The sequence below is a fragment of the Camelus ferus genome, chromosome 13 (assembly GCF_009834535.1).
Source record: "Camelus ferus isolate YT-003-E chromosome 13, BCGSAC_Cfer_1.0, whole genome shotgun sequence".
Classification (NCBI taxonomy): Eukaryota; Metazoa; Chordata; class Mammalia; order Artiodactyla; family Camelidae; genus Camelus; species Camelus ferus.
In genome coordinates this window covers 34148897-34220579 of record NC_045708.1, presented here as the reverse complement: position 1 = coordinate 34220579, position 71683 = coordinate 34148897, and the positions used below count along the sequence as shown (strand labels likewise).

At 49.9% G+C, this 71683-nt stretch overlaps 1 long non-coding RNA gene across 1 annotated transcript; it reads right to left on the bottom strand.

The window, feature by feature from the left end:
- Nucleotides 1–21904: 21904 nt before the first annotated feature.
- LOC116667990 lies at nucleotides 21905–36593 on the bottom strand. The gene is made up of 3 exons (XR_004325007.1): nucleotides 36296–36593; nucleotides 29737–29951; nucleotides 21905–22108 (listed from the first exon to the last, which is right to left on the bottom strand). It is a non-coding gene; the product is annotated as an uncharacterized LOC116667990 (long non-coding RNA).
- Nucleotides 36594–71683: the final 35090 nt, after the last annotated feature.

Below are 71683 nucleotides of genomic sequence, written 5' to 3'. Positions count from 1 at the left end.
ACCTTCCCCCAGTCCTCACTTTGCACCAGCCCTCCCCACCCGCACACACAGATTCCACCCTCTTTCCCCAGCCACCCGCCCCCCTCCTCAGTCTTCAAACCTGTATTCCTTCCAAACCCAGGGCCTGCCCTGCCCCACCCCCATTCTGCCCTCCTGCCCCTAGACCACCCAGCAGCCCTAGCTCTGGGAGAAGTGGTTAGAACAAAGCTTTCCTTGGCCTGAAGAAACTCTCCAGGGAGCTGCAGGCAGAAAGGGCAGCTCCCAGTCCTAGTACCTGCAGCCACTCTCCACTGACGGATGCTGATCAAAAGTTAGCGTCTCTGAAGGTCTCTCTCAGTGCAGCAGCAGCCAGCTGCTGTCCTTTGAAGCCCCTCATCGGGAGGGAAAACTCCCTTCCCCACAAAGGTCATCCTGCCATCCTTACCACTCCCAGCAAACCTCTTCTGCCCCTTTCCCTGGGAAGTGGGAGGATTGGAGGACCTCAGTCAGGGCATAATTAGAGAAGAGGGGACTGGGCTGGGTCCCCACATTCTACTGCCTCTGCCGTGTCTTCCCAACTAGGAAGGATATCCTGAGACCATAAACCAGATGGGGAGATCTGGATTCTTAGCCTTGCTCCGCTAATGATAATGACATGATTAGAATAACAATGATATTAACAATAACCAGAATAATAAAGCAGCGAACACTTATTGAGATTCTACTGTGTGTGCTCCCTACATTAGCTCACAGAAATCACTAATAGTGACATCAGCGTGAGCAACAGCTTGCCCTAACTGGGCCCCAGTTCCCCTACCTGTAGCAGGAAGGGGTGGGACCTTTCAGGTTTGACAGTGAGTCTGAAATATCTGTGGTTGAGTCAAAATCTGGACAAATTTCATCTGTTGTCACCATTCCTGTCTGTTTAATGAAGATATAAGGAAGCCAACCAGAAAAAATTTGAGTCCTAATTATTCTATGTTCTTGAAACAACAAAATGAAAAAGCAACCATTTTTGGTGATGGTGCGACGTTTGGCTCTAATACATCGACTTCTTTCAGAAGTCCTAACAGTTCTCACCCAAATTGTTCTTCCTCTTAATAGTCAGCAATGTGCCATTTAATTTTATTTTTAATGATAAAACTGCCCTGTGTTCATTGTACAAGGGAAATTTTCAAAATTCACTGCGCTACCTCTGTACCCAATGGCCTATCAGATTCTGGGGGAGCTCAATGTGAGTATTTTTACAAAACTCCCTGGTGATTCTGATAGGAGAATTCCAATTTGCTTAGGATTTCTGAATCTGATATCAGATATCAGATAACTCATCTGATATATCATTCATATATAATCCCATATCTGATTCTCCTATCTGATTCTGATTTGAGATTCTGATTGAGAATCCCTGAGGTTGGGTTCTGAGAAATTTTGTTTCTATGGATTTGTTTAAGCAGCTTCTCTGTCTCCATGTGTGTGTGCTCACTCGTACACACCTGTTCCAGAGAGCCTGTGAAGGTGTGTGTACTGGGTGTCTGGAAGTGCAGGTAGGTGTTTCTTGGAGTGTGCGTGCATGTAGGTCTCAGGGTGTCTCTGGGTATCTGGATGTGCTGGGAGAGGGCCTGTACCTCCCTCTGCATACGTGTGTCTCCCAGGGTGGGTGCCTGTGCCTCTGGGTGAATTTGTGTGGCTGTGCCTTTGCAACATGTTTACATAAGTGAGAAGATATTTGTGCCCGTGTGTGGACATGTCCTGTGCCCACATTGGTAAGCCTGCCATTTCCTGAGGCCTCCGACAAGGCAGAAGGTTCTATGGAGTAAAAGCTCCATTCAGGCCCCAGTTGAGCAGTTTCCAGGCTCCAGAACTCACAGTCAGAGCTCCTCTCCTGTTTGGGAAAGAGGATGACAATTTTGAGCATAAGCACAGATCTCTGTGCGGAGCATTCTAATTCTGCAAATCAAGTAGAGAGCCCGGGCAGCCACCAGCTAATTAGCCACCCTGGGGGAAAAATCGCCTGCGTTGGAGTGGATAATGTGTTTGTCTGTTTCCGTGGGATCCTTGACCAACTGAATACCCCCCACCTTCCTCCTGCCCTCTCCCATGGGCCCGTCTCCCTGTGCCCCCAGCTCAGAAAGACGGTGCCACGCATTTGGCTCTAATACATTGGCTTTTTCAAACAGACCAATTGCTAAGCAAATGTCATTTGGGCTGAAGCTTGGAAGACTCTAGATGAGATGAATGATTCATTTGAATAGATGAAGATGCATCCCATGCAGGATGAAGATGAGATGAGAAAATTTCCCCATAATATCAAAGGTGGGCTCCATTCACCCCCCACCACCACCAGGTACAATGATCTCAGGGGCTGGGGCCCCTCCACAGCAGAGAACAAACCCTCCAGTACCTGCATCCGAAGATCTCAGATTTGACAGATTCCTGGTCCCAGAGAACTTCTGAGCCCTCTGCTCATTTCCCTTCAGCAGCTACTAGGGGCTGGTGGGAGCAGGAGTCCTGCCAGGCTGGGCTGAGGGGCAGCCGGAGACAGTGCTGTGGTCCAAGCCATGCCCTTCCCAGGCTTGTACACACACACATGTACACATGCTGCCCACGGGTCACTCCCACCGGCAGCCTGAGCCCATGACTTCCACTTGTGCGAGACTCTCGTGTACATACAAGTCTATGCACAGAGGCAAACACAAAAGTATACAAGCCCCATTCTATCCTAATTCTGTGTCTTAACTTACAGTGCATAAGAAGACATTAAGAAAACATACAGGCTCATAAGCATACACAGATGTGAACTTTACAGCTATCACATACAGATACTGTTATGGACTGAATACTTGGGTTCCCCCAAAGTCCTTGTGTTGAAGCCCTAACCCTCAATGTGATGTATTAGGAGGTATGGCCTGGGGGAGATAATTAGGTTAGATGAAGTCATGAAGGTGGGGTCCCCATGATGGGATTAGTGTTCTTATGAGAAGAGGGAGAGGGACCAGAGCTGCTCTCTCCACCATGTGAGGACACAGTGAGAAGGTGGCCAAGTCCAAGCCAGGAAGAGAGCCCTCACCAGGAACCAGATCTGCCAGCACCTTGATCTTGGACTTCTTAGCCTTCAGAGCTATGAGGAAATAAATGTCTGTTGTTGAAACCTCTCAGTCTGTGGAATTTTGTTATTGCAGCCCAAGCAGACAAATACGGGAATGAACCAGGAATTACACGTGCACACATTCGCAGGTATTGATTCATGTACCAGCAAAAATTACTGACACCCCTCTAGGGAAAGTAATGTGTGTGCCTCTCCTCTGTTACTGCTGGCATCACTTCCTGACCTCACACTGCACTGAGTGTCTCACAGACTGAGTCACCTCACTTTATTATCAAGATAGTCCCCTGGGGTAAGATATTTATTAGCTCCATTTTATTAGAAAGATTCAACCTTGAATACGGTGTTCAGGGTTGGTTGCATAACAGCCAACTGGTAGAGCTGGGATTTGATTTGAGCCCAGGTCTCCTGACTCCAGTGTGCACGCTCTGTAGGGAATATGCAATCTAGCCCTTGGAGCTGGGGGAGGCAAGCTTCGCCTGAAGGGAACAATCCTGCTACCCTCGTGAGGCCAAAGCCTCCATCCCCAGGTCCACCTGATTTGTTCAGGCTAGCACCTTATAACTCCACCACCATAATGGGGTGTAGTTGTCCCCCAGAGCAGGGCTTCCTAGACCCTGTCTGCTGCAGAGCCACAAGCATCCCTGAAACTGTTAAAGAATTTGTTGTGACTTTTGTTCAAAATAATGACCATGATCAGAGTAACAACTCAAACTGGTGCTAAGAAGGCCCAGCTTAGCTGACAGGCTCAGCTCCAGTGCTGACCATTTCTAACCATACAAGATTATTTTATTCTCCATACGGGATCACTTCTCAGATGAATACAGCTCCATGTTTTCAATCAATAATGGGATCATTTAATGGTGCATTTGGACCCGATCTCTAACTGTAGCCCCCACATTCACACCCAGATATCTCATTCACAGTTTAATAGGGCCCAGGGTGTGTGTTCCGGTGGCTCAGGCCCCGCTTCTCCTGGGCTCCCACGTCCAGTCCTCCTGAAGCCCCCTCGTACTTGCCCAGAGCTGTCCCGAGGACATTCTGGAGTTTTCATCAACCCTGGGCTGCAGGCGGGACTGGAGCAGCCGCACAGACATGTCACATTCCTTCAGCCCTGGACCAGCATCCTGGCTGGCTCCCCCGGAATTAAAATGAAGGTCCTCCTGACAGGCGAGCATAAATATTTTCTTTCCCAGCCTGGTTCAGATGGGGATAGTTGTTGTTAATAAAGTGGCGGCTGGCTATCTGGGAGTGTCTGAGCGTGGCCTTCCCTGGCAGGGAGCGCACCATCCATCTCTGTCCACACCCCCGTCAGATGGCAAGACATCTCTGGCCTTGCTTCTTTTTGGTATGGGCTTCAGATGGCAGAAAGTAGGCAGGGAGGGTTCAGATCACACCAGTTTCATCTTTTATCTCTTGAGGGCCTAGGAGGAGTGGCCTGAGTTGGCTGCTCTTGGCAAGCGTGCCCGTCAGAAGCGTGGCCACCAGGCACCCCACATCAGGTGGTGAGCGCCACCTGTGGGAGCAGGCTGTGTCTTCCCACCTTGAAAGCGGCTCAGACCAGAAAGGACAACACAACGTAATGGGAAATCATGCTTTTCTTTGAGTCATGTGGCCTGGACTTGGAGCTGCACAGCCCGGAAAGGTTTTGAAATAACATTTCAGGCTGGAGGATTCCCTGCCCCCACCTGGAAATAGGTGTTAGGATGAAAAACAGGGCACCTCTTCTCACCACTTCGTCACCAGCCAGTGAGTGCTGTTTGAAATGAAAACAAAAAATTCTTCCTAAAAAGAAAATGTGTTTTCCAAAGTACTGTGAATTCTCTTCTTGACTTCCAAGCCCACAAAAGGCTATGTGAAGACCCAGTTCGCAGCTTGGAGCTTTGGAGGCTGTTCTGGAAAGGAGGCAGGAGCTATTGTTGGGGTGACCTGCCTCCCTGTTGTTGGGGTTGCTCTGTGGCAAAACGTGCATTCAGTCAACAAACATTTGATGAGTATTAGGCCTCTGTTGGATAAGAAGACACAAAGCTTTCAGGTCCCTGGACCTGGGTTCAAATCTCTGCTGTATTAGATTGCCTTAGAAAAGTTATTTAACCTTTCTGCATTTGGGTTTCCCCATACATAAAATAGGGACAATAATACAGATTTCAAAGGATTGTTATAAGGATTCCACTGAATCCTGCATGTGAAAGTGCCCACCGCAGCACTTGGCTAATCAGGCTTGCTAACAGTTGAATGTCTCTGAAGGAATTCACAGAGGTTTCCTGTGCCTGCAGAATGGGGCAGAGTGCCTTGGTTTTGCAGTCAATACCTCCTGGGATCTGATCCAACCAATTCGCTCACCCAGTGGTCAGGATTCTGCTTCTGACATCAGCGTGCCAGCAAGCCAGATCTGCCCAGGGTCCCTCTGTTCATGACACGCTGCTGCCATCCCCATGTGCTTGTCCCCACACACCCACCACACCCTGAAATAGTCCCCTCCCTCCTCGTTACACTTCTCAACTGAATGCCTGCATCTTCGGGGATGAGAGTAACCGCCACTCACTGGGAGCTGTGTGTATGCACTTCTTGTGTATCACTTTACAGGGTCAGGAAACCAGAATTAAGGGGAGAAAAGAGGAGGATAGTACAGAGTTTCCAGAAGGGGAATGATGTGGTCATACTTGTCAACAGAGAAAAGATCACTCTGGGCCAGAAAGGCAGCTAGCACTAGGAGGAGGCCGAGCATCAGGGAGGAGGGTGTTGCAGTGACCAGGCAAGAATAGACAGTGGCGGTGGCTTTGGGGTAGAGAGGAGAAGCTGGATTGGAGATTTTGCTTCATTTATCCGTTATCAGTACCTACATATGCAGTGGGCACCCATGCATCCATGACACATTTAGGGGGCAGGTTGGGATACAGCAGTGAACAAAGCAATACAAAATCCCTGCCCTGGTGGAGGTGACATCCTAGTGGGAAAAACAGACAATCAACAAAATAAATAAGGAAAGTGTAAAGTGTGTTAGGCCAAGATAAGTGCTACAAGGAAAAACTGAAGCATGGAAGGGGGTATGGAAGGAAGGGGTCAGTGATGACACTGGAGGTGCAGCGCCATGGAAGGCCTTAGGGTAACTTCTGAGCAAAACCCTGAAGGAAGTGAGAGGGCCAGCCCTGCAGACACCTGGGGCGCACCCCAGGCAGAGGGAACTGGGGGTACGAAAGCACAGGGCAGGCCTGTTCTAGATTCAAGGAGGAAGCCAGCGGGGCTGGAGGGGGCCCCAGGGGGAGAGGATTAGGAACAGAGGCCAGAGGTGAAAAAGGGGCTGAATCAAAAGAGGCCTTGTTGGTTCCAGCAAAGACTCCTTCGGACACCTTGAAGTCAGGGGCCCCGGTAGTGTGACTTGGGCAGGCCCCTTCCCCATCCTGAGCCCGATTTCACACTGTGTGGTGTTGAATGTGATTGTGAAAGCTTTGAGGTTCATTCCACATGCTGAGCAAAATTTCGGAGCCTGCAGATCCTGAAATTCTACATGTTAACATCTTCCAACCTTTCTAAGTCCAACTTTCAGTTCTGGAGGACCTAAAACAGTGGCCGTGGTGCTGACCTCAGGATGCAGATGGCCTGGCTCACCGGCCTGGGAGCCTCTCCCACCCAGCCTGCCACCCATGCCCCAGGGAAGCAGGAGAGGGGCTGGCTTCGGGCCACCTGGCTTCCAGGCGTTGGGTCCAGAAACGCTGGTGCACGTGGCATGGATGCTTCCCTCGTAGCTGCCTACTCTTTACCCCACGTCCTCACTCCGTCATTTATTCTCCCTGGTATTCGCTTACGTATTCATTCCCTCCCTCACTCTGTTTGCTGATTCCTGTCTTCACTCACCCCTCACTCGTTCAGTTATTTACTCACTAATTTTCCTCTCTCGTGGCATTTATCACAAGAGAAACTAAATAAGGATTGGGTTGTGCAACTCTCTATGTGAGCCTGGCTTCTCGGCTGAAATGGAAGGGCGTGAGGACAGAAGCCTGTCTTATTCACAACTGTAACACCAGCATCCAGCCCCATGCCTGGCCTGTAGCATGTGCTCTATAAATAGATTCCTGTATCCATTCGTCCGCTGCACACTCATTCATTCCTTCAGGTATTTGTCCAACTTCTGCATGTGTCACACTCTGGTCCTGGTACATTTTAGAAGAGGAAAAGGCAAGAAGAAAATAGACACATTATCAGAGGCCCTGTCGTCTGTCCATCCCATTCGTCCCTTCACTTCTTCACTCTTCCGTAAACTCTAAGTGTCTCTTAGTTAGTATCATACCACATCCTGTGCTGGACATTGCTTTATTCAAGATGATCAAGGAAAGGCTGAGACTGCACAGGAGCTGGGCCTCAAAGAATGGGTACAATTCCAGAAATAGCAGGGAAGAAATGTAGTCAGGGAGAGGGAACAACATGAACAGAGGGTTAAGGACCATCACAGCCAGGTGGGTTCTGATTCTGCAAATAGCCCCTCCTGGGAGGTTGCTAGGGGCTGCCTGCTATAAACACAGCTTGGGGAAAATCAAGGAGGATTTTAATTGCTGGGCACCACTGTTTGCTGTGCTCTGAGAGAGACTGACTTGGGCCTCTCATTTCCAGTTGTGCATAGGCCAGTGGGGCAAGAAGGGGCTGAAGGTTTCAGGCTGGGTGCTCCTGGAGCAATATGACTTCCTCTTCCGTCTGAGAGGAGGAAAAAGCCTTCAAAGACAGCTAAGATTCCCGCAATGGCACACACAAATCCAAACGGCTCTTACAAAGCATTGTGATGGCTTTAATGCAAATAAATCGAAAGTTTGTGGGTTGTATTTCCCTCCCCAAAACACATGAGCTAGTGGAAATCAGAGGGAGTGTTTATGGGTAGGAACCTGGGTGTTCAGGACCCACCAGAGTCCTTGATCCTCTCAGGCAGAGACTGGGGGTTTCTGTGGGACTGCAGGGAGACAGGGCCCAAGCCTGGGCACCCAGCCCTCTTGAATTCACATGTAGGCCTCTCTTAGCACCAAATGATGCCCTGAGGAGGTGCCAACTGTGCGGGGACACAGTTCCCGCCAACGGGCTTGGATCTCAACAAAGACAAAGGTGCTCAGCCATCTGACTCTGCAGGCAGGTCCCCAGGTCTTCTGGGCCCTGGAGGGCCCCAGCAGAGCTCCTGGCCTCCTCTTGGCCTCTTGACTTGGGGGCAGAATTTTCTCCTGAGCCCCAGTCTCTGAAGGACACCAGCTCCAGGAAGGAGAGTAACCATCAAATAATGACAAAACCAATGTGATAGTTTCAGTACTTATCCTCTCACACATAAACACATTCCACTAAATAAGCACCTTCATAATCAGTGTCCCATTTGATCCTCATAAGAAACCGAGGGGATTGGGGGTGGTGAGAGTGGTTTATCATTCCCATTTTACAGGTGAGGAGTCTGAAGTCCAGGACTTTTCCCAAAGTACCCCCTCTGCTAAGGTCCTCTGAAGGGATCATTGCTTCCAACCTCTAAGCCAGTAAAAACATGGTGTCCTTGGTCAGTGAAGATGGGGTCCTGGGTGGAAAGAGCAGGAAGTGGTTCCTGTAGTTGAGATGGGCCATCAAAAGCTAAAATCTTTCTTCCCACCTCCGTGTGACAATGGGTTGGAAGGGAAGGCAACAATCTGTGGGAGGAACCCAGTGTTGTCGCCACCACACCTGCCCTGGCACTGACCTTGTAAGGCCCTCCCTATATTTGCAGCCTCTTTATCTGTAGTGACAGAGTGTGAGAGAGAAGGCCTCTCAGGCCCCTTTCAGGGTCTGGACTGTTGTTGTGATCAGATCCAAACACAGGGTGTGAAGGTGGTGGGTGGGAGCAGGAAGTCCCAGGGCTCCAGGGATGGGGCAGGTCCCGCGGTGGGGCAGGGGGCACTAAAGCCACCCTTGACTGGCCCACCCTCACTCCCCACCCCCAACTTCCTCCTCTCCAGCCTGGAGATCTCCCCTCTTCTACATCTTGTTGACTTTCGAATTTACAAGGTGTGCTGATTGTCAAGGCCCGGAGACAATTACACACCTAGACCCACCTTAGGAAAGCATCCTCCTTACCCCGGTCCCCACCAGCAGCCTGGAGGTGGGGTGGGGGCACAACACGTGATCTCTCAGGTGCTGTGAAAAATATGAAGAGGTAAATCATTGAAAAAGAGGACAGAAGGGAGAAATTAAAGGTAAGTTTCATTCTGGAACTCAGAGGGGGAGGATTCAGGTTCGACTTGACTTGATTGATGGTCCTTTTCTGAAACTCTGCCTTCTTGACACCACATCGGACTCCAACCTTCAGGGCTTGGGCTGGGCAAAGAGCTTTATGGTATTTGCTTGGTTTATGGTTCCTCGGAAGAGGATATGAGGGCCCAAGTGGTTCTCCGGAGATAGGACCCCTTGAGGAAAAGCCAAGATTTATGGTTTCTGGAAACCCTCAAGTTTACTGGACTGGGCAGAGCCGGCTTTCCTCAGCCCTTGGGTTTAAGAGAGGGAGGGCCTGCAGGAAACCCCAGAGTGAGGTGGGAACCACTCCCTCAAAATGCTTTCTCTTCCATCACCTCCTCTGGTGCTCAGGAATGCTGATGATCCTGCGATCTCCTCCGTCATTGGTGACGTGGGGGCAACTGAGATTGGGAGAACTGGTGGGCCCACCGGCTAGTACAGAATCAGTGTCAGAGGAGGAACTCAAACTCAGCTCCCAGCTCCCCCTGAGCTGTTGCCACTGGAGTGATCTTCGAGGCTGAGTCAGGAATACCTGAGTTACAAAAACAGTATTGCTGGGACTTTGGCCTGAGTCACCTCTGTGTCACCCCGTGAAGATCGGGGACACTAGCCACCCACCAGTGCTCAGGGAGGTGGCCGAGGCATCCCCTACACCAGCATATGACCACAGCAAGGGTGCTTGACCTGCCAGAGAACGCCCACCCCTACCACGCCTGCGGACACCGGCCCTGGCCAAGTGGCTCTGGACACAAACGTTTCGTTGACAGCCCTACTTCACAGGCACAAGAGGCTGGTTCCTGACACGGCCTTACTGTCTTCTGTGGCCCCTGTAAGCAGGGTAAATTTTATTCCTGGGCTTAATTAGGGGACTTTCCATAAATATTCATGCAGCGAAATGAGCCCTGGCTCACAAGTGCAGCTGCTTCCCGCTTGGGGGAAGTCAACATTGTTTTCCAGCCCGGGAGTAATGAGGCTCTGCTGCTGGAAAGAGGAGACTTTTCAACAGCCTCTCTAGGACAGAAAGAGAGCCCCTGCTTGGGGGCACCCACAGCCGGGGAGCCGCCTTCTGCCTCTCCGAATCGAGGCAGACCTGGGCTCCCCCGAGTCTCAGCTGTCAGGGAGCCCCACCAGGGTGCTCAGCGGAGCGGGAGACCCCTGCCTGAGCTGCGGCTCAAGAACAGCGGTCAGCAAAATATAGCCCCAGACCCAGTGCTGCCTGCCACCTGTTCTTCTGTGAATAAAGTTTTATTAGAACACAGCCACACCCATTCATTTAGCTACTGTCCACGACCGCAGAGCTGAGGAGTTGTGACAGAGACCTTATGGCCTGCAAAGCCCCAGACATTTACTGTCTAGCCCTCAACAGAAGAAGTTTGCCCACTCCTGCTCGAGAAACTTCTCATCACAGACATCCGTTATTATTAATAAAAGTTCCATAACACTGAACTCTCTTGGATCTTAGGAACATGGAGTGGTTTCAGAATCATGTAGCCTTAGAATCTTACGTGCACAGACTCTGGAACTGGTGTCCAGTCTCAGCTCCACCACTTCCTCAGCTGTGTGACTAAGGGCAGGTTACTTAAGTTTCTCTGCCTCAATTTCCTTCTCTATAAATCAGGGGTAATAACAGTTCCCTTCTCCTGGGGTGGGTGTGAAGATTAAGTGAGTGAATATTTGTAAAGCCCCTAGAAAAGCATTTGGCACCAGGTAAGCGTTATGTAGGTATTCTGTTAAATACATGGACACAGTCTTCTATGATTTCAGAATCCTCGAAGTATAGGATCCTCACCCCCTATAGACTTCCGCCTGCCAGATCTTAGACTCTCAGCTGCAACAGGGAAAGCCTGCACGTTTCTGACACTCCACTAAATGCTTTACATGCATAATCTCATTTAATCTCCAAAACAACTCTTTGAAGTAGGAATTACTGCCAATTTACCTAGGAGGAAATTAGGAATTTACAAAGGTTAGGAGACTAACCAAAGGTCACATAGGGTGAACTGCGAAGCTGGAACGTGAGTCCAGGTGTGCCTGACTCCAAAGCCTGTCTCCCAGATATTCCCACCTCTCACCCAGTGCCACGGTCCCTCTTCTGTACCCATCACAGGCTCCTCCAGGCACTGCTGGACACTCGCTGTGACAGGGCACTCACTACCTCTGAAGACAGCTGGTTCTGTTGTTGGAGTGCTCACACTGGGATCTGTTCTTGCATTCACCCACCTCTTGCTTCTAGTTCTGTCTCCTCCTAGCTCTCAAAACCCCAGGTGGGAGAAGGGCACTTCTGGAGGCACCTCCCAACTTCCTGGGAGCCAGCAGTAGTCTGGCTTGCAAGCATTTGCAGGCAACTAGGCCAGGATGCAAAGACTAAGCTCCATAACTTTGGATGGAGCCATCCTCCAGGAAGCCCTCCTTGGTGCCGACCGGCAGGGGCCTCCCTTTCTCCTCAAGGCGCCCAACACTCCTGCCTGAACCACCACTGGATAAGACCAGTGCCCTAGTATGAGACTTGTTATGATAACCCCGGGGCTCTCTGACCCTTGTATTCTTTCTACTCACTTTCCCAGTGTTTTGAGATCTCTCTCCTACAGTTCTGTGGCATTACAATGCTCATCAGATGCTTGGGGCATCATCCTCACAGCATTCTCAACCTGGGTGTCAGTACCATCCCCACCTGTAAGATGATGCACCTGAGACTCAGAGGGAGGCTGAACAGGAAAAAAGAAGAGAGGAAGAAGCTATTGCTGGAGGACCTTCCATGTGCCAGGCCAGTATTGTGCTAACGCTTTGCCTCATTTAACGCTGACTATGGACACAGACATCCCACTTTACAGAAGACGAAACTGGGGCTCCAAGAGGAAGCCAGACTTGCTCTATGTTATATAGATTGTAAATGAAGGAGGAAGATGTTGATAAAGCGCCTACTATGTGCTAAGCACTTTCACATTCGTGCCTTATTTCATCATTAGACACACACAGAATAAAACTCTCTGGGAGGTATTTTTCTTCTTGTTTTTCAGATGTGTAAACCAAGGCTCAGAGAGCCAGGGTGGCTTGTCCCGGGGAAGTCAGGCTGAAAGCAGGCCTGCTGGCGGTGGACAGAGTGCTCTCACCCAACCCGCCAGTCCTCGCGAGGCCCAGCACGCATCCTTTTGGGGAGTGGAAAAGGAAACACTGGGCCCTTTTACAGGGTTTCCGTGTGCATGATGGGGAGCCCCTGAGGATGGCCGACTGGCCACGGATGGGAGGAACTGGTTTATTTTTCCTGCGGGCCGCTCTGGAGCCTTTCAAAGGTGTGAAGTTCCACGGCCTGCAGAGGCCAACTCCGCTGGCCGTCCAGAGCCGGCCCTCCCTGGGCCCCAGCCCCGCAGGCCGGGCCTCTTCATGTGCCAGGGCGGGAACTCCCTCCGGCCCACCTGGCCTCTCACTTGCTGAAAGGCTGCAGAGTGACAGGCCAGAAACTTGACTCCGATGTTTATTCACTAAATACAGAGACAGCCCTCTGGGCTCTCCTCCGCCATCCAGACCCTCTGCTATATCAGGGGAAGAGGGGTTTCCAGCCCACACCCAGGCTCGGCATACCTGGCACTCTCACCTCCAGAGACCGGCCACAAGGAGGAGCTTCCAGGCTGGCCCTGCAGCAAGATAGAGTCTGGTTAGACACAAGGAAGAACTTTCTGCAGCTGAGGGACATTCAGCTCAAAGAAAGATGGGGAATGTCCTGAAGTACTGTGCTCTCTGGGTAAGGACTCTGGGCTCTTCTGTGTGACTGTCCTTTCCTCACCCCCTTGATGAGAGGCACAAATGCCAGATCCCAAGCCCCCACCCCACCACTTCTAACAACAATATAATTCTGAGATTCACAGCCTGAGACAAGGGTCAAGAGACTCAGCTCTATCCCAGCCCCACCATCTACTGACCGTGGGAACATGGGCAAAGTCACTGTGCTGTGCTAGACCTTGGTCTCTCCATCTTTAAAATGGGCATAATTATCAAAGGGTAGTTACAAAGTAATGGATACAAAATACACTGTCTAGTAGGTTCTCTCTGTAAAGTGCTCTTGCTTCTCCCACTCATGCTTCTTTTGACCCTTTCTCTCTTTCTTTACTTCTCCCAAGAAGGAAGGTTAGTCTGTCCCCTTCTCTCCCTAATCAATTAATTAAGGAAGATTGTTTATAGATTGAAAGGTTTTGTTTCATTTGAATTCATTTTTTGTTTCTGTTGAATGCAGTTAATACAAGTGGGCTCCAGAAGGTAGTGGGGCCACAGGGAAATGCCCAGGGAGCTCTGAGTCCCCTCAGGCAGCCCTTAGAAGAATCTGGAATATTTTGTGTGTGGGGAAATGTCTGCCTGGGTCTCCGTGAGGGTTGGATGAGAAGAAATCCATGGTCGCAGTGTTGCTGGGCTGGACCAAAGGACCATTTCTCAATGTTTCCAACTCCAGACGTGCCAAGTCATTGACCGTTTGAACAAGGCAGAGCAATTATGTCCATGAGCTGATCGGCTGTTTCCCCGGGTAATAGTCAAGGAAGTTGCACGGTTACTTTTGAAAAACTGAGCTGATACTGTTGTTTTTCTGTCACCTTTGTTCCCCCCACCATTTTTATAACTGTTCCAGTTGTTTGTCTAAACTGACCCATTGCTGGTGGAGCCGACTGGCTGTTTGTCTGCAGTGACCAGCCGTGGGACTGAGGTGGTTGGCTGGGGGCTGTCCTGATGGGATATTGTAGCTGAAGGACGGGTCTGGGGCCTGCAGTCAAACCAGCCAATACCAACCTCACCCCTTAACCTCTCCATCCCACCAACACTGGCCTTGCCAAAGAAGTCCAGTCTCCAATGTACCAGCCACAAACCCCATGCCAGTCCAGGATGAGAGGACACACAATAGTGTCACATGTTGAAAATTGGGCTTCATATCAAGAAAGAAGAAAGCTCGATTAGGGAGCTGGCAAACCAGCCAGCTGCCTGCCCCCTCAGCCTCACCGGGCAGCCCAGCCTGCCTGGCTGTCCTTGTGGCCTGAGCCTCCAGTCCTGCTCCTCGTGTGCATCAGGGGATCAGTGAGCCCCCCACACAGCCCCTCATTCGCCTCTTTAACTCACTTCCTTTCATTGCTGACAGGTCCAGGGACTTTCAATGCGGCCACAACAAGAGCGTCCTCACCCCCTCTGCCCCATTCACACTGCCCACCCCCTCCTCGGCCTTTCAGCCTCCCAGTGAAAGGGACTTGTCCACAAATTGGGGATTTGCCATTGTCCCCTTTGTAAAGGCTCTCCATTTCCCTGGGCCCCACCCCTCTCATCACTGGGACCAGCGGGGGTGGCCCCAGAGGGGCCGCAGATGTAGCAGAACACAATATACCCAACACTCTCGCTTAGAAGCAGGGCTGGGGCCTCAGAGACTCGGACTTCACTTTGGAGCAGGAAGACAATCCTGATCTCCGCCTGCCTGAATCCCTCCCCATTTCATAGACAGGGAAACCGCGAGCCACACAGTGGGACCTCTTGACACCCAGCTTGCTGCCCCATTAGCTCATTTCCACTCGGGACTTCGTTCGGCACTGAGAGGCCTCGGCGCTCGTCATCCGTGCTAACCGAGTGTGCCGCACCACTGAAAATGTGTACAGCAGCTGCCGTCAGTAGTTGAGGAAGTTCGGGGTCGTAGTTTTGTTGTTTAGCATCTGATATCAAAAGCTAGAGCCATGAAAACAGCAATTCTTGGATGAACAGCCTCAAAAAATAAATAGAAACACTGGCCTGACTAATTTGAAATTCAACTCACAAAAAGGAAATAAAGCCAAATGGTTCTTTTCCTGTTTCCAATATTTTTGCTCCCACGTTTAGATTATTTAATCCGACTTCCTATCTCTAGGTGGGCTTATTGGGGCCCAGAGAGGAGATCTGTTTGCCTAAAGGCACACAGCATCACAGTTGTGGGGAGGGGGGCTGGGCTAGTGTTTCTGGAGTGTTCCTGGAGACTCTCAGTCTTGTATTTCGGTTTTAGAAAAATTTCAGCTACATTGAAATGGTATTCCTAGGACCAGTTGGGCACTTCGTTTGGTTTGGGGACTGTGTAATTTCTAAACTAAATTGATTATTAAAATTTGAAAGTGACAAAAGCGGTTGTTTACAAAATTTTAGCTATAGGGAAAGTTGCAAGATCTCAGCATCGCTAACACGAGCTGCTCCTCTCCAAAGAGTCTTGGAGCGCTTCTGACGAACCAGGGACTGGGAGATTCTGCGCATGAGCTGAGCCAGAGAAAAGGTCTTTCGAGAAAGACAGCCTCAAACTTCAGCAGCCACTGAACAGACTCTTGTCTTTATGGGGCTTGAATAAAAAGCAGGAGGTTCTGTATTTAACTTGTTTATCTCTGGCTAGTCTTTTACAGAGTTTTGGGATGAGTTCTCTAGGAAGTGAACGTTTTCTAAGTACCAAGGTGACTCTGAAGCTGGCTGCTCTGCCTTTGGTTTATTCCTAAATGTTGTAATAAAATCCTGAGTGTTACCATTCACCCCTTGCAGTACGTGTACTGTCCCTCTCCGGAGATTTACGCAGGGTGATGAGGCTCCGCATCTCTCCAAACCCCGATGAGGACATGATAACATCATCAACTCATCGCTGAACCATCTTCATCCAGGCAGCTTCCATCACCCCCCGAAGACTGATAACCATCAGAGGCCGTTAATTCCCAGCAAATTATCTAACCCACATGTTGTCCAATTTGTGTAAACCCCAGCCCATGAGGATCATAAAATAAATAAGCATGAAGTGGTTTATAGTTTCCAATCTTCTCTCACCTAGATAGGCCAGGCTGCTCAGTCTCATTTAGACTGCATGGTCTAGACATAAGCCCAAGAGAGTGTGTGTGTGTGTGTGTGTGTGTGTGTGTGTGTGTGTGACTTGGGTGAAGATTCAGGCTGGGCCAGGTGTACAGCCAAATGACCTCCAGAAGGCATGGGCAACATAGGTTCGAATCCAGACCTGTTTACTGCCGTCTCTGGGACAGGGGCCTTAGACATGCAAGTCTGCCTCCCTGCCGCCCCCTTCCACACCCCAAAGGGGCCAAAGCTTCATTTCACTAACATGTTAATCATTGAAATGGTCTTGTCCTGCAAGGCACAGGCATGGTGAATTAAGACGCTGGATGACTTGCAGAGAAAAAATCAAGCTGACCCTCAAAAAACAGAGGGTAGCAGGGATTTGTAATGAGGAGAGGCAGAGCAGAGAGGGGAGGCAGGAAAGGAGATGGGCAGCTCTGGGAGCTGCAGGGAACAATAAAATTAGACTGCATGGTCTAGACATAAGCCCAGGAGAGAGAGAGAGAGAGAGTGTATGTGTGTGTGTGTGTGTGACCTGGGTGAAGATTCAAGCTGGGCTGGGTGTAGAGCCAAATGACCTCTAAATCCCTTTTTTGCCTCTGAAATTCATCAAGGCTATGTCTGAAAGCCTATAATCCCAAAATTCTGTAATTCATAGTTCCTATACTTCTCTAACAAAACAGACACTCTCTGATTCTCATGTTCTGTGATTCTATGAACCTATAATCCAATGAGTCTGAAATTATTAACGGCTAAGACTGTAAAAGTCTATGGTTCTCTAATTTTACCATTCCATGTTGCCAATATTCTGTGATTCTAAGATTTTATCATTCAATGTTTCCTTAATTTAATATTCTAACATTCCACCATTCTTGCATTCTATGATTCCAAGAGACCATGCTTCCAGAGTTCTATAAATTTATTCTTCTGTATTTCTAATGCTCTATAATTTTTATATTATGGAATTCTGACTCCAAAATACTAAAATTCCATAATTCTAATATTTTATGCTGCTAAGAATCTAAATCATTTCTGTGATTGTATACATTTATTTTTTCAAGAATTCTAACAATCTGTATTCTGAACGTATTCTAACATTCTGGGTTTCTAAGATCCTACAAGGCAAAGATATTTTTATTCCAAGTTGTATATTTTAAAGAGTCTATAATTCCACAATTCTTAGTTCCATGATCTTAATATTGTGTACTCTCATAATTCCAATATTTCTTCTATTTTATGATTTCCTTATTACAAACAGAAATCTGCTTCATCTACAAAGTACGTGAATTAAGTTGGAACTAAATCAAGTGACCAGCACAGCTGTCCTCTGAATCAGGCTGTAGCAGGTCCCAGGGTAGCAGGTCTCTCCTCCTCAGTGAAGGAGACCAGAAAACAGCCGGTTTGCGCAGCTTGGGCTCAGGAGCTGCTGCAAGACAAAGGCGTGTGGAGGTGGGGCCGGGCCCAGGGTCAGGAGTGGCCCCCACACCTCCAGGAGGCCCCTTCTCAATGGCCAGGTTTCCAAACATCTGCCAGCATTTGGGCTCCAACTGCTGTCCTTTAAAAGTATCCCTCTCCTTTCTTGTTCTCGATCAGGGGCTCCCATGACAATCATTTCAAGCAGCTAATGAGTTTCAGATGGCCTTCAGGAGCCCGGGATGGATGGAAGCCGGGGGATCGGGGTTCTTAGGCGACTTTCATGGGCAGGGGGAGGAGAGGGGTGGGGGCGGGGGTCAGAAAGAAAAATCTTTTGTAGCTTAAGTGTTACTGGGACTGCCCAGCCCTCTGGAAGGGACCCCGCAGTCACTCTGCTGGTTCCTCTCTGCTCACCCATGACTGCTCTCTGAGTGTACAAACTGGCATCTCCTCTAACTCCTCACTCACTGCTTTGAACTGAGGTGAAATAAAGACCCAGAAGCGTTACGTGAAAGCATCAAGGCCTTCTTGAGACCAAGACGTCATTACTCACCTGCTAATAGAAGTGACTTTGCAAAAGACAGAAGTAATCCTTGGCAGAGACTACATCTTCTGTGACTCTGTCACTACCCAGATGTCACCTCCGGGTAGAGGCTCGAATGTGTGTCACACTGCCTGGCCCAGAGTGGGCTCGGCGGAGGGTCCTGGGAGATGCTGCCCCTGGAGCCACTGGCCCCATGCAAGCCTGCCGCTTCCTCCTGTGGGCTGCTGGCCCCCTTGGGAGCACCCCTGTCCCCCGTGGCTGGCCTTGGACCCTCACACGGGCTGACTGTGACCCTAAAAAGCTTTTCCCTGCAACACCAGGGGCCACAGAAAACCACAGACACGGGAGGGGGCGTCCCTGCTTTCATTTCCATGGCACTGGGAGACCCGGGAGGCAGCCTGAGCCCAGAGCCTGGCCGGGATTACACAGTGGGTTCTGCCGTGTTCTCCCTACCGGCGACCGGGAACTTCTGCTGCTTTCAAGGTCTAATTCAGGGATCCACTTAAGCGAGCAGAACACTGAGAAAGGCACACCAGGGCGTTTCAGAGGAACTCACACACTCCCCAGCCCACTGGGGCCCTTCCCGCCCAGGAATGTCGGGGACATTTCTGCAACAGGATGTGTACAGTTTCAGGTTTGGAGTGGGGGGGGGGTCCCTCCTGGCAAGGGAGACCAAACTTTATAATTAAGTAACTTGCCGTTTCCTTTAAGATATCAACAACAACCACGTTCTCCCCAATGCCTAAACAGGACAAATCCCGGGCTAAGCAGTTCCTGGTGGTCCGCTCTCACACATGTGCAGAGGGAAGAAAAAGCCCCGCCTGGAAGCTGGCCTCCCTGCTTCCCAGCAGCACTGCTGCTGCCTCCCTAGCTTGCCCACCCCCCTCCCCCGTAGCAATTAGGGGTAATCTTTTGTTGCCTGGAAAGTGTAAAAATCGCCGGCTTTTCTTTTTGCATGCATAATATCCATTTCCCCTCCAAGTGCGTTATTTGGTTTGGGAATTACATCTATTTACAAGAGTAGATGTTGCACAAAGGTTGTGTTTATGTGGAAAATTATATCGGTGACACGGGCTGATTGGCATGTGGAGGCTGGGAGAGCAGGCCGAAGAGGCCTTCTCATCAGCTTGGAATAACAAAATGATTGTATTTTCAGCAAAGCTAATTGATCACATACCTTGCTGGGCTATCTGTTTACTCAAAGGCCATCCAGGCCCTGGGAAGGTGGAGAGGAGGGAGCCCCGGGGCGGTGGTCACTGCCAGACCAAGACAACCTTCCAAGGCGTTGTGGGTGTGGGGGGCCGAGACAGAGGGGTGGGCGGGGTCATCGGGTCAGGCGGCTGGGCTGAGAGGTGGGCTGACTCTCCGCGGGAAACCAGGCCCGGCCCTGACACTGCACTTTGTGGCCTTTATCCAGGCCCCCGGAAACCGTGTGGGACATTGAAGGTATGCGAAGGGTAAGCTGGAGTCAGATCTTGGCCACCACAAGGAGAAATGAGTTAATTCCCTTTCTCGGTTCTGTCTGAAAGGCTGATCCAGGAGGAGCTTTTTTTAAGCTGGTGCTGAGCCAGCTGTTCTGGGCCCTGGGCTGGGTCATGAGAGCCCTGGAAACCTGGCCCTGTGGGTCTATCTTGACCGAGTGACTCTGGGTTTTGAAGGTTGGAGATTGGATGGGAGAGATGGCTGTGGGGGGTTAGGGGATGAGGATAAGGCTTCTGCTGCCAAATCTACAAACAGCCGGAAACCTGAGCCCAGCCCTCTCTGACACCCTCCCGGAACCAAGACAGAACGTCTTACCTTTGGGGAAAGAGGTGCTTATTTTTAGGTTTATGACCAGCATTCCTGGGCCCCCTGGGGATGAATCAGTGTGGGAGAGGTCTGCCAAGGAGGTATTAACTCCCCCAAACTGACCCACATAGGCCAGGCTTTGGAAGACAAACAGCTCAAGTCACCTAAAAAGCACCGAGTTAGAATTGTATTTCCTCTTTAGCATTAAAACTCCACTCCTATGGGGGCAGAAAACAAAATGGTTGGATAGCTAAACACGTGCTTGAATTGAAAATGACCAGTTATTATAAAAACAACTTGTTAGGAATTAGTCAAGGAACCGATTAATTTATCACTCACTTTGTAAACACGAAGTTCCTTTGAAAACCACTCCATTAAAAATAATCTGACATCCCCTCCCACCACCACTGTATCATGCAGATGGCTGGTTATTCTGCGAACGTCCAGTTGGAGTCAGTCAAACTGCTAGTTACTCTTTACAAACAACTTGGCACAAGCACCAGCCCCTGGTTTGACAGGTTTCAACCGAGGTTTGGTTTCCTTATTGCTAGTCAATTTCAGATTGAGTGAACTTTTCCTAGGGCAAGAATTAAGAAACCTTTGGGGACAACAAATAAGGGTTTCTCTGGAGGAATCCTGAAATCCCCACAGACCACTGAACTCCACAGCCTCATTTTGTAAGTGGGGGAACTGAGGCCTAGAATATTCCAGTCATTGCTAATCCCTGCTGGTGATATGGGTTTGTGTATGATTTGGGGGTCCTTGGATCAGGGTGGTGTTCAATAAACTTCAGGTGCTTTTTCTCCAAGCTCAGCCGTGAAGTTTTTCACCTCTCTCCAGGTCTAAGCTGTACAAACCCCAATTTGGAAAATATTAGGTGGTGTTGTAAGAACCCCCTGGTAGCACTGTGTGTATATATGTGTGTATTTGTCCACCACTGCATTTCAAAACCTCTGGCCCTTCTAAAAGACAAGCAGTTTATTAATGTAGTGCCCTCGGAATTGTTTTTTAATTGGAAACATTTTGCAATGAAAGAACATTAATAAAACCTGAATCCAAATCAAACTTCTCTGTGTATGTTATTTTTACTCCACAGTCAAATGCTTTTATTAGATTTAAAACTTTCACTGTGCTTTTTATCTCTGGCTGTATAATGTTCTACAACTGAAAAAAAGAAGTCCAATGACTGCAAAGTCTGGCAAAATAATATACTTTCTTGGATGTCTCTGTGTGTTGCCAATTAGCTTTGCCGTGAACGCAGGCCCCCATCCATCACCCGCCTCTGGGTGGCTGTAATGGAGACCTAATTTGTTTCATATGCCCCGTGTTCTCTGAGCCATTCACCAGTGTCTCCAACCTGCTGAGGAGCCGCCAGGGCCAAAGGAGAGATGAATGACAAGAAAAACCCGAGACAGGCCAGAGGGACTCCTTATCAGACCTGGGCCCAGCTCTGCTCGCCCATTGGGAACATCTCAGCCTCCGTGCCTCCAATTCCTTCCTCCCAACTCGCCCCACTCACCCTCTCCTCTCTTCTCCACCTCTTCTCCCCTTTTATGACCCAGAGCTCGCAGGTGGGGAGGCCTAGAGAGGAGAATGGAAGACTTCGCCTTTTCCTCCTGCGTCCCAGAGCTGGCTGCCATCCCCTCCCCTCTCTGCCCGGTTCCCACCCCCTCCCACCTACTCCTTTTACAAGTCCGACTTTTAAACCTTCAGTTCCCTAGGAATTTTATGAATGCTCAGCACAAGCCAAAATAAACTCATAAAGAAAAAGTTTCTAAAGGAGGTCATAGACCCGTACAGCAAGTGCTAAGCGGTAAATACAAAAGTTCTTCGGGTCACTGGGAGCTGAGGTCTGGGTGGTGGAAGTCTGGGGGCAATAGAGGGAAAGGGGGAGGTGGATGCAGGAGGGGTAAGGAGTGAAGGCTTCCTTTTCTTTCCTGAGTGAAGAGGAGAGGAATCTTCAAACCCCAGACCCCGCAAGTATTTATTTAACAACATAAAATTTGAAAAGCCCTATTAGAGTTTGACATCTCGTTTTATTGACACTATAGCCCAGAGAGGTGAGGCATTTACCCAAAGTCACACAGCAAGCCAGCCTGTCCAGTGCTGAAGTAGGTGCTCTGCATCCCAGTCTGGGGTCTACTCTGTATTACTGACACGATGAGGGAAGGAAAGAAAAGGTCCTCAGAGCAGAAGCCTCTTTTGAAACTTTCGGGAGCGGTGCTGTCCAATAGAACTTTCTGCAATGACAGAAATATTCTATTATGTGCTGCTCAATACAGTGGGCAATCATCAATATGGCTATTAAAATTAAATCAAATAAAAAATCCAGTCTCCTAGCCACATTCCGAGGGCTATCATATTGAATAGCACAGATACAAAGCATTTCTATCATCGTAGAAAGTTCAGTTGGACAGCACCGCTCTTGAATGCCAACATCCTTGGACTTCAAAGGCATCATCGTGGTCATGGTGCAAGATGGCTCCTCCCTCCAGGCTTTCACAGGACCTAGAACCTCCACTACCCACCCTCCTCCCCATAATGACACATGCACCTGGGGGCCGGGGCTCCATCTCTCTTCTCCTATCACCCCCATGATACCCACACAAGATAGATTCTCAATGAAGGGTTAGTCTCAGAAGCTTAGGGTTGGAAAGGGCCTTCCAGGGAGTTTAACTGAACCACTCCCAGGGTGGGAATCTTCCCTGAAGCCTCTCAGAGGGTGGCCCATCTGCCCACTATTTGCACACCTCGCTATCTCCCCAGGCAACTTAGTCCATTTCTGGAGAGTTGAGATTAGAAGATACTTTCTGAAATCTCCCCGCTTGCATCCCCTACCCTGGTTCTGCCCTCTGGACTCTCACAATATTAGTTCAGTTTTTCTTCTCTGTAATAATCCCTCGAAGAGCTAAACATAATCCAATGCCCTCCTGTTCCTCTTCACACATGGAAGTCATCTCTGATCACCTAATTCTAGATGTGGGCTGGTCGGCAGAACATAGCAGATCCTGACCTCCCTTGACTGAGACGCTATTCTTCTGCTAATGCCACCCACACTTTAAGTAACTCCATTACTCCATAGGCTCATACTGGATTTGGCCGTGTGCATGGTCCCAAGGCTAAGTTGTCCCAGTGGTGAACAGGATGGATATGGTTCCTAACAGTACTGCTTTTTGACCTGGGCGAGCAGGACTCCTGCTCTTGCCCCGCTCCTCAGGCAGCCCCACATGTTGGAGTGCCTTCCTCAAAATTTCCAAGTCCCTTTACGATGCCTGGGATTGCCCAGAGCTGACAGTGCCATAAAGTGGGACACTGAGCCTGGACCTGCAGGGACTCTGGTCTGTTTCTTCCCCTCCAGGCTTTTTCCACCCTCTGCTTAATGCATGAGGTCGACCAGATGCCCTGAAGAGCTCCAGCATTCACTTCCCCAGGTTGGTTCTGGGACCTTATGGCCAGGTCCTGCTCCTAGTTCCTAGTAGAGCCACCTGGCAAATGGATCACTTCCACTAGCCAATGTGATATTTCTTTTGTAGGTGCCCACAAAAATGGGTCTCCAGAATGGTGCTGACGTGTTGATTTGGGGGTGACTCATTGTTTTTACTGACAGGGACCCTGAACACCCTAGAGGCAGTGCTCGGCCCTGTGTTCATAATCCACATGGAAGAGACAGTCCACTCTGCAGTATTGTGAGGAAAGAAGTGCTGGATGGGCCCAGAAGAAAAACCCTGGAGGGCTTCCTATAGGCAGTGATATCTCATCTGAGTCTAAAGAATGAGCCAGAAAAGAGAGGGAAGGGAGAGAAATCCAGGCAGAGAAAACTGTGTGGAAGGGAATCTGAACATGATTTCACCTGGTTATGTAAGCTTGGGCAGATGGCTTAGCTTTTTTGAACTCCAGTTTATTTGTCTATAAAACTAAGAGAACTGTCTCTGCCTCACAGGGTCAGGTCTCCATTCAGTGATTCAAAGAATGTCCTAAGAACCTACTTAGCCAGGCACTGTGCAGGTGCCAGGGACATACAAAGAGCAGGGCAAATTCCTGATCTTAAGGGGTTCAAAACAGCAGCAGGGCAGAAGAGCAGGCCTGGCTCCCAGGAGCCCCACAGGGGGTTAGCTGACTCTGGCCAAGACAGGACTTCCTAAGCCTTCAGCTCAATCTGGAAGGAAGGTTAGTGAGAGCTGTCAGGGCAGAGCAGTTGGGAAGGGCCTGCCAAGTAGAGGGAAGAGTATGTGCAAAGGCCCGGAAGTCTGAGCAAACCTGAGATATTTGGGGTCTGGGCAGTATGCCAGTGGGGGATGGTGTATGTTGACCATGGCTGGAATTTGAGGCCAGAGCCTGAAAGGCCTTGAATGCCCTTTATCATGTGGGTGGTATTGAGTTCTGGAGGCTTTTAAGCCTGGAAGTCATATGATTAGATTTGCAGTTTAGAGAGTTTCTCTGGAGGCTGGACTAGTGAGCAAGAGGTTGGAGGCTGGGAAATCAAGGGAGAAGTTGGTGGGATGTCCAGATGAGAGATGATGGGGCTGTCCCCAAGGGGATGGGGGAGGTGTGCTGGACCGAAGGCCCACATAGGAGCAGAATCAGCAAGAACTGGGTGGTTGGTGGATGTGTGTGGTAAGGGAGACGTGGAGCCAAGAATGACTCAGGTGTGTGGTGTGCTTTCTTTCCAGAAAGAGCGCCAATAATCGTGGCAGTATCGGCTAGCGTTTATTATGTACTAATTATGTGCTAGGCAGTGTGCTAAGCATCTCACATGCATGCTCTCAGTTAATCCTCACAGCAATTCCTTGAGGCAGCTACCACTTTATCCTCCATTGTACGGATGAGGGAACTGGCTCAGAAAGGTTAGGTAACTGGCCCAAAGTCACACAGCAGACCCAGAACAGGCATTCAGGGCAGCGCTTGGCATCTCCCTCCCTCCCTCCCTCCTACTTTCCTCTCAGGCTCAGGCTCTAGGTTCCTGCCAGGCTGTCCACACCCTGTCCGACCACCCAGGCACTCAGGCACTGGGTGTCTCCTTGTCTACCCCTCCTTCAGGGCTTTCCTACACAGGAGCGAGATCTCTTCAACTGCAGGGAGCGCCACACTCGCTGGTCTACTCATCTGTTCGCCCTTGCTGAGCCACACTCCAGGCCAGGCCTGCAATGCAGAGGTGGACAGACTTGGCCTCGGTCGAGAGCACGCAGCCCAGGGCAGGTGTCAAGTCCGGGCCCTTGCTTAGCAGACCCTACCCAACCGCCCTGTCTAAGGTGCCACTCCACTCAGCCCCTGCCTGTTCATACCTCTTATCAGAGTTGAGTCATTTTATGTTTTTGCTTCTTGGGTCTATCTTCCCTATAAGAGGTCAGCTCCCTGCTTTGGGCCGAGTTGTGTCCTCTCCAAATCCATATGCTGAAGCCCTACCCCTATGGTATCTCAGAATGTAACTCTATTTGTAGATGGAGATCCCTTTAAAGAGATAATTTTAAGTTAAAGTGAGGTCATGAACCAATAGGACTGGTGTCCTCATTAAGACAAGTCGATAAGGACACAGACACACAGAGCGAAGACCACATGAAGCTACAGGGAGAGGATAGCCACCCACAGCGGGGATGAGAGGCCTCGGAGGAAACCAGTGCAGCCAACACCCTGATTTTGGACTAAGCCTCCGGAATGGTGAGAAGATGAATGTCTGGTGTCTACGCCGCCCTCTGGGGTACTTTGTTATAATGGCCCAAGCAGACTACGCACCACCTGAAGGACTCTGTCTTGTTCTCCGGGACCTAGCATCCTATGTCACCCAGCATCAGGCTCTCAGTGAATATTTGTTGATTAAGTAAGTGTATGAGCACGTGTCTGATGCTTACATATGTCAGTGCACGCACAGATCTGTGGGTACACACGTCTGTGCACAGATGAACTCGAGCGTGTGTGTCCACATATGTGCACTTTGACTTTTGCATTTGTGATTCTGTGTGAATACATGTTTCTGAGTGTATTTGCAGGCAGGAAAGCAGGCTGTGAGTGGCACATGTTGAAATGTTTCTGAACAGAGGCTGGGCGGGCGTGTTTCCACATGCACACATGAATACCAGGTGTGCCTGTCCTCATGTGTCTGAGTGTGTGAACCCAAGTCTGGGACTGTGAGTCTGCACACGTGTCTGTCCTCCTCTTCAGGGAGTGTCCCAGGGCCGGAGCAGTGACAGGGTTTGTGCCTGGGCTGAGGGCTGGGGAGAGGTCTTAGCTGCTGGTTCTCATGAGGCAGACTTGCTCACGGGAAGAGCTTCCTGAAGGGGCGGGCAGAGGGCACTGCCAGCTAGCATAGGCCAAGCCATGAGGGGCAGGGAAAGGGAAAAGCCAGCAGCAGCTCCCCTTGGACCTGTTCCTGTCCCCTTCCCCCAGAATGGATTGCTTCCTCCCCCTCCCCACCCTCTCCACCCCACTCCTCTGTCCCTATACAGGCTGTTCTGTTGGACAGTTAGACCCTAGCTTGTGTGATGCAACCCTGCCTCCTGTGTGTATGTTAAGGTAACTATGACGTTTTATTCCTCCCCGTGTAGTTTCTTCCTCCTCCAGCGGGGAATGGCTCTGTGCTCCTCGCCCCCCAGGGAGCTGTGTGGTAGGGTCAGAAAAATAGCACATGGCCAGCAAGAGCTCCTAGCTTGTCTTCTAAGAAGAGAGAGAGGGCTGTGCAGAGAAGCTGAAACAGAGAAAGATTTTCTTCAGACCCAGGCCTTGTGGAAGAACATAGCAAAGCCTGTGAATCCTGCAAGCAGAGAGGACTTAAGACCAAAGGTGAGAGTGTGCCTGTGGGAGGTGCATCCAGGAAGACATCCCTCAGTACACACTGGAGCTTCCCAGGGCCACCAGGCCAGAAGGGGCCATGGGGCAGGGGCATGGGACAGCTCTGATGAAGCTGAGAATTCAGCAGCCTGACAATCAGAACAGCCCCCTCCCCACCTTCGCACAGTGTAACATCCTGGAATCAGCAGAGCTGGACCGAGAGTGACCGAGGTCACATTTCCTATCAGCTCGGTGAGCATTAAATACCTATTTAGGCAGCTCAGGGCCTCACTCTGTCATGCACACCTAAATCGTGGACTTAGATTCGCACCCCCTATGACGTTAACAGCCACCATGGGCCTTAGGATGATCTCACCTCGAGAACAGCTCTGAGAGGCAGGTATTTTTATTAGTCCCTTTTTAAAGAACAAGAAACCCAGGCAGAGAGAAGTTAACTTGTTCCACAGCTGCTTTGTGGCTGAGACAGTATTCTAAGCCATCGTAATCACTCTTCCAGAATCCCCGCCAATCCTTTCCATGTATTCCAAATCTAAAATGCAAATCTGAGACTATATTGCCTGTACCATGATTCAACACTCTCATGATATTCTTGTCTTCATGATAAAGTCCAGCTTCCCCTCCTCAGGCCTCCCCCAGGGACCTGGACCCTCACCATCCTTTCCTTTCTTCCGCTTCTCGCTGTTTCCCTCCCTCCAGTCTGTTCAATTTGCCTGCAATACCCTTCCTCCTAGTGGTGCTCACAAACAGCTTCCTCCAGGAAGCCTTCCCTAACTGCACCCCTCCCACCTGCAAGGGGTCTTTAGTGCTCCCCAGATTATCCTTTAAGTTTTCCCAGTTCCCACTGGTACTTTCCATACAATTCAATTCAATTTTCACCTTGGGTGTGTCAACCCTCAGACTGTGAGCTCCTTGAAGGTAGGAAACGTTTGAGATTCCCCTTTGTGGCTTCTGAACACCTCACATGGAGTAGAGACCTGGGAAATGCCTGGTGACTAAATGAATGAATGAATGATGTTGCTCACCATTCAGGCCCTAGCAAACACCTATCTCCTCCTGGAGACTTCTCTGACAATAAATGGAGTGGGGAGGGGAGGAGGGATTGAATTTCGAGTCAGATATTCTCAGTTCTGCCTCTAATTTGCTGTGGGCCATTCACAGTCATTGCCCCTCTCTGAATCTTAATGCCTATTTCCCTAAAATGGAGCTAAAAAGATCCCCATGATCTGCGAACCCAGAGGTGCTGATCAGGAACACATGTTATAACTACAGGGCCCCAGGAAGCCCCTAGGGCTGCTCCAGCTCCCCGGGCCTGGCCCAACCTGGTCGCGCCCTCTCTCTAGGGGTCTTGGCCTGGACGTCGGATATCCTTGAGCATCACTTGCACCCTGGCCCCCTGGTGTTCCCCCTCCAGGCACCAAGTCTAGCTGTGCAGACCAGGCTAGGAGGAAAACTTCAACCTGGGGGCTCCCCACCCCAGGGGCCCTGCAGGGGAGGTTGGCCTGGCAATTTATGGTGTGTGGAACTAGCTCCCTCCCAACACATGATCTATCAAGGCGATGTTTTCCTTGGAAAGCTGCTCCAGAGTGGAACCCTCTTCCTGGCAAGCGGCTCTCCCTCAGGTGCTCCCAGAGTTCATCGGCAGGCGAGGGGGAGCAGGGGAGGAGGGGCAGAGGCCTCCGGGGAGGGGCCCTTTCCATCAGAAATGACAGATGCATTTCCTCAGCTCCAGGCCTCAGCCTGAGCACATGCCGGTGGGCAGAGGCCAGGCAGAGTCCAGCGGGGCAATGGAGCACTCCTGTGCTGAGAGGACGGTGAAGCACAGAGACACAGAATGAGCTGTGGAAACAGAGACACAGAGATGCAGAGATGGATGGAGAGAGGCAGCCCTTGCCAGCCCCATAGGCCTTGTAGGTGTTGGCTCTGCTCCAAGTGGGACAGGAGTCAGTGGAGGGTTTGAGCAGAGGAGTGACATGAAATGACTGACCTTATTTAGACGGGGACTGCCTGCCGTGGTCCCAGCAAGAGATTGGGGGGGGGGGGCTTGGACCCAGGGTGGTAGCAGTGGAGGTGGTGAGAAATGGTCATGTTCTAGATCACTGGAGGCAGAGCTAACAGGATTTGCAGGTGGGTCAGATCTCTCCCTCTCTCCAGGAGTCTTGGCCTGGCCGTCGGGTGTGGGACAAGGAGGACTCACAACCTCCCTGCGAGGGCTCCTCACCTCTGTTCTCACCCCCTGGGGCAGAGCACTCATGACCCTTCCGGGGGACCACTCCTCTTTGGACAGCCCTGCCTGAGGGACCATGCTTCCTCTGGGTGGCGCTCAGACCTGCCGTCCAGAAGGGCCCACTTGGCACGCAGATAGGATCGCAATGACAAACAGTGCCTCAGAGATTCCCTGCACATCATCCAGAGAGGCTCACAAAGCCCAGACCAGGCAAGGGAAAATGACCCTTCCCTGCCATCTGACCATCACTGGCTCCTGGTCCCTATCCCATCCTCTGGGTGCTGCCTCCTGCAGAAGAATTTCCCATGTCCCTGAAGTACTGGCTGCGTTGACTGCAGAGGAGAACGAAAGTGATGGTTAAAAAAATTAAGTGGGTTACAGGAACTAATCTAGGTAAAGCACAGATACAAAGTTAGTATTAAATATTATCTATAACCGTCATCACCACCACCATCATCATCACCATCAATGATCAAGAGTCAGACAGACCTGGATTCAAGTTGTGTGTCTTTGGACAAAGTAGTTAACTTCTCTGAGTCTCAGAATCTGCACCTTCAGAAAGAGGGCATATCTGAGCTTTCTTTACGTAGTTTTGATTAAATGAGATAATGAATGCGTTGAATTTGGCCTGGTGCCTGTCACAGAGGTAGTTCAGTAATTGGTGGTCAGCTGGTGTGCTGGAGGCAGCTTATACCACCTTGACAGCTGACTGCTAAATTTTCAGGAATTGTATGAACCCATTGTTAAAAACAGTTACTAGTAAATTAAATTATATAAATTAAAATATATGAATTTACAATTAAAGACATCGTATTTCACAGAATCATAATACTCAAAACCCACCATGTCCTAGTTACTTACATTTTACTATAATCTCTCCTCTTGAGGGTATTTGCATGTATTGTCTCTGTATTGTGGAAGAACATACAATGATGTATAACTGTGCACTTTCCCACACAATTCTTGTGTGCTGCGCTGATGTCCCGTTCGTAGCTTTTATTTGACCATGGTTGATTTACACCTTGGAAATTGGCAGAGCTACCAGTCAGGATTTCATTTATTGTTTCATTGATCATCTAGATTTAAGAAGGTGATGGAGAAGACGTTAATAATACAAATTAAACTTAGAAGTATGTCATGGCTGTAACACAACAAGTAGAGAAATTATTCTTCCAGCATTCAAAAACTGTTACATGATTCAGCAAAAAATTTGTTCACATCACTGTTGAATGAGTAAAGTTCCAACATGCATCTTTGTTGTTTTACTTGCATCTCCCTTGTTAATATAAACAAAATTATCAACAAGACTATGTCAGAACTGTGCTCATTCATCCATTGCAGCCACAGGTTCAATACAAAATCACCAAAAGCATTCTTGGAGAATTAACTGGCTATATGGAATTAACAATAAAAAACAGTGTATATTTTATTATTATTTGTAAATTGTGTGCTGCACATTTTTATATCAATACAATTTATAATAAGCATATTTGTATACATGTGCATTGTTTGAAAGATCATTTTAAACATTTACCAGCACACCACCGTGCTCAAGTCATCCTAATTGTATTACTGTTGCTATGACAGATAATTCAATATGGCTTCTGGTATTGGCAAAGTAGTTAATTCAGACCAAACTTTCCTGATAAGAAAAACCAGAAAAGCTGAACCATAACAACAAAGCACATGTATTTGAAGGCACTGGGGAGCCAATAAGGCAGAAGAATTATAAAACTGAAATAAGAAGGGATCTCAAACAGCTGGACTTAGCATTTGAGGTTGCTTTTTCCTTGAGTGAATCTGCTGACTCCAAAAGAGGCAGTTGAGAGGCTGAGAAACTGAACTGAGCTTTCAGCAGGCTCACAAGACTAAGGGGACAAAACCGGGAGTCCAGGGTCTGCCAAGAAGCTTTTGGTTGAGATCTTAATTATTTACCCATGAAGAACCATTGAAGGTGTCAGGTGTTTTATGCTTTCCTAAAAGTTCCTTTTCTCTCTCTCTCTCTCTCTTTTTTTTTTTTTTTGATAAAAACAAATACGTCCATTGTAGAAAATTCTTAAAATTTGGAAAGGTATGAGGAAGGCCATTTAAAAATCACCCACAATTCCACCACTCAGAAACAACCGTGATCGACATTTCAGACTCTTTCCCAGTCTCTTTATCCTGTGCAGGTGTAGTTTGCTTGCCTGTGGTTTGTCCTCACAAATTTTCAGTCATTCCCAATATCGAATTGTGTATTTTTTTCTCTTAATGTCATCCCAGAGGAATTTCCCTGTGTCACTGAAAATTTTTTCAAAACTTAATTTTCAAAAACTATTATAGAAATAATACACATGTGGGATGTCTTCATCTGGCTTTGATACCCAGAGAATGATACCAGTGCTAGTGGTTAATAACATTTATTGAACAGTTGCTAATTCCAGGAGTTTATAGGTATTAATTCATTCCATTTTCGCAGACTTTCAGGTAGGGGTCATTTGTATTACCCCAGATGCTGGGATCACTCCAGATCTGCTCCCCTCCCCTCCAATCCCTGCCCCAAACTCAGCAGGCTGGTGGGTATGGACTGCCTCCACCTGCTCCTTGGCCCTCCAGCATCTGGCTGAGCCTGCCAAAGGGAGGCATGGCAGGAAATCAGTTTTTATCCCCCAGGCTCCCTTCTCACTGGGGCTCCTGCAGGTCAGCTACCTCCCACTCCCCAAAGCCGCAGCCCCCATCAGAAGCCCTCTCCACGCAGCTCTCTCCCCAGCTTTGGCTAACCATGACTTCCCCCTGGCCCCGCAGTCCTCGGGGTGCTACCTACAGCTCCCTGCAGTTGCTGGACTTGGAGTTCTGCCTCCTAAACTCTGCCGACACTCTCATAAAACGTCTTTTTATTAACCTCCTGTCAAATTGCCTAGGTTAATTATGCCATCTGTTTCCTGTTGGGATCTTGAATGATGCAGCACTTGCATAGATCAAAATTCGTCTGCATTGATACTAAGTAGCTCCAAAAGTTATACAATGAAAATTAGGCTCCCAGGTCCACTGCCCAAAGGTGACAACCCTCAAAAGTTTACTTTTTTAAATGAGAGAAATGCAAGTCAAAAACTATGATGAGGTATCACCTCACATCGGTCCGAATGGCTGTCATTTAAAAGCCCACAAATAATAAATGCTGAGGAGGGTGTGGAGAAAAGGGAGCCCTCCTGCACTGCTGGTGGGAATGCAGTTTGGTGCAGCCACTATGGAAAATAGTATGAAGATTCCTTTAAAAACTGAAAATAGACTTACCCTATGATCCAGGAATCCCACTCCTGGGATCCAGAGGAAACTCTAATTTGAAAAGATACATGCACCCCAGTTTTCACAGCAGCACAATTTACAATAGCCAAGACATGGAAGCAACCTAAATGTCCATCAACAGATGGCTGGATAAAGAAGTTGTGCTATATACATACAAGGGAATGCTACTCAGCCATAAAAAAAAAAACAATAATAATAACACCAAAAAGACTCACAGACATAGAAAACAAACTTATGGTTACCAGAGGGGAACAGGGGTGGGGAGGGACAAACTGGGAGTTCAGGATTTGCAGATACTAGCTACTACATATAAAACAGATAAACAACAAGGTCCTACTGTATAGCACAGGGAATATATTCAACACCTTCTAATGGCCTATAATGAAAAAGAAGATGAAAAGGAATACATATATATATATGTATGTGTAAGTAAATCACTATGCTGTACATCAGAAATTAACACCTTGTAAAGCGACTATACTTCAATTTTTTAAAGTTTAGTTTTTTGTTTAAAATAATAATGATAGCTCACACATATGGTATTTTACAGATGAAGAAACTGAAGCACAGAGAGTTTAAGTAACTCACCCACAGTCACACAGTTCCTAAATGGTAGAGCTGGGTATTAAACCCAAGTAGTCTGGCTACAGAATCTGTGCTCTTAGACACTACACATACTTCCTTTCCAAAAACTCTCTATTAATATTTATGTCTATACCTTTATCTAAATACTTTCTGTTGATTTTACACAAATTAAAGCATATTATATGTACTGATTATGACTATTCACTTAATACTACAGATTACAGATCTTCCCCTACACTTTTTTTTCCCCACTTAACATACCTCCCTTACACACGAATAAGTTCTACTTCATTTAGTTAGTCTTCTTCTGATTTGCATTTCAGTTGTTTTCAATGTTTTGCTATCATAAACAATGCCACAATAAATAACCTTGTGCTTTATCTGTGCATATAAATGTGGGCATATCTATGGATTAGATTCCTAGAGGTACAACTTCTAAAAGCGTGTGCCCTTTTTCATTTGCATGAAATTTTAATATTTTTACTTCTGCAAAATTGTCATTGATGATGACTATCCCCACAGTACGTAAAAATGCCTGTTTTTCCTAGGTTGTGTTTGACTGAATTTTTTATTCTTTTTATTTTTGTAGTTAAAAATAGTGCCTTGTTTTAATTTTAATTTCTCTTATTATAACAGAGGAGTTGACATCTTTTCAAATAAAAGAACCCCTTATTTTAGTGTGCCTTGATACACCCCTATGCCATAATTTATTTAGCACATCTTTCAAAATTCACTGTTAAAAATAACAATGTGGTGACCATCTTTGTACATAAGTCTTTGTCTGTGTCTCTTAGTATTTCCTGGGAAAGTTTTCAAGAAGTGGAATTACTGCGTCAGAGGATAGGGGCTTTTTTAGACTCTCACCATAAGCTGCAAATTCTCATAGAAAGAATTACATTACCTTCCCACCAAGCATAGTTGAGAGAGCTCCCCTCACCCAGCCTCCAGCACTTTTATAATTTTTAAATGAGTGCCTATAAATAAGGAAAATGGGATCTCAACTTCATTTACATTGCTTTGATTTCTAATAAGCCAGGTTAAACATCTTTTCACATTTCTAGGCCATTTACATTTCTGTTTCTGTGAATTCCACTCTGAGAGTTTCTCTTATGACCGGTAAAACACCCAATCAGCATATCACTTATTAAATTCCTACCAGATAGAAAGTATGGAGCTAGGTGTTTCGAGAGACGTAAATGAGATGCAATCATTATTTGTACAGATCCTGTGATTTAGCCAGGCAGACAAGCCCATCACAGAGAAAGCAATTAGAGAGCAAACCAGACAGTCTGTAATCAAGTGCTAAATGGGCAGCTCGAGGCTACGTGCTGAGAGAGCTCAAAGAGGAGAGGTTTGCCGAGCTGGTGTGTTCTGGGAAAGCTTCTTGGAGGAGGAGCCCCCATAGGACTGTGTGTTTAAAATGTGATGATTACAAAGACACACATCTCTCTTTCCTCCAGCAAAGAGGATGATGCCTCAATGGCTCTGTTACCATGTCTGGAGGAAATCAGTCTCAGACAGATAAACTATTTGACCACTGACATGCCCCAACCTAGCCGGCATTGGTTGGCCATTATCATCGTTGCTGGGTAACAACATTGACAGCAAAGTGGCTCTGACCACGTGCCGAGCACCATATGGTAAGTCCTTTATATTTATAATCTCATTGCAGTTCCTGACAAGTAGATCCTGTTGTGACCCCTTTTACAGATGTGGAAACTGGGATTAAAGTCACTCAACGGCATCAGTGAAAGTGTTGGTGAGCTTGGTCTCTGACCTATGTTTGTCACGTCCAAGGAGTGTGCTCCAGGTCAGGCCAAAAAGCCACAACCCACTCCTGCCCCCCACCAGTCACACTGTTCTGACAGTTCCTTTGGCAAAAAGGCAAATCTCCTTTTGAAGGGAAAATTTAGAGTCATGGAAATTTCATCCGACTCTCTGAGCACATGCTAGGTAGGATGCTGGGCACCTGAGTCCCTGCCTGTGCAGGGAACGACCCGGGAGTAGACAAGGACAGGGCTGAGAGGGAGGTCCTGGCTGGCAGGGATGTGCACAAGGAGCAGAGAGCAGAAGGGGTCCCCAACCCTGAGGTGGGGGGGTGAGCATCAGGAAAGCCTTCTCAGGAGGTGGTAGTTGAGTCAGTCCTTGAGAGAGGGAGGGATTCTCTGAGTACGGGAGGGGCAGAGGGGCATTCTAGGAAGAAGAAGCACCCAGGCCAGTGTGCCAAGGGCCTTAAGGCGGGGCAGACACGGTCACAGAATGTCCCTTCATCACAGCACCGGCCACCCTGTGTTGTCATCACCCGCCCACCCATCTGTTCTCCTCAGCAAGCTGTGTGCTCCCCCAGGGCAGCGACCACATCCGACCCTCCCCTGTGAGCCCTGCAATGACAGAAGGCCTGGTCCGCCCCGGGCAGGCAGTACACATCTGTAAATGGGGAGCTAGTGACCAAACATCTCCATCGTGGAGGACTTGGTGCTCAAGATCTGGCCCTGCGATCAGAAGGCACCCCACCTGAGGACAGGGACAAAACTCCTTTCTCCTTCCTGTCCCTCAACAGCAAGTTGCCAAGCACAAGCCTGTGAACGATGGAAGAACCATCATTACTATGAGTGCAGCAAACACGTATGTAATGACCCTGCTCAAGGCACTACAGCAAGTGCTTTACACCTATCTTCTCACCAAATCCTCAAGAAATTCCATTATACCCATGTTACAGATTAGAAAACTGAGGCACAGAAAGGTTAAGCTCCTTGCCCAAGGTCACTTAAAAGACACTATATAACTTAGAGCTTCAGAGCAAAGACATGGGAATCAGACTAGACCTCGGTTCAAATCCCAGCTGTACTATTTAATTGCTGGAGGATCATTACATATACTCTGTAGCCTCAGTGTCCCTGCTGTGGAATGGTAATTATCATGACAACTCAGTTGCATGGGGAGGAGCAAACACTACCAGTGGAAAGCACCTCACTCCGGGCTGGCACCCAGCAGGTTCTTGGGAGCTGGTAGGCATCTTCTCTGCCCTCAAGTCCAGAAAGCTCTCTTTCCAGGGACGTCCGGCCCCCACGGTTCTCCTCCTTGTCCCCTTTCTCCTCAGACATGACCTGCCCCCGCCGCACACGAGCCACTCGCCGGAAGATGTGTGAGTCAGACCCCCGTTCCACTTGGACCTGCTCTTCCCCAATCAGCAAACTTCTTCCATATAGAGCAGTCTTTTCCACTGCTCCCAGCTGCCAGCAGAGGCTGGCTTTAGAGAGCGTCTTGGCTCCCATTGGAAGAAAAACAAACTTTGCAGAAAAATAAACACTTTTTTTTAAAGTCCTGTGGTTTTACATTCAAGACCTAATAGTTTTTCCTTTCTTCCCCCCCCCCCCCCCCCAGATACCACAAATCTTCTGCTGGAGGGAGAAAAAAGGAAAAGAGCCCAACAAGAGACTTCTAGACTGTTCTTCCATGCAAACATGCCCCAAGATGGCCACATCCAAGGTCGGGGCTATGGCCCTTTGGAGGCGAGAGTCCCACACTCCGAGCCGACTCCCCTCCTTACCTCCATGGCTCCGGAAGGGTGAGTCCGAGCAACTTTTCTCACCCTCTCCTGTTGCTCTGGGGCTGGAAGGGCAGACACGGGCGTAAATGTCAGCGAGGCCCAGATGAAGGCCCTCCTGCGATGGGCCTGTGACATTTTAATTCCTGAATACAGTCACCTCCCCACAGTGAGGCTGGCTGGCCGGAGGCCATCCTGTTCCAGTGACAGGTCCTAAAATAGGAAGCCACTCCTTAGAGAAACAGAACCACTGCCTTTGATCACAGCCTCCACTCCACCGCTCCATCCCTCAGCAGAGCAGGGAAGAGAAGGCCTGAGTGGCCCAGGCCCGCATGTCCTCACGGGTGTGTCCTCAGCCTCCTGCTGTGCTGGGCCGAGCTGGCAGCTGGGAGGCCAGCGGGTGTGCTGATTGAGAGATGATACAGGCAAAGCACCTTCTACAGGAGCTGCTCACCTCTATTCTCTTAGACCCGGACCTCCTGAACCTGTCCCGTGGTTTCAGAAGGTCTGGAAACACCTCAAGTGTTGGACAACATTTTGTGTGTACACTCTCGCTGGTGAGTGAGTGACTATTCCCTAAAATCTCCAAGGGGTCAAAGGTCTTAAAAGGCTAAGAACCAGTGATTTTTAATTTAACTTTTTAATGAGTTAAACTCTTTGGAGGCAAAGAGTTATTTGTCTTGCTTATTTGTCTTGGTATCATCACAACCTAGGAAGACACTGACGTTTTGAACATTCAACGGAATGAAGGAAGGAAGGAGTTAAGGGATGAAAAGTAGCTTATTCCTTCAAGGAATTCAGAGCTTGGTAGAGGACATATAAAAAAAGTATATAATACAAGACAGAAAATGATAAAAGTCAACAGAAATGGAAAAATTAAGAGCTGCAGAAGCTCTGAACAGACACAGATTGCTCTGGCACGCCTGGGGAGGTGGAACGGCCAGCGTAGTGGAGCCAGGACAATAGTGCGGGTGACGGCAAGAGGCTCTGGAGATAGAATGTGGAGAAAAAATATGAAAACGAGTATATGAGTGTGTATGAATGATGGGGGTATTGCACTGCACACCACATGTAGACACGTTGTCACGGACTGAACTTCAATTTTTAAAAAAAAGTATGTGGAGAGAGCTGGGAAGTCATTTCAGGAAACATAGTGAAAAAAAGAGCATCACAAACTTTATAGGGATGTGAACTTCTTTTTTTTAATGTGGTTTTGCACTCAGGGCCTAATGGTTTTTCCTTTCTTTTCTCATACAAGCTGTCCAGTGTGGCGAGAGGGGAGAATGTGTCTGAGGCAGGGTGGGAAAGAGGTTTGGAAAGGAAGGTTGGGGCCAAATCCTGGGGGACCTCGAATGCCAGTCTCCACTCTCCCAGCTCCGAAGCAGCAGAGCTGTTCCTCGTGGGGAGGAGAGGGTGAAGGGATGCCTGCCCCACCCAGTGAGGGGAGCAGCTGCAGGAACCCTGTGAGGGAGGCAAAGCAGGGGAAGTCCAGGCAGGGCTGATGGAGAGAGGGGACAGATGTGAGCTGGGAACAGGGATCAGGCATCCAGCAAGTGATTTCCCACAGAGGATGGTGAGGACGGTGAGGATGGCACTGTTCTCCAAGAAGCCTCTGATTTTCCCCAGCTTGAATTATTGTCCATTTTTAATAGTCAAATAACAGCAAGTTTTAGAAGATTAATTTAAAGCTCAGTTACAAGAATACATGAAGCGAGATTAAAAAAAAATGAGCAAGGCTGAAATAAACACACAGAACAGGCACACACTGGGGCTTTTCCCCTAATCTCACTGGTGATCAGCAATTACTTTCTAAATATCTGGTTTTCTCCCAGACCGAAGTGTCCTCACCCTGCTGCCTCGAGGCCTTTGTTCACAAATATTCTGCTTTGAAACCCTGTCCCCTCACTCTTTCTCAGGAGCCCCATTCATTGTAAAACAGCCTTCCCAGGCAAGGGCAGAGATGCTGACATGAGGCTGGAGTTTTTGGAAGGTCTCCAGCCTCAAGATACCATTATCATGAACAACATATTAGAGACCCAAACCTTCCAACCCGTTCTGTCCTCACTCTGGATGTGAAACTCGATTCAATCCAGTAATAATAATAACAGCTACCACTTCTGTGGGTGCCTGTGCTGGGACCGGCGGTGCTCTGAGCATTTACCTCCGTGAATTCACCTGATATGCACAGAAGTCCCTGCAGGATGGGTATGACCACAATTCCCACAGATGGTGACACTGAGGCTAGTAAATGGAGAGGCCAAGATATAAGCCCAAAATGTTCAGCCTTGGAGTCTGAGTTCCTAACCCTACTACTGACTGTCAGTCACCTGAGACCCATCTCTTTTCTTCACACCCTCTCGCTGATGTGCTGAGTTGGTGGAGTTAAATACTCACAGGGCTTTCCCAAGAAAGAGGTTAATGGGTGATATTTCCATGCTGCCACAGTCCTAAGAATACATGCTTTTATTAAAATGCTGGAAGAACTGCCGAATGTGGGGCACTTTGGGAGAGCTGTTTAAGTAGTAGTTCTCCATGGCCTATTCTGTTCCCTATACTCCATAGTGGCCTGAAGGGCTCAGACACTGAAGCACTCCCTGCCTCCACATACCAATCTGAAAAATGGGCGTGCAGAGTGGAGCCCAGCATAGGCCCACAGACCCACAGTAAGAACATAAATCAGACAAGTCTCAAACAGAATCATCAGCGATTTGACCCAAGTAAGATCTTCTCAAGAAAGAGTCACAGGTCCTTCAGGGGCCACAAAGGGAGCTTGATTTTTAATGCGAGAGAGAAACACAACAACTGGAGAAACCCTACTAGAAATGGAGAGATGTGAGTTTCAGTGCTGGTTTTGCCACTTCCTAGCCACGTGACTGCAAAATACAGTCTACCTTTCAGGCTTCAGTTGGTCCACCAGGTCAATGTGAATAGTCCTTGCATTGCGTCCATGCCTTAGCTCCTTTGTTGTTTCCTCCCAAGTTTGCCATCAGTTGAACTTCTACTTATTCCTCAGAACCCCATGGGAATGCCCTCTCAGAAACCCCCAGGTAGAATTAATCTCTCTTCTGCTTGGTGCACAGAACACCCATTCAGCTCTTTCACTGGGGCTCACATGTTTTACTGTATTTTATATACTCATTTAATCATTTAAGAAAGTATTTATTCATTTGACATAATATCTTGAGCACCAGCTACGTGCCAAAGGTTGTGCTACATGCTGGGAATATCACGAATAAGACACTGTTACTGGCTGAACTGTCTCCCCCACAAAAGATAAGTCAAAGTCCTAACCCCTAGTACCTCAGAACATGACTTTATGTGGAAAGAGAGTCATTGCAGGTGTTTTGTTAAGACGAGGTCATGGTGGAGTAGGATGGGTCCCTAATCTGATATGACTGGTGTCCTTATAAGAAGAGTGAAAGAGACACAGACACTGAGAGAACCTCATGTGGTAACAGAGGCAGAGACTGGAGTTGTGCTGCAGCAAGCCAAGGAGTGCCTGGGGCTCCCAGAGGCCAAAAGAGGCAGGGAGAGAGTCTTTCCTAGAAGCTTCAGAGAGAGCATAGCCCTGCCAACGCCTTCATTTTGGACTTCCCAGCCTCCAGAACTGTTGACAGAATAAACCTCTGTTGTTTCAAGCCACCCAATTTGTGGTACTTTGTTATGGAAGCTTTAAACAACTAATACCAAAATGTTCTCCACTTTCAAGGAACAATACATAATTACAGAACACCATGAGAAGGCTGCAATAAAAAGAAATCCTCTGTGCAAACACAGAAGACATGGCAAGTAATTTAACCTTGGAGGAGGATCAGGAGAAGCTTCCCAGAGCAGGCATATTTGGAGCTGGGTTTTGAAGGATGAGTAGGAGTTCTCCAGAAGAAAGAGCACTCTAGACAAAAGAAACGGCAGCAGCACACCTGTACCCTCTTGGTCTCTCCTGCTGGATTATGCTCCCTCAGCACGAGGCTCTGCCCATGGCAGATGCTCAGCCCATGTCTCTTGAACTTGCAGAAAAACTGGATTCTCTAGACAAGAAGAAAGAAACAGAGGACAGAGTGTGGGTGGCTGCCACCTAGAGACAGGAAAAACTGAAATCATTAAACTCCCCAAATAGAGAGCAGATGGAGGACAGCAGCAGAGGCCAGAGAAATGAGGCAACGCAAGCAGAGCTGACTTAAAAAAAAAAAAAAATGGGGTTGGTCTCTAGGGCTCCAGCTCAGCTGGGAAGGAAAGCAATTTATGGCCAAAGGAAGTAGGCTGACAGTAAACAAAAATACAGTGACCCCTGAGTTCCCACTGGACAGAAGATAGATGGTGCCGTCGTAAAAATGAGATTAATTTTAATAAGGGCTTTCACCAAGCAGCAGACCCTGGCGGCCAGAGGCCTGTCAGAGGGCTGATGACAGGCAGCGTTGGTGATGGATGGAGCTGACCCTGGCGAGCTGAAGACATGGGGAACAATCGGAAGCTTGGGACTGGCCCCTGGCTACGGATTGGGAAGCTGCTTTTTGTGCTGTTTGTGCAGATTCTTTGTCATGATGGTTGGTGCCCTGGAGCTGGATGCCCACAAACCAGATCTCTAAGCCATGGCTCATCCCCTGCAAGGACAGAATCCCTTGTTCCCTCAGCTTCACGTGGGACTGTGCTTGCACACCTCCAGTGATGAGAAGCTCATTACCTTTAAGGGCTACAGGGCAGCACTCCACACATGGTCACTCAGAAAATGCCCTTTGTCTGTTTTCTCAGTCACAAGACAGTCTTGCAAAAACTGCAGTCATTTTTTATTCCAATTGGCGGGGTTCAACTTAATAGACACCGTCTGAGAACTCCATGTGCAACAAGGTCACGCGTGAGACGAGAGACAATTACAAACTGGTTTCTGCCTCCAAGAACTCTCCCAAGGGAAAACAGACTCTGCCCTGACCCTGACAACAGAGGGAGCCCTGACGCTGGCTATCGACTGAGCCCCAATCCACGTGGAGACTCAGCCCCGATCTTGGATGGCCAACTGAGCCCTAAGACTACTTAGAGATTAAGCCCGAGGCCCAGCTCAGATGGGGCCTAGACGCAGTCTGAATCTGAATCATTTAGGCTGAGTCCTGATCCTGGTCACCACAGGACCCTGACTGAGCCATGGCCTCACAAACAGGTGCTTATTATTATGGGATGGAGGAGATGGCAAACGAGAATGTGTCGATGGCTCGGGGTGGCTGGAGCGATGTCCAAGTCCTTGCCACGTGAGGTGGACACGGCACCGTGGGCGGCACAGCGTTTCTCTGGAAGCGCTCACAGACACTGCCCCGACAGTGCTCAGAGCCGTGCCTGTCCCCCACGGCACTCAGGCACCGCGTCACCGCCCAGCAGCACGCCGCCCCTACGGGCCACTGCTCGCCTCCAGGACAGAGACTGTGCTGATTGGCTTGTGGCACAGGATGCTGTAATTGAGCCTTCCTGAGCTGCCCTGCTCCTCCGAGTACCTACTGTGTGCTAGGTCCTGGTCTGGTCACAGGGACACAGAGACAAACAGCCGATGGCCTGTCACAGACACCAGCAAGGGCTCGATTAGATCTTTAATCATTTACTTAATCAACAAACTAACAAGAGGGATCACCTTGTAGAGAAATGGTGCCCCACAGGGTTTACGAGCTGAACACCTGCCAACCAAATAAAACCAGCCCCCATGATTTTCCAGCACTCAACCTCTCCTGGCATCTGACAGCCCGATTTCTTGTCAGCCATTTCCCCGATTGCGTATCAATAGATGTCACACAATCAAGTCCTGGCTCCCAGGAGAGTGTTTGAAAAGTCAAAGATGTTTGTCTAATGCAAACCGATGTCATGTCGGGAATTAGTTTGACTAATAGGCCTTTAATTAGATCCTTGTGAGGTCTGGGTCCCAAGCAGAGGCTTCCCAAAGTTTTCGTTTAGAAGATAAACTAGCCCTTCCCCCAGATTGCCACCATAAATCTCCATTCCAATGTGCACTCAGAATGGCAGAGCAAGGCATAGGTTTGTTTCTCCCACCAACGCGAAGAGTCTTGTGCCCAATCACCTGAGGGCTGAGTACCTGGGATCCCCCTTGCAGGCCAGGCCCCCTCACTGAAAGAGCTGGGGGAGGTGCTTGAGCCATGCCATCGCCTCCGGATGGAGACCTGGGCTTCTCACCAGGGCCAGGGAGGCATGTTCCCAAACAGCAACAGGAAATGTTCATTTTGTCAGCCTGAATACCCCTGGCAGGGCCAGTCCGGAGCAGAGCAGAGCAGAGCATGTGATCTGGATGTGATCACCATTCAGGATGTTCGTCTCAGGGGTAGGAATACGGAAACCGAGAGAAGCTGCAGAGTGAGGTCATCAGCCACCCAGGCAGGCGGGAGGCTCTTCACAAGAAGTAATGGATGTAGCCCACTAGGCTCTGAGCAGGTGCTTAATAGATGACAATGTTTTGATTTATGCTGATTCATTCCTCTGCCTTGGACTTACTCAAGAGATACTTGAGTACATGCAGCCTAGGTCAGCCCCACTCCAAGTGCCTCTCAGGGCCTGGTACGAGCCAGTCTCTAACTGCTTGGTTACCAGTTTGCAACTAGTTTGCAGAAACTGAAAGAAAGCAATTGGAAATGTTTATAGACACTTGGCATTGCCATGACAAATTTTATTATATTTCACAAAAGCCTTTCCTGTCAGCAAAATACTGAGAATGCAAAATAGTGTTTCTCCACAAATAGTTTGAGACAGGGGTGGGAGTGGATATGGAAACTTCTGAGGTTGCTCTTATTTTTACCATTTTATATATGAGAAACTGAGGCTTGGTGGTGATTAGTTGGCCCAAGTCCATCCATCCAAGGGGTCTAGCTGGTCCTCAAACCCAGATCCTCCTTGCTGTAAAGTTGTGTTACTTACAGCCACTCTGTTGTGGACCACAAGGGTTACATATCTGATCTCAGTGTGTTCCTAATAATAAAAAGCTCACAGTGATCAGGCACAAAATCAAGGCCATTTGTCTCAGCTCTGCCATCAACTCACACAGTGAGTCGTCTCCTCCGTGGGGCCTCAGTTTCCTCATATACACAATGAGAGAGGCGGCCCTCAATTACCTGGAAGGCCTCTTCTTGCTCGGACAACCCGAGTTTCACCATAGACTCCCTCGGCAGAAAGGTACCCTTGAGGTCATGTGGCCAATCTCCCTTCCACAGCAACAGGCCTGCGGCTCCCACAACCCCTCACATTCTCCCTGTGGGCAGCTCTACTGGATAGCTCTGATTTCCAGGCTGGCCTCTTCCTCCTCCCAAGGACTCCACCATGAGTACTGGGCAGAGTCCCTCTGTTATCCTCAGGTTTCTGACCCCATTGCTCTTGCCCTAAGGGATTATGCCCCAGAGATGGGCCTTGCCTTCATTTGCAAATGCTCAGCCTTAAGTCAAACCAAAAGCACCTTGCACCTTAAGAAGGAACTCCATCCAGCCAGGGCAGAGCTCACCTCTGGTGCCTGAGAATGAAAGGACAACCTAGAAGCCACTGGTGTTTCTTACCTGGAGAAACACTGAAGCTCCCTTTTGCCTTCAACACCCAGAGAGTCCAACCCTGGAGGGGCTAGAGATCCGATCCTGACGTTTCCCATCTCCTTTTATGAGTCCCAGAAGGCACGGGGAGGACCTAGCAGCTCTCCTAAGGCCTGTGCTGGCATGTAGCCCATTCAAGCTGCGCCTGCCTGAGACGTAGACTGCTCAGCATCGTGCATATGTGATGTCGGGCCGTAAACACTGACTCCCATCACACCCTGCCGAGTACACAGGCCTGCCCCAATGAAAGCTGACCCCAAAGATTCCATCCAACCGCCCGCATCTAAATAGAGGAAATGGGCTAGAAAGGAAACAGGCCCATTCATGTGGCATGCCACCCCCTCCACCTCCTGCCCTCAAAACACTGACTCATCGCAACCTCTTTTCAGCTGTCATCACAGCAATTGATTGGAAAGTGGAAAACTCAGTTTCTGTCAATGTTGAATGAAACAACCAATTATAGACTCAGAAGGTTTGGGGAATTTGGAAATACACAGAATTTCAGAGTAACAGAATCAGAGAATCATGCGCCCAACATTTACTGAATGTGTCTGAGGTGTCCGACCCTGGAGATCTGCAAATACAGGAATGTCTAGAGTCAGAGAACCCTATAAACTTAGTGTCATGGACTCTTAGGGTGTTGGAATTCTTAAAAGTATCAAATAGTAGAATGATAAGACATTAGATAAATGGAATCTAAAATCACAGGACCTGGGAAACCTAGAACCTTATGGTTCAATAGAACCAACGGGGGTTGTTGGAGGTCTCCATCTCTCATGCTATGGTCAGCCAGACCAGCCCAGCCCTACGGCAGGCAAACCTTAGAGGAGGAAAGAAGTTGCTGATACAATGTCAGGGGCAGGGTGGCAGCCAGGACATAAGCCCAAGAGGAAATTGCCCTGAAGGATGAGAATGGGGGCAAACGGCAGGAGCTCTGGTGAGGCATGAGGCTTCCTCTAAAACAAAGACCAAGGGCAGAAGACTCCTGATAGGATAAGAAAAGGCCACAGCCAGTGACTGGCCTCCTTGACTGGTCCCATTTCCTGATAATGGAGGAGTCCCCAGGCCCCAGGTGAGGCTGAGGCAGGTGGGCCGGGGGCTGGGTGCCTCTGAGAAAGGCTTCCTTGGTTGGAGCTGGAACCAACCTCAGCATCCTGCCCTGGTTCTGCCCTCTGCAAATGGCAGACTAATAGAAGAGGACCCATGATACTTTGTCCCCCAGTGGCAGAAGCAATTCTGGTGGGGACAAGCACGTGAGCAAAGGCAGACAGGCTGGAGGCACAGGTCTCGTTCATGGAAGGGGAATGCCTCAAGTGTCAAGGGCACAGATGGACACTGAGAGAGAAGATGCTGGAATGGGACATCTGGCTCAAATGAGAGAGGCCCCAGGGGCTTGGAGGCTGGACTCTGCACACGTCTCCCCATCTCTGTGTGGCATGTTCCACGCACCGACAGAGGCCAGCAATGATTGCTGATTGCCAGGTCCCCAGTGGGACACTGGCAGGGGCCTCTTCTTCTCCCTATAGCAGGTCTGCGGGATGCCCTTTCCCTGCCCCTGGGTGGCTTGATGAGGCCCTGAAGGAGCCATGTGGTGGGCTCAAGGTGTAATATGCAGGCTTAAGTGTCTCTAAAACAACTAGTAAAAACCCTAACCAAATCCAAACCAGATGCCCCAGGGCGTGCAGGGTTGAGAGCTGTCAGCACCTCTGCATTTTCACCTGCTCATGTGGGCTGCACCTGTAGGTGGCAGGAACTCAGGAGAGCTTCAGGTTGTCCACCGAGCTCAGCTCCTCCTGGCCTGCTCAGCATGGAGGCACAGAGGGGCTGAAGGGGTAAGGCAGCAGATCTCTCTTAGGCCAGTGGCCCCTCTGATTTTTCTTCCCTTTCTCCCAGTTCCCAGTGCAGGCCCTCAGGATTTATTAATACCCAGACTATACCCCCTGGCTAGGAGAACTTGGGCAAGTTGCCTCCCCTCTCTGAACCTTAGTTTTCCTTTAAGCAGCATGGACATGTTAATTCCTCTGAGATTACAGGACAGTTCATTCATTCAGTTGGACAATTAGTTATTGCGTATTTACTGGGGTCAAGTGTGGGTCTAGGTACTGAGAATACAGTGGTGAAAAACAGGCATTATTCTTGAATTTATAGAGTTTACAGTCTACAGAGGTAGACAGGCAATAACAAACCTCCACACAAGTAAATAGACAATTTACAGATCGGGTTAATGCTTTGAAAGGGATATACTAGGTGCAAAGAGAGCCCATAAGAGGGCAGGAGGTGAAGGAGGCCTCTCTGAAGAAATAATTCTTAAGCTGAGACCTGAATGCTGAGTAAGCCAGAGGAAGGGTTTGGGGTAGAGTGCTCCATGCAAAAGAACAGCACATGTCAAGGCCCTGAGGCAGGAAAACACTTGACTCATTTCCTCTTTGTGGGCAGAGAGCAGGGAGAGAGAGGAAAGAGTGGCAGGTGGAGAGGCTGGAGAACAGATCAGGCAGGGCCCCTGGGGACAGGCAATGACTTCTTCTCTCTCTCTCTCTCTTTTTTTTTTTTTTTTTTTTTTTTTTGCAGCCCATAATAAGTTCATTGTTCATTGTGTCTTAAAGACACTACAATGTAGACACCTCTCCCAGAAAGGAGATTTGAGTCTGGGGACAATGGGAGACCCCCCAAAGCGCTTTCAAGGGGGCCTCCACACTATTCTGTATCTATAGCCTTAAAAGATGACTTTGGTGGGGAGCGGAGGTCAGGGATGGAACTTCCTCCCCTCTGGCCTGAAAGAACTCCCAGGAACTGAGGCTCAAGAAGTGAAAGGACAGGCCAACAAGTGCCAGGGACTAGGGTATTCGCAGCTCCTTTCCTGGCCCGGGCTGCCCCTGATGATTATTCTGTGCTTGTACCATCCTTGACCTCATTTGACCCTTCCAACCCTTGGGGAGGGAGGCAGATAACACAGAGATCCTCAGCTCCCTGACCCAGTTAGGGAAACCGAGGCCCAGAGAAGCAAGTGTGTGCACGAGTCACACAGCCAGTTAGCAGACTTGACCCCATGTCCTCTGACTCAAAACTAAATCAGATCATTTCCTAGAGTGAGTGCTCTACCGAGATCCCTACCCCACAGGAAAGTACAGCCTCCAAGGTGGAGATAAAATGTTGGGGTGGGGGAGGGAGATTTCAGAGACTGAAGTTGCACCAGACCAGGACAGGAAGGAGGTCCAAGGTGCTAACAGAAGGTCCCGAGCAGAAGGTCTGGGTGCAATGCAGAATGACACGGGATGGTGTATATGGGAGCACTAGGTCCACCATGCAAACCACCATTAGGATGATGACCACCCTTGCCCGACCCAGGCATTCCCTGGGGGCCACATCCCCACAGCACGTCTGCTCCCTCTGCCCAGAACACACCTGACGAGATGTGAAGACCACAGCTCTACCCTGAGCCTGTGCAATTTCCAGCACAACTGCCAATTCCTGTGACCGTTATTCTGGGACGATGCCCCCAGCCCCTGCCACTGGCCCTGAGAGGCCCCCTCCCAGCACGAGCCACAGAATCCTCCTCAGTGTAATCTGAGCAGCTCGGAGTTCACAGGGCCAGTGACCTGTGCTTCTCTAATGAGATCTCTGTTGGTTCAGCCCAGACTCAACTCCTTCAACAGCCATATGGCACTGAGGACCCCTCATTCCTTCTCCTTGGAGCAGTGGCAGCCTTGGCACACATTCATCCTCCTTGAAGGCTCAGCTCAGCCATCTCCTCCCTGAACTCCAAAGCTCAGAGCAAGTATCCAATCCTCCACCAGGAAGCCTCCTCTGACCTCGGGGTGAGTGAGCAGCCTCTCTTCTGGGCTTCCACCGTGTCTGTCCTCCTCTTGCTTTTCCTATTGGACCTTGAGCCTCTTGTGGGCAGGGAATATGCCTGCCTTGTTTCTGTTTCCCAGAGCCCAGCACACAGTAGGAGGTCAATAAACACCTATATCTCTTCCACTTCCTTTCCAGGAAGAGTCCAGGAGAGGGCCTTGGAGCATGAAAAAAATTAGTTTAGAATTTGAACAGTGGTTAAATCTCTCAGTGTCTAGTAGAATGAAGTCTTCTCCACTGGCTTGGCATTCAAGGCTCTCTGCAGGGTCACTGTTGCCCCTCCCATGCTCACACTGCAGCCCAGACAATTAAAGGCAGTTCATCCTCCACCCCCAGGCCCGCACTGGCTCCCCCTCCTCTCTTCCTTCACTCCCTCTTGGCCAGCGGGGTTGGACACGGGCAGGTTGAACCTCATGTCTTTCACCAGGTTCCCCAGGATGTGACATAACAACTCCAAACCTCGCCTATAAAACAGCCCATGACAGAATGCCCATTGCCTCTTCCTGCCTCCCCTCCCAGTATAAGTTGTTTCCCCTCCCAAGCCTGGAGCTAAGCCCCCTCACCCAGGAAGCACTGTGCTCCTCCCATCTTTACTGAGCCTGAAATCTAGGTGGCCTCCAACCCGCTCATGTGCCCTGGAAAGCAGCAGGCAGGATGGAGCCGCCGCTAAGCCTGGATAAAGGTGAAATCCAACAGTTGGGAAAGGTTATTTTTGGACCCGACACAAATGCTAAATGAAGAACCCTCAGCCTTCCAAGCAATCTTTGCTTTGTGCTCCAAGGCCCAAAACTAACATTTTCATAATAATTTTCCAGTATCAAAGTGATAGTTTTGATTCAAGACAGCTGAAGCCTGCAGAACTGTGTAGCAGCCTCTCCTGCCCTCAAGCCAAACATGTGCCTCTGTCTCTATTTTAACACCTTTGATAATCATCGAAAAATGCGCGGCCCAAGCAGTTTTCTCAGCTTTCTGACCATAACAGCCACCTCTGGAAGGAGTCATTGGGAGTCTGTTTTCCTTCTGCGTTACTCTGAGCCCCGGGCTTAGTGCTCCCAGCTCGCCTGGCTTTTCAACCTCACTCTCTGCATTCCATTAGTGATGTCTGATGCAGGAATTGGCCTTTCCAGCGCTATTAAAAAGCAGGGAGCCCAAGAAATACAGTAACTCAATCTCATGGAAAACTGATATAATCTTTTCAAAACTATAAAGATCGCTCACCCGGAGGAACATCTGCACAGAAAAAGAAAAGGGTTTTAAACAAACTGGAAAGGGGTCGGGTGACTGTGAAGGCCGGAGTGTCAGGAGACTGCTGGCTCGGCCACAGCTGCTGTCACTCCACAGGGGGAAGGCCGTCCTCGGAGGAGCCAGTCTCTCACCAAGAGCTCCCACCATCTGGAATTCATTGCAGGAGGGAACACTGGCGTTCGTAAAAAGAAACTCGGACTTACAATAATTGTTCCTTAAATCATTAATATGGCCCGAGCCCCAGGGATGGAGAGTCAAAGGACAGTAGGGACAGACCAGGACCCCGCCCCCCAGGCTGGAGTCTTGACTGGCCCCACTGCCCTCTTCCTTGGAAGCCCCGGCCACCTCCTCCCAGGAAACAGGTTCAGGTAAAATTCTAAGCTCTTCTTCTAGCCAGGCTCTCGCTGCCCCGGAGAGGAAGCAGCTGCAAAACAGTTGTTTGCAAAGGTCCTTTTGGTTCTTGGGCCCTTTCAGGTTCAGGGCCTCAGAAGAGGCTGAAGCTAATGCCCCAGATCTGCTGCTGCAGGCCTGACCCTTGAAGCACCCATGTTCCCCAGGGCACTCACACGTCTTTGGTGGTGACGGTCGGCAAAGGCAGCATCTGCTGCACCCAGGAAAACTGACAGAGATGAGCTGACGCACGTGGGCCACATAAGGTCAAGACCAAGCCGGCACAGGCAAGGCCCAAACCGGGTAACTCAGTCTGTTCGACCACCAGATCTCCAAGATGGAAGAGGGTAGCGTGGGTCCTGGCCATAGGGTCTTAGAATAACAGGATCTGAAGATCGGAGCGTCTGACTTTTGGAGAGATCAGGAATCTTAGATCCCAAGCAGCAGAGCGCTCTGGAAGCTTTAGACTTCTCCTGCCTCCCTCCTCCATACAGAGGGTTCTGAATGCTGAACTTGATGCAGCCTTGGATGGACTGATCTACTGAAGAGGTGATGAGGGGGCTGCAGGCCTGATGAGACTGGGGGGACCAAGACCTGCACAGGGCCCTGCGCCTGTGGGGCTGTGGGAGCCCTGGGGCAGCAGAGAAGCCCTCCACACCAGCCAAGGGTACCTCTGGGCAAAACCCCTGCCCCAGTGTGCTGGGCCCAACCACAGGGGCTTGGTGCTTCCCTTTGGGGTCCTCAGTGCCTCTCCACTTCCTTTGTTCGTGTCCCAGGGCCCCTGCTCTGCTCATGCTGAGCTCTCCCTGAGCCAACAAGTGCCGCGGGTGCTGGCTTCAGTCACCATCCCTGTGCTTCTGACCCCCAGATCTCTACCTCCAGCCTGTCTCTCCCCACTTTCCTGGGTTGAGACCCATCTCTCTACTGGACAACCCCTGCTCAAAGGCTCACAGCCTCTGAGACCCAGCCTATCCCAACCAGAACTCTTCATCCCCCCTAAGTGGTTTGTCCTCAGTGTCCCACCTTAGGCAAGGCCCTGCTGTCCACCAGGCACCCCATTGTGAAGCCAGGGAGTCACCTTGATGTTTCTCCTGCCCTCTCCTCCCCATTCTCAAGACCTGAAGCCCTGTGGATCTTTCCTCCCACAGACTCCTCAAATCCATCCACATCTCCCCACCCCACTCTCCTGCCCCAATTCAGGCCTCACCATTCCATGCCTGGCTCACTGCAGCCTGTTTCAGACCGATGTCCAGACCCCCAACCCAGCAGCCAGGGCCACCTTTCGAAATTACAAGTCTTACCGGTTTCTTTCTGCTTAAAATCTTTTAATTAACTATCCATAGGAAATACTCCCCATTCAGTCACCACACTAGCCCAAATGAGTTAGGTTATGCTGCAGTAACCAACATCTCAGAAATCTCAGCCACTTAAAATTGCAGTATTTCTCACTCACAGTACATGGCCACTGAGGATTGATGTGGGCTCTGCTCACTGTAGTCACTTAGGGCCCCAGGCAGCTGGAGCGGCCCCCATCTTGAACATCGTCAGTCACTGTGTAGGAAGAAAGACTGCCATGGAAGGTCTCACACTGTCAATTAAATGCCTGAGCCCGGAGCTGGCACATGTCACTTCCTTTCACAACCCATTGGCCATAACTAGTCTTATGGAACCACTCAACCACAAGGGGCCCAAAAAGGGCAACCCTCCCACATGCTCAGAAGGGGAGAGCTAGAGAGCATTGATAACTGCAATCACAAACTTCCTTCCATGTCTGAATACCTGTGCTCTCTCTCACTCTGTACCTGTCTGAAGGCTGTTTCCTCTGCCTGGAACCCTCATCCTCACACTTCATGTAAGTAACCACCCATCCTAGAGTCTCAGCTTACACATCCCTGGCCCGAGAGGCTGACTCTGAACTCCCCGCTCAGGTATGGAGCCCTCCCCTGGGCTCTCAAGGCTTTGTTCACACTCTATTTTATTATCTACCGTCTGCTCTTTCTTGGACTGAGTTCTATGAAAACAGGAGCTTAAATGCTTTGTTTATTACTGTTTCCCCAGTGCCTGCTCAAGTGCCCAGATGGAAAGATAATCAGAATTGTTGAATGAATGAATGAATAAAAGAATATATGAATGAGAGAAAGAGATCAAAATTTCAGGGGCAGAGCTATCAGGAGGGGCAGGGAGCCTGAAGCCTTCTGGAACCAAACCAACAGTCTACGCTGAGAGAGTTCCAGAATGCAGGCATCGTAGGCTGGTGGGGCAGAGGGGACAAGGGTCTCCATGGTGCCGTGTTAGGAATATGCCCCATGGAGAATGACAATGTATAGCTAACCCCTCTGCCGTCAGAAGTCAGTTCCAGAGTCCGCGGGAATCATGCCCCCTCCCAGCAATCAAGGGTGAGGAGAGGGTGGAGCACAGGCCAGGACTCAGCTAATAGAAGCAGAGTGACTGCAAAGCCAGAGCGAGAGCTGCCCCTCGACTGTCTTGAGCCCTCTCTCCCCTCCTCCGCTGCCTTCACCCGCTCCAGGGCTGCTAAAAGGCGGAAACCCTTCAGTACATTTTATTTCTTGAATCTGAGTGCTCTCCAAGAGCAGAGATGTGTCTCTGTCTCTCTGACTCCCCAGAAATTAGCACAGCACTTGGCACATAGCAATAGCTCAATTAATGCTTGTCAATCTGACTCCGATATGCTCCTTATTCACCGAGGCCCCAGGGGGGGTCAGCCTGCCTGGTATCTGCTGTCTCTCTGGTTGCCAAGACATTGGCCTCTGTTGCCTCCCCCGTTCCATCCCACTCCCTCCTCTCCGACATCCCTAGAAGCAAATAGGGCTATATACATGGAGTGCACAGATGTACCCCCTTAAGCTCCATGAATCCCAGCCAAAAGACTCTGGCACATGAAGCCCTTAGGCTGGCCTCCAGGGCATCCCTTCTGAGGCCTCCAGGGCCAGACAAGACACCGGGGTCTGTTCAGTGTAAACGACATCAGGGGCTCCAAGCTGAGCGCCTCAGGGACAGTGTCCAGGCACTTGATAGAACCTACTTGAGTCTGTGGTCAGAACTCAAGGGCCTGGGATTTCCAGTGATGATCTTCACTCTCCCCCCTCTCTCACACCTCCCCTGTCATCTGATAGGTCACCAAGAATTGCCAGATCTACCTCCTAACTCTCTCTCGAATCTGTCCTTTCACCTGAATTACCACCGCAGACCCTTATCCATATCCCTGCCCAACCTACTCTCCACACTGCAGTTAGTCATCTTTCTAAAGCCCAAAAGGCTTAGATCACATCCTCTCCTTAAAACTCTCCCCTCTGGAGTCAAGACTAAGTCCTATAAGATTCTCCATGTTCTGGCTTTGGATTAACTGCCCCCTAGCCCCAGTCTCATCTCTTGCCACTTCTGCCCTGACACTCTACCATCCAGCCATATGCACTTTGAGTGTGCAACACTGCCTACACCTTCCAGCTTTGCACGTGCTGTTCCTCCTGGAACTCTTCTCCTGGAAAACGCCTACCCCTTTCTAAGACTTGGTTCAATCTTGACGTCCTCTAGGAAGATTTGCCTCAACCTTTGCCCAATAAGAATGCACCCTCCTTTGTATTCCTACAGCCTCCCAGCTTCCTTCTGTTATGACCCTTATCATCATATGATATTTTCATCCATTCTTTCACCAGCGTCTGGTATCCAAAGGCCAAAAAATTCTGTTTAAGATGGATGACAGGGAGAAAGGGGTAAATAGCTAAAACTACAGAGCTGAGTAGGACAGACATGAAGGCTGGCAGAGGTGGGAGAAATCTCTGAGTACGGGGTGATCTGAGAAGGCTTCCTGGAAGAGGAGTGGCTGGAGTAGAACCCAGAATGACAAGAATGGCTTAGTTAAGTGGAGAATAAGTGCTGGACCAATTTCACATGGGAGAAAGGGGCAGTCTGGGCATTGCTACAAGGTCTCAAATACCAGTCTAATGAGTTTAGACTTTATCCTGAGGTCAACAGGGAACTATTAAAGGATTTCAAGCAGATTATAAGGTGATGCTTGTCATTAAACCATGATTAAATCTCCATGTTTGAAGGGTCTCCTTGGCTGTGGTGTGGTGTGTGGAGACCAATTAAGAGGTTAACCCAGGCTCCGTAGGAGAATGATGATGGCCTGCGTTCAGATGGAGCAGATGGGATGAGATCGAGGGATGGATTCGAGATCTACTTAGGAGGGAGAACTGACAGGACTTAGTCACTGACTGGATGTGGGAGGGGAGAATTGAATTAAGAATGTCTCTGAATTTTCCCACCTGGTGACCAGCACACATTAGGGCAGATTTGTTTTTCTCTGCGCATCTTACACATTGAAGCTTCAGGAGGGACAGAGGGATGAATGTGGCCATTAAGCAATTGCTTCTCCTGAGTGCTTAGCAAGGGCCAGACCACATAGTAGGTACGCAGTTAAGATAAGTTAACTTAAATGGAAGTGATGTGCCTCTTTATCCCAATAGAGCAGATGTATCCCCCCACTCCTGAAGACCCATTCGGTCCCAGCTCCCCTGAGGGTCAGCATGGGGCTGGAGGCTGTGCCGGGAGAAGGAGCAGAGACCTGGAGGCGGGCATGCCCAGAGTATGTGGGATCGGCTAGCTCTGTCCAGAGATGTACAGTGGGCCAGCTGCCCTCTCGAGGACCCAGGCTACATTCTCTGGTGGGACTCTGGGTGTGTTCCATTTGCCTACCAAGGAAAAGGGTGTGGTGGTCCTTGCAGACAGAACAGGAAGGGCAGAGAGCATACTCCTGGTGCCCTGAAGTCAGACAGTGACATGCCCCTGGAGGCCAAGCTGAGTCCCAGAGCCACTTGGCAGCCACTCCGCAAGGAAGTCAGATAGGAACAGAGCATGCTGGCTGCAAGAGACAGCCCACTCCAGCTAGCCCTAAAGGTCAGGGATTCCACACAGGAGATAAGGGCTGGAAGAGCTCCAAGTCCAAGGCTGGCACTCATTGGGTTCTCAATCAATGTCTCAGATCAGACAGGCCTTTCTCTGCCCCATGGGTCCCAAACTCCCAGCAACCAGGAAGAAGAGAAGCAGAGACACCGCCTCTGCTGTGAGTCTCTTTCTGCTCACTCATGCCTCCCCTCCCCTCCCGGGAAGTTCCAGGCAGGTGGAGCTCACCCTGCTTCCCTGGGCCCTCCATACCTGCCCCTCCCTCCTGGCTTTTGTTCATGTTATTCCTTCTTCCTGGAACATGCTCATCCTCCTCTACTCTTTTATCCAGCTTAGCTGTCACCTCCTCCAGGAAGCCCTCCTTGATGCCCCCAGGCTGGGATTCCATTTGTGTTCTCACAGCCCCCACTTTCAGCTCCCCTAAATCACTGTGATGATGACTTGACCACAGGTCCCTTATTCACCATGTCCTAGCACCTTATCTGCTGTCCTTCCACTTTACAGCTCTTCAATGTGCCATATTCACTCCCGCCCTCCCTCAACCATCATGAGCACTATTCCCTCAGCCTAGAAGGCCCACCCTTCTCACCTCCTCGAGGCTGCACAAGCTCACTCCTCCTGGCTCAGGACAAAGATCACTTTCTCAGAGGCCATCCTTGACTGTCACCCCTTTACTGGGCTGGAGTCCCCTTAACTCCCTGAGCATCCTCTGGGTCACTGCAATTATATTTCCCTAGTATTCCTGTTTCAGTGTGTGGCAGTGAGACAGTGAGGCATGGCAGTTAGGAACATGGACTCTGGAGCCAGATTGCCTGCTTCCCATCCCAGTTCTGCCACTTATCAGCCCTGTGTCCTTGGGATGGTCCCTTGACTTCTCTGCACCTCAGTTTCCTCATCAATAAAGTGGGCATAAGTAAAGTTACCTACTCCCTGAGGCAGAGGTGAGATTTAAATTTGTAGCAGACATATGGCTCTGCAGCGGTCCCTGGGGCTGTCCTCCCCTCCTCTGGGCAGAGGGCAGGACTGAACTTCCCTGCCACCTTTGAAGTCCATCGTGGCTGTGCAACGTGCTTTGGCCAATGAAATGTGAGCCGAGTTACATATGCCATTTCCAGGAGAACGCTTCAAGGGACACTGTGCAATTTGTCATGTTCTCTTGTCCTGTCTCTCCCTCAGCCCGGGACCCTGCGTGAGGGGGACATGCAGCATACCTCTTGCTGACCCATCGTGAACATGTGATCTGAACAAGAAATAAGCTTTTGTCATTTTACGCCACAGGGATTTGAGGGTGGTTTGTTTCTGCAGCATACCTATCCTATCCTGACTGATGGAAGCACTTAGAGCCTGGCAGAGAGGAAGCACGCTATAAGGTTACCTGTAGTTATTGTGTTTACGTGTCTGCCCTGCCAGACTCTGAAGGCAAAGCCTAGCTTTCCCCAGCTCCTGACACAGCAGCCAGTATGTAATAGTTGTTCAATAAAATATCTGTTGACTTATTGGTTGATGGTGAGGCGGGGACCCCCTTGAGCTCACACGCCCACCCCATTCGGCTGGCCAGTGGGTGACAGGGATTCAGACATGCCCAGAAGCACCCCTTCACAGTGCCATAAATCCCAGTGGCCCAGTTTCTTTTGAAGAGCCCCGAGAGTTCTTCCATCCTAGCAACGCCTGTGAGTTGTGATGGAATAATCTGGTCTTGCCAAGGCTGTGGTCTGGCCCGTCCGCTGTGGCTCCCTCATGGGCACTCCTCCTGGCCTGGCACAGTGGGCCGCCTTTCCCCTGGCAGTTACTTGCCAAGCTATTCCAGGTGGTTTCATTTCACTCAGCAAACCCAAACCACTCTCAGTGTCTGAGAAAATTCTAGATTCTCACAAAGAATACGGGGGCATCTAATCCAATCTCCACTTAGTAAACATAATGCCAAGAGTCCCCAGTCCCTGCTTGCACACTTCTGTTGATGGGGACCTCACTACCTGAAGAGTTTTAGCTCCACCCTGGGGTCCTAATATCTGGCTGGCCCCTGTGCGTCTGTCCTCTCATCCTAGTCCTCAGGGAACAGGCACCACACAGATCACAGCCACTTTATCTGGCCTGTGACAACTCTACACTCCTCAATCATCCTCATCCTTCACCTTCTTCCCTAAAATGTTCTTAACTTCTTCCTTTCTCTGTATTTTTCCTTTATCTCTGAGATTTTATAAGGAAACTCCCTGAAATTTCCATTGTCGGGTTTTTGTCAAAAGCTTACCATTGGTAGTCCAAATTTCAGTCTCAAAATAATGGGCTGGCCCTCCATGTGGCCACGGCCCAGTGGGCAAGGGGACTACAAGACAGAGCCCAGTACAAATATACCCCCATGATCTATTCCTGTGCGGAAATTATCTACCCTCGACTCAAATCCACCCATGGAGAACTCTTAGTGCAAGATGGTAATCACTGTTCCTTTAGGAAAGTGTAGAAGGCTTCAAAAAACATCTCCAGAAGGATTGCCATTCATGGGAAACTTGAATGGAATTCAAGCTACAGCCCTGACATTAATTTTATAATTAATCCCTTCACTTCTTAAGGCCTTAGCTTCCCCATCCCCTCACAATAAGGAAGTTGTACTTAGTAATCTCTAAAGGCCCTTATGGCTCTATCAACCACCTACTTCTTAGTATGAATTAGTACCTCAGCAAGGCTCTAGCAGTAAGACTCCAAATGGACCAGTTATGGGTCTTAGTTGCAAGTAACAGAAACCACCTTTGGCTAACTTAGAGAAAGAAGGAAAAGGCGGGGCAGGGAGAGGGGCAGGATAAGTGGAAGGAAAGGAACAACTCCCCTCTTTTTCTCAGGGATCCACAGGATGAAGGGGAAGACTAAAGCTCATAAAATGAGCAGGAATCAGAGGCAAATAAAAAGGCAGAACCATAGCCAGGGTTGTTCCCCAGAAACAGCCTGGGTTGGACAGCCTGCCTGCTCCCGCAGGGATACATTTGACACTGCAGGCCATTCCCTCTTTCTTGATATCTTCTCTTCTCTTGGTTTCTGGGACATGGCTCACTCCAGGGCTCTTCATAGGCCACTTCCTTTTCTGACTTCCAAACTTATTCGGTTCCCCAAGGTTCTGTCCTCAGCTCTGACCACCCACCTGGTGGCTGAGCAGGAGTTCACAGCCAGAGCCGACATCTCCAAAGCTATGGTCCTCTCTGAGGGGCTCTGCTGCCTTTTGGTGCTTGCTGTTGGTAAGCTGTTTCAGCTTTCCGAGCTGAGTCTCTCCATCATTAAACAGGGGGCTGATCCTTCATCTCCTGTGGGCTGGTGGGATTTGGGGAGTGCTGGGACAGAAATTCTCAGGACACCAGGCCTGCTGCCAGCTCTGTGCTCCCTGACTGGGCGAGGTGGGGAGGGAGTGAGAGTCAAGCATTCCCCTTTCCAGCCCTCTCCTCCCAGCTAGTGACAGTTCCTTTACAGCTAGAACACAGAGCTGTTTTCCGTGGCCCACTGCCACCTTTAGCCCCTGTGTTTGAAGGTGGCCATCACAGTTGGGGGGGGGGTCACCCTTTCCCTTCCTCTTTTCATTTTAGCTAAAAGGCCCTTCCTGATTGGGAGCTGTGGGTGGGGTGAGACAATCCCAAGTCTTGACTGCACTCTCTCTCCTCTATGGTCCACGAGGCCCTCCTGCCCTTCATGAAGGCCGCCTGTGTCAACTGCAAACCAAGTGGAGGTTTTCCTGGCAGAGGAAGGGGGCAAAGGAGCAGGGTCTTTGGGGGTGAGTTTCAAAGCACCTCTGACTATGACCGCCTGTCCTCTCCCCTGCCCCGTCTCAACCTGGAGAGCCCACCCTCCCCCCTGGTCAGAAGGAAATTATACCAGGTCCTAATGGGGGTGGAAGGAAAGCGTCCCCTCTATTCATCCCTCCCAGCAGCTGAACGGGCCTCTTGAGCATCCATTGTGCCCGTCCTGCCGCCTCAATTGCGATCAGGTGGTCCAGTGTGACACCCTCCCCCTGGCCCGGGACAGGAATGGGCTCAAGCAATGGGCTGGCCCCCAGAGTTCTCCGTCCATCCTCTCAAGGGGCTTTTGTTGAAGAAAATAGCACCCACCACTCGGCCACTTTAAACCAAGGCCAGGCACTTGAACGTGAAAATGGGGCCCAGGCACCAGGAGTGCAGGAACAATGGCCGCCCTCAATTAGCTCACTGGGGTGCCCCAAATGGACTTGAGGAGGGGCAACACCACAGCCCAGTCATGCATATTTATCACAAGCTGCTGCGTGTCGGCCTGCACTGTTCCCATGGAAGCGCTGGGTAAGGGCGCAGGGGCGAGGGGCTCCCTGGGCCCTGCAGGGGTTGTGGTTTAGGGCCACTCCAGGCCTCACCCCAGCAGACTGGAAACTGCCCCCAACCCCATGTCACCTGCCTTTTCCTGACCTGAGCCACCATATCCGGGAAGCCCCAGACTATCAGAGCAAAGGACCCAGTTGACAGGTGGAAAGGTAGAGGCCCAGAACAGGAAAATGAGCTTTTGCTTTTTTGCAATTTACATCTAGGCTAGGAGGAGATTGGTAATAATAAAAGCATTTACTGAATGTTTACTAAGTGGCAGGGTCTGTGCTAAGTGCTCTCACTGCCTTATCAATGCTATGAAATAAATGCTGTATTATCCCCACTTGAGAAGACTGAAGCTCAGGAGAGGTGTGTAATTTTCCAAGATTGCACAGTTGGTGTCATTAGCAGAGCTGGGTTACTCACCAAGGTAGTCGTTCTCCAGTGCCAAGGGCTTGGCTATTGGTTAAGAGGTTGGTTAGGGGCTCTGTTACTTGGTCCTCGGCAGCTGGGTGCCAGGCACTGTGCTGGGTGCCAGGCACTGTGCTTGGTGCCAAGTTCAAGCCACCTCATTGGATATAAGCAATACCATGAGAGAGCTCCACTTGACAGATGTGGAGACTGAGATCCAAGTAAACACCATGCCCTGCTCAAGCCACTCACAGCACTAACAAGTAGCCGGGATGAATTCCATGCATGGGGGGTGCTGTTCCCCAGCTTGCTCCAAAGCACTTCTTTCCTTCTTTTCTGAAGTTCCTGGAAAAGGGAGGTAACCTCAGCTTCCTGATTCTGCTGAGCTGTGGTTCCCCCAGGAGAGCCTTAAGGGGGTGAGAGTGCTATGGCTGGACCTTCAGGAGCCCATCTGAGGTTCTAGCAGGAAGTGGCTGTTTCTCCTAATTCCAAGCAAAGCTCCAAGGTTCTCCCCTCTCTGGAGAGCTAGGCTCTTTCAAGGAACTCCCAGCATCAGCCAGAGAAGGCGGGCAAAGCTGCCTCTCAGCCCGGCCTGGCAGCCATGGCAGTGAGAGCCCGGGTCCCTCTCAGTCTGTGCCACCTTAGTCCTTTCTGTTTCATTGCCAACCTCATGTACTGTGCTCCCATCCGCACTGTCCCCCATGCAAGCAGTCTGGCCTCCTTATTTTTTGCTTATGCTCTTTCTCCTGCTTTGATTGTGAATCGAGTTGCAGCAAGTTGAGATGAGTTGACGGAGTTTGATTCATTGGTCTGAGCTGAGTTCTGTTCTATTTGCTTGGTTTGGTCAGGTTGCACTGGTTGAGTTTGATCTGAAGCATGTTGAGATGAGGTGAGTTCCATGGCACTGAGTTAAGCTGAGTAGAGCAACAGTGAGTTGGGCTGAGTGGAGTAAAAAGGAATTAAAGAAGCAATGACCGCCAAGGAACCCTCCAAATCTAAAACACCGGGATTCCAAGAATCAAGAGTCCTCAAATGCACAGGCCATGCCCTTTCCATTCTGTCCCTCATTTGCTGTTGGATGTGACTCCTTGGACGTGGGCTTCTGGACAGTTTCCTTATTTTCATCAGCAGTTCTCTTCAAAGATGGAGGAGCAAATGGTGGCTTGTGATATCTGGTAGAAGTCAACATAAATCCTTCAACTCCTTGACCCTCAGGAGGAGAGATTCACAGAAGTCTAAGACTCTTCCAGCAGCAGAACAAGAGATTCACAAGTTACCAAGCCTGATCTCTCCTCCATCCCCTGTGGTTCCCAAAGTCAGGACCCCTCCACAGCTCCCCTGAATGGGCCACCAGCCTCTGCTCAGGTGCCAGAGGCAGGACATCCACCCCATCAAGGAGTCATAGTGTCATCTCGTGGGAAAGAAGCCAGAGTCCAGTTTGCCCACCGGCTCCTTGGCTCACCAGTTTGTAACCTGGGGCAAATAACTTTCCCTTGCTGAGATTTTTGTGAGGATAGGGTTTTATGGGGATGAATAAGACAAAATGTGTACAGCACTTGGCACTCGGTGAGACCTTCACCAAAGGTACTTTCTATTGTCATCATTAATCCTATCACCCCTGACTATTACTATTATTACTGACAATACTGGCCATTGTTTAGCAGCCTAATTGTCAGAAAATGCTTTTTCACTTCCGAGCTCAGGGTAAGCTCTGGATAAATGGATGCGAAGGTCGAGTTTACCCTTAGGCCACCTCTTCCTCCCCTTCCACCTGGATGCCAGCACTCAGACAGCTGACTCCCTCTGCTCAGGGACTGGTCCTAGTCCTGGCTTGGACACTGCTTTGCTGGGGCACCTTGGGTTCATCCCCTGTCTTCTCTGGGCCCTGGTTTACATAGCTGTACAGTGCAGCATGAGGCTAACAAGTCCTGGAGGTGGACCCCCAACCATGCATCTGAGCCCTGTGTTCCTCCCTCCTCCCTCTGTTCGTCTGGGTAGAGGTCTGCACTGATCCCTGTCTTTTCTGGTCTGTCCTGATGGCCTCTTCTGGAGAGGACTGTCATCACTATTCTGAACCCTCCACATATTCGGCTCTCAGGGAAAAGGCGTCAGACCTCGCCACCAGCCTGACACCCACAGAGGCCAGGGCTAAGGGCTGGACTCAGCATCATTGTTTACTTTACAGTAACCAGCTGTCACCCAGCAGATCAAGGGCAAAACACAGGCTTCAAACCCAGTCAGTCCTCCTCTCTCTGCCAGCAGTCCATCCATCCAATACACAATAATAGAGCACCAACTGTATACCAAGTGCTGCTAGGCACTGGGAATATCAAGGTGAGAGGAACCTGGCCCATGCTACTGAGGAGTTTCAAGACAGTTCCTAGGAAGAGATTCATTCATTTCATTCATTCATCCAACAAACACAAATGCGCCTACTTTGGCAGGTCAAAAGACCAGCTCACCAACTTGGACCCAAATCCCAGCCCCCACTCCTCCCATGGCCTGGCCTCTCTAGTGGGGATGAGGCCTGGTGGCTCAGCAGGCCACCCACCGCCTCCCAGAGGGACCAGTAGGCATGAGCTCATGTCTGCGGAGCCTTGAGGCTCTCTGAGCAGGCTTGGAGCACAAGGCCTCCTTGTGATTCGGAGAGGGATGCGGCGGGGGCTGCGAAGCCCACGAAGCCCCGGGCACTGTGGTTCTGTCAGCAGACACTCCCTCGGCCCAGGGTGCCGCGCTTTGATATGGCATTAATGCGCTAATATCTTAATCTGGCCACCACCCGCCAGCTGCCCGGCCACACAGCTGGGCCCTGGGGACGAGGTTTCCAAATTACATTCTGAATGTTTACCTAGTGAGCTGTCCAAAGAGTGTTTAACACTGGCTGCGGGGAGCGCGTGTGCACAGGGTAGCCCCATACACGCTCAGCCTGCCGGCCAGACTCACAGACACAGTCATCCACAGGGACAGATGGAGAGCAAGCCCCTTAGCAACACAAATGCATGCACACACACACACAGACCCATACCACGTACGCACACAGCGCACGTTCCACGTGCCCTTGTGCAGGCCTCGAGCTGCCTTGTCAGAACGCCAGCTTGTTTTCAGCTCTCGCCTCCGAGAAAACTCCTGTAGGTTGATCCCAAGAAGGGTTGAGGCAGGATGTTGTCCCCAAGTCTGCCCCGGAAAGTCAGTGCTGCCAGGCCTCCCCACAATCCCTGGACCCATTGTCCAAGTTCAGGCACACCCACCCCACTGCTTGTGGTGCTATTAATATGGCCATGGCCATGACACTGACCGGGGGGTCCTGACCTCAGGAAAAGCAGGGTGAACTTCACACCTGGCCCCGCCCTCCTGCTGGGATCTTCCTCCACACATTCCCTCCTGCCCCCATCACTTCTTGCTCCTACCAAACAGATCCCTCCCCTCCAAGCCTTTCTCAGTGCTGTTCACTCTACCTGGACCAGCCCCCTCTCCCCATCTTACACCCTCCAGTCCAAGCTACTAGAAGGCAAGCTCACCGCCCCTCTTCTGAAAGCTTTCCTCACTCCACCTAGCGGAGGGGAGGCCACTCCCCTCCTCCTCCTGGGTTCCCCACACTGGGCCCTGTCTCAAGGCTCAGAGCAGACATTGCCTTGACACACTGATAGTAACGAGGCCCACCTCATGAGACTGTGGGGTGGGGTAAACATTGATTCAAAAGCTGGCATACAGTGGCCACTCAGTGAAAGCCATCATGACGATAATGATGGTGGCAAAGATGACTGTGCCCCTGAAACCTGGATCCCATCCCTGCCCTGGTCTGTGAGCTCCGAGAAGCAGACTGGACACCACCCTCTGGCCCTTAGTGGGAGCTCAGCGTTGGTTGTGTGGGTGACTAAGAAGCCCACTGTTGGCCTTGCATTTTCACGATGAGAGACTCAATTTTTCTAGAAATACCTACTCAAGAGGCAAGTCTGAAAAACTCCCTGAACTCAGTGGGAGTCCCTAGATCCGCCTCACCCTGCTTCTGCCACAAGACTCCGTGAGCCCAGGTACGCCTGTTTCTCTTTCTGGAACTCAGTTTCCTGGTTTGTCAAATTAAAAGGTTGGATGGTGAGGTTTCCAAGTTCTTTCCAGCTCTGAGTTTCTGGAATTCTAAGCCCCAGGCATGACCCTGCCACTAGGGCTACAATCTAGCTGGGAAACAGGGCACAGCAGCAGGCAGGGCAGCATCAGTCAGGCCGCCGGGAGAGGGGTGGAGACGGCACGGGAAGATGGGAGGGTGCTGCAGCGACAAAGACACGGCCGCTGGAGCCCACATGGATTTTCCAGGCAAGAGTGAGGAGACTGATTTAGATGGACTGGAGAGTTGGCTCAGGGGGATAGACTGGGCCAGAGGAATGGACAGAGGCTGCTAGATCACAGGCCTTGCAAGCTAGATTGAGTAGTTGTGGTTTTAGCTTGTGAGCCAATGTATTTCAAATTTGTCTGCTCTTCAGAATCATCTGTGGCAACTGTTAAAAACACAGACTCCCAGCTCCCTCCCACAGCCGTATTAGATAGAACCTGTAGGCAAGGAACCCAGGAATCTGTATTTATATTAAGTGCCAGGGTGTACTTACGAATCAGGTAAGTTTGGGTGAGTGGCTGAGTCGCTGAACAGCATTGCACCCGGGAGGAATACAGCCAAACACTCCTCAGTGGAGGGACACGGGCTCCGGCCTCAAGCTATCTGGGTGTGAGTCCTGGCTCCTCCACTTCCCAGCATTGGCCCTGATGATTCTTCATTTTCCACCTGTAAAATAGGCATAATGCCAGCACCTACCGTAAATGTTGGTCATGGAGCTTAAATGAGCTCATGAGAGCCTGACCGGGGCAGGAATGATGAGGCTGTTGTAGGAAACACGGGCAAATGTGCACCCAAGGGATCTGAGAGAGGAAAGGCAACCACAGCAGAGGAGCACAGTGGGGGGCCCGTGGACTAGGAGAGGGGAAGTGTCTGTAGTCTGCCTTGGGCTTCCATGGACTCCCTTGGGTTATTTAGATTTTATTCATTTATTCACTCACACAAAGATATTTATTGCATCTCTACCATGCGCCAGTTGATAGTAGGTGCCGGGGTTCTAAACAGGAACCAGAGAGACACTATCCTTCTCCTTGCTGAGTTTATATTCTAGAGGGAAAGGCTAAACATGGACAAATAACCAAAATAATTTTGTTGTAACAAGTGATATGAAGGAAACCAATAAGAGGGTAACCTCTGAGGAGGTGATGTTTACCAGGAGGAGTTACTCTTGGGAAGAATGCAAGACAACTGCTCTAGGCAGAGGGAATAGGATGTGCAAAGGCCCTGGGGAGGAAAATCACATGGTATGCTGCAGGAATGGAACCAATCTGTCTGGGGCACAGTGATTGAGGGGTAAAGAGGCACAGATGAAGCTGGAGAGGCTAAGAGGGGCCAGGTCATGCAGGAGCTTCTAAGGCATGGCCAGGAATCTGGATTTTATTTAAATACAACGAAGAGTTTTTAAGCTTTAGAGGGATGTGATTTTATTTATATTTTAAGAAAATCCCTCCAGCAGCTGTGCAGAGAATGGATGGTAGGGGGTGAGAGGGAACACAGGGAGACCTACTGGAAGGCTATTAATCCATGAGGATGGCAGCAGGGGAGGCAGAGAGAACTGGACAAAATCAAAAGATGTTCTGGTGCAGCACTGATTCAACACACAGATGGATAGGCTCTAGGGGAGGAGAGCAAAGGCCTGAGGAGGGGTGGGGTCAAGGATTCCGCCCAGGTTTCTGGTTGTCAAGTCGTGAAGGTGGATGATGGTGCCACTTATAGAGCTGGGAAGCCTGGCAGTCTAGGGGCGCCCTGCTCTTGTCAAGTGCACATGACACATAAGGTCCCCCAGTACTGAGAGACTTAAGCCTTGTGCTGGAACTCTGCTGCTTTCCTACCACAGGTCCAGGGCTCTCCAGCCTCCTTGCCAAGAGCTGATCTCAGGAAAGAAACGAGTAGTCATCACATGCCACTTTCTTCCAGGAAATTCCCCCAGGACCTCTCTCCCAAGGAATTTGCATATGGCTGGTTTTTAAGAACATGTAATCTGGAGCCAGATTGCCTGGGTTCAAATCCAGGTTCTGCGAATTCTTGGCTGTGTGATCCTGGGCAAGTTATTTACCCTCTCTGTGCATTCATTTCCCCATAATATATGGGATGGTAATAGCATTTACTTCATAGGGTTAATGTGAGAACTAAACAAAGCAATGCTTTGATCCTAAAGTGCTTAGAAGAGCTCCTGGCACAGAGTAGGTATCGAGAAATGTTAGACGCAGTGTATGGGTGCAGGCCACCTTCATTTGTTAGGGAACTAAGGCGCACAGTGGCGGGAATGCTGCTCTTCAAAGTCCAGACTCCAGACCTGCCTCTTCCACTTAGCAGCTGCATGGCTTGGGCGAGTTGCCCTACAAGGGTGTAAATGATCTCTACCTGCCTATTTCCTAGGCTCAGGGCAAGGACTCCGTCAGATGGTGGACAGGCGGAGACCAGGCGTGGGATGTGTTGTGCTGCAGGTTGGTGCTGCACATTCCCACGTGGGTAGGTCAGTAACCAGTCTGGGGGTGAATCTGTAGGATAGGACTGTGGGGCAAGGTGCCCTGCTCAGAGCTTTTTGGTGGGCTCAGGCCCAGCTCTCTCTGCGCAGAGATTCCTCCAGGGCCCAGGAACAAGCTTGATTATCCTTTGGGAACAATAACAGTGATGCTCAGAACACTTCCCTTTCTTCATGAGACCTTTACCGGGTGCTACACACCCCATAATCTCCTTTGATTCTCATCCATCAGGGCAAGTTGGGGAGCAGCCTCTGCTTTCAGGAGATGAGGACACTGAAGACAGGAGATGCTGACAGTCCTGCAGAGTTTGCAGTAGAGGTTGGACCAGTCTTCCCACACCCAGCCTGAAGCACTTCTCCTTACCACGATGCCTTAGCCTCCACCTCCCCCAGGCCATCTTTCCGAACTCTGGTTTTGGTTTGAATCTCCCCCACTGGCTCTCTCCTTGACTTCTTCCACATCTTCCCTTCCTTCCCCTTAAGAAAATCCTCAGAGATGTGTTTCTGAGACCACAGACCTGACATTCCCGGATCAGGATTCCCAGCCTCCTCCTCCATGGATACCCATCCTTGACCAGCCTTTTCCAGAAGTACCTGCCTTGGTGATGCCCACTCCCCTCAGATTTCCACAATTGGGACCTTGCTGGCCTTCATTTCTAAGGAGTTTACTGGACTCCAGACAATTCCAATTTAGCTCTTAAAAGAGAAAGTCAAAAGAGAATTGGAAAAAGAAAAACAATCTCCCTCCCCGCCAGCTACACATTTTTATAACCCACTCCAAACTCCTCTGCTATAAATGACTTAATTTTGACTGTTTTACAAGCAACTTACCCTTTAAATGGATGGGAGGAGACGGGATGTGAAGGGGTCTCCCAAAAGACTGACTGAATCCCAAGAAATGACACAGCCCACGCAGCCCGTGGGGCACAACCCCTCACCACCTCCTCTCCCACCATGCCCAGAATGCTCCGGTCTCTGAGAGGCAGGCCTTGGGGTGGGCAGAGTCCCTGCCTGGGCATCAGAAGACCCAGACCTAGTCCTGAATCTGCACTTCTTTGGATCTCAGTTTCTCCACCTACAGAACAGGGTTTGCACTAGATGATCTTTAAGGACTTGTTCTACTCTGGACAGCATGGTGTCTGGAGATCAGGACCAGGACCTGGAGGCCTTACGCGAGTAGGAATGAACAAAAGTCCATGCTGGGCGCTGGACTGGCTGTGAAACACCCAGAGAAAACGTGCATGTGGCCCCTGGTCAGATTGGGTCCCACAGGTGGAGAGGATGGCCAATGCGCTGCCCGTCCCCTACCTGAAAACCTTCCATGGCTCGCCCTTGCCCTCAGGCAGAAGACGTGCAGACTCTTCACTCTGGCCCTGAAGTACCTCCCCAGCCCTGTCCGCTCGCACCCCACCTTGCACTTGACGAGTCTGAGACACCAAAGGGCTTACTTTCATTTCATTGTGTGCATGGTCCCCTCTGTACTCTTGCCCAGACTGCCCCCTCGGCCTGGAATCCAGTCCCATCCCCTTCTCAGCATCCATTCATGCACTACCATCTGTAGGAAGCACTCGGGGTCCCCAGGTCAAGCTCCACAGCCCAGCACTTACCTCCCAGTACACGGCCTGGGAGAGAGGAAGTAAGTGCCCAGTGAAGGAGTGGGGGGGGGGGGACGGGAAAGTGCTCCAGGTGAGGTCTTCACAGATACAGGACTTTTGTGGAGAGTGACAAGGCGGGCGGGAAGGTAGATGAAGATGAGGCTGGAGAAGGCCCTCCACTCCCACCAGGTCCCCCTTTTACAGATGCCTCTGGTGAGTAACATCACAGAGCGAGGAGAATTTGCATACTGGGGTACTAGCTCCAAAGCCCTTGTTCTTTCCCCTCCAATACAGGACAAAAAGCGAAGGTGGGAATCAAAATCTCAGAGTTCTACGATATTCTGGCAAAAAGTGCTTTCTCTCTCTAACCCAAGTAGACCCATGCTGGGGATAGGGCGGGAGAAGATAACCCTGGTTCACGGATGGAGAAGCGGAGGCCCAGGGAAGTAAGGCCACTTGCCCCTACTCGCACTGCTCTCAGGGGCAAAGGGTGGCGTCTGAAGGAGGAATGCTTTAAAATAATACTGGCTTCTAAAAATAGTCCGGGGCCTGGCCAGGCTGACTCAAAGAGGTCAGGTTTTATGGCTGCCCCCATCTGCTTTTCTGGGATGGTGCAGCCCAGCCCGCTCTGGTTATAGTTTTTCCATGAGCTCGGCTCGGATTTCCCCGCCCCGGTGGTGAGCCCATGGGTCAGTGCCTAATTTTCCAACGTCTATCTTTCCCATTTACAATTTCCCCACGTAAATGGCCAGCTCCCTGGGTCCCTATGTTTTAGACTCCAGGCCTAGAATTAGGGGGAACCAGGCATGCAGCCCTACCACAGTCCTCCCAAAGCCCTGGCGCCATTTGTAAGGGCCATGATGTCAGGACAGGGCCCAGTGTGAGCTACTTCCTGTGTCCGTCTGAGATCCCTGCCAGTCCTGCAGCTTCAGGACAGCTGCCTGTTTCCTCACACAGGCCCTCCTCTGCAAGGCCAGCTCCACATCGAGCCCTAGACCCCCAGCTCAGGAAACACATGTGTCTGTGGCACCCCCAGCCCTCCCAGTACCCACAGTCAAAGAGGAGGAGAGAAAGGGCTGCGGGCACATGGGGAAGCCAGTGGGCTCCGCTGGGACCATGTTAATCCAGAGGAGCTGGCAGAGGTGTCAGCTCTGCAGCTTGAGTGTGAGGGTCTGGGGCCCAGCGGAGAGGTCCGGGTTGGTGTCTCAGTCACCCCTGACTGTCTCAGTCCACTGTTTATCCCAAGCCCTGAGCACAGGAGAGGTCTTGGTTGCTCACGCCAGGTCTGGGCTCCACCTCCTCTTGGAACTGTTCCCAGCTGTGTCCTGTGTGATTGTCTCATCTCCTCAGATCATAGAGGGGGTACAGGTACAGCATATGGACTTGAACTGAATAGAAATCTTAGCTACATCTCTCTAGCCTGCTCACTGTCCTCTTCAGGGAGGAAGGCAAAGGAGTAGGAAGTCAGAATCCTCAGGGCTGTGGGTCTGTCTCACCCACAGAGAAAGGTGTGTGGGCCTGGCAGATAAGGGGCTGGATCCCCTAGACCACTGCACGCAGGCATGTTGATCCCTGAGAGAGCAGGAGGTTGAGCTGCTCAAGCCCAGTTTCTTCTTCCAAACTCCACAATCAGATAAGTCCCTCTTCCCCTCCCCCCTTCTCCCCTGAGAGCAGCCAGGAGAGGGAGCATCCTTGGGAGATGACAGAAAAAGGCCTCTTCAAAAGGAGGCCACTTAAATGTGGATTTGAAGTTGGTTAGGCTCTAGAGTAAGCATGGTTTATCAAAATCTTGAGAGAAACCAGTTTTGAACATCAGTGGCTGAACAATCTTGTCTCCTCCCCAGGACATTCTAAAGCAACTGTATAGTCCCTCCTGCTTGTACTGTTTTCACAACCATTAACTCATCCCATTCTCTGGTGAACATTATTCTTCCATTGTACAGATAAATAAACTAAGGCTCAGAGAGCAGCAGTCCCTGTAATTAGGAAATAATAGAAATAACAGGGCTGAGATCAAAACACCGACCTCCTGGAAACCCCACTGCTTTCCCTGTGGTTGCCCTGAAAGAACCAAATAAGGCTGAGCTGGGACTTGCTGCTTTGAAAGAGAACCCTGGCTGACTCATGAATATGCATCTGGTTTCCCTTGACTCATTTGAATTTTGCTCTCTGCTCTCCCTTATGTGGTCTCAGTCCATTTTGCAGCTGTATTTTTTTTCCCTTTTAGTGGCTTTAAATGTTGTCTATATGCTGGTAATACCCAAATCTAAATCCCACAGCCATGAACTCCAAGTGCATCACCTTAGGTATGTAACTGGCATTGTCCACTTCCATAACCAGTTCTTGAGTGACACCCCCAAATCCTGCTCTTCCCCAGTCTTCCTGCATTTCAGGCAAAGGCTCCACTGTTCACCTGGTTGCTCACCAGAAAATTGTCTTTGATTCCTCTCTCCCTCACTTCCCTCATCCGATCCATTGGATCAGAGAAAGCTTTGCTCCTCAGAAACATACCCTGACTCTGTCCACCTCTCTTCACCTCCACTAACATCACAGTCAAGTCACCGCCCTCTTTCTCCTGGACTCTGTGGTAGCTTCCCGATAGTGTGGTCTACTGCCACGTTGCCCCAGCTCTTTCCCCATCACGTTGCACTACACAGCCACACCGATCCTTATAAACATAGATCCGCTCTAGCCACACCCTGGTTTAAAACCCTCCGCTGGGTCCCACTGTGGTTAAAACATAGTCCAACCTCCTTGCGCTGGTCTACCAGACCCTATTTAATCCGGGCACCTGCCCGCTGACCTCATCTCCTTACTTGCTCCCAACTCCGTTCTTCCTGGTCCTCAAATGCACCAAGCCTGCCCCAGCCCCAGGACCTCTGCATTAACGTCCCCCCTCTGCTTGGAACGCTCCTCCCCAGGAACTTCCCATTGGCATTTATCTTTGTAAATGCCTCGTCATTCCTAAATGGACCTACTGAAAATAGCCACTCCCAACCAGAGCTCTCCTGGTGTCCTCATTCAGGGGCTTGTCATCAACCCCTCTCTGCCACAGCTCCTGCCCAGCAGATGCCTTGCCTGGCTTCTTCTCCACTCTGACTTCCTGCGGCAGGTATTCCCAGCCCCTGCAGCAGGGCTGGGCCAGGGCAGGCGTCGAGTGACAGAATGGATGAACAAATAAGCAGCTCACACCTCATAGTCTGAGAACTAAAAGCAATATTCTGAAGGAGCAGTCACAAGTCGTAGCTCCCTGCCACACATACAGGTGCATTTAATGTATGTAATATTCCACAAAGAAGCAAGGGAAGGGCTTGTGGGTCAGAAACATTTACCAATGACGTGGCTTTGGAGGCTTTTGTTAATCCTTCTGAACCTCAATTTCCTTACCTGAAAACAAGACTAATAATGCCTACCTCACTGAAACAGTGTGAAGATTTCATATCTGTAAATCGCCAATTCCAGTGCCTGGCATGAAGTGGATGGGTTCACCAGATGGCATCTGTCATAATTTTTTGTTCTTACCACATGCCTCTCACATCCCTTGCCTCGTCAAACAAGCCCAGTGACTCTCTTGCCTTCTCGCTTCTCTCATAATCCCTTACTGTGTGTTGTGGGAAGTTAGAAAGAACCGAGATCAAGCCCTGACTTACAGCTTTATGATCTTGGGCAGCTGTCTTGACCTCTCTGAGCTCCAGTCTCTTTATTTTAAAATGCGCTAATGATAACCCTACCCCTGGAGTGGCGTGAAGACCAAATGAAATCAAGTAGGGAGGAAGCCCAGCACTATGACAGGTGCACTGTAGGCATGTGAAGAGTGGCCACTGTTGTCATCTGTCCATACACACCCGCGGGTGCACACATTCGCACACATGCACGCGCACCATTCCGATCTTGGCTGGGTCCAAGAGCTACCAATTTGAACTCTAAGGATGGAATCAATTAGAATTATTTTTAAAACCTCATCTGTTTTGATTTAACAGGAAGCTTCCGTTCAATGAAATGCAGCATTAGTCAATGAGATATCAAAAGTCCTGGATTTCAGGGCCCTGGTGTCCATGAAAGCTGAGCAGAGGCTCCCAAGTCCAGCTCTCATTTACATGACATTTCTCCTTAGAGTGCCGAGTTCCCAGTGAGCTCTGAGGGGAGAGGGGCTTGTCTGGCTCAGGCCAGGGGCTTTTGTCTGCTGCCCCTGAGCCATGCCCCTCTGAGCACTGGGCATCTCACCCCGGGGATGTAAGCACCAGTATCTGCATCCCCTGATCCCTGTCTACAGTGAGGACTAAAGCTGTCTGATTCATATCTGCCATTCCAGTGACCAACCTACTGCCTAATACAGAAAAGGCACTAGATGAAATATTTTATGGAAAATAAATGAGTGATGAACGAATAAATGAGCAAATGATTGAGTTGCAACAATAATAGTTACAACTAATATTTACTACAACACTTAACCATGTGCTACTGACTCACTCAGTCTTCATAACAACCCCCTGAAGTAGGCACTCCTCTTGAGCCC